At 34.9% G+C, this 72,089-nt stretch overlaps 7 protein-coding genes across 7 annotated transcripts; 3 read left to right on the forward strand and 4 right to left on the reverse strand.

Moving 5' to 3' along the window:
* Positions 1–2,775: 2,775 nt before the first annotated feature.
* LOC128234513 (uncharacterized) lies at positions 2,776–5,815 on the reverse strand. The gene is made up of 6 exons (XM_052948769.1): positions 5,580–5,815; positions 5,162–5,464; positions 4,395–4,676; positions 3,979–4,113; positions 3,487–3,593; positions 2,776–2,952 (listed from the first exon to the last, which is right to left on the reverse strand). Exons 1-6 carry the CDS (start codon positions 5,671–5,673, stop codon positions 2,776–2,778), a joined length of 1,098 nt encoding a protein of 365 aa, XP_052804729.1. The 5' UTR covers positions 5,674–5,815.
* Positions 5,816–26,850: 21,035 nt separating this feature from the next.
* Positions 26,851–30,858, reverse strand: LOC128233546 (uncharacterized). Its single transcript, XM_052947266.1, has 7 exons — positions 30,742–30,858; positions 30,212–30,526; positions 29,453–29,572; positions 28,522–28,573; positions 28,377–28,393; positions 28,037–28,134; positions 26,851–27,690 (listed from the first exon to the last, which is right to left on the reverse strand). The coding sequence occupies exons 1-7, from the start codon at positions 30,815–30,817 to the stop codon at positions 27,646–27,648; spliced, it is 723 nt and encodes a 240-aa protein (XP_052803226.1). The 5' UTR covers positions 30,818–30,858; the 3' UTR covers positions 26,851–27,645.
* A 276-nt stretch (positions 30,859–31,134) lies between these two features.
* On the reverse strand, positions 31,135–33,863 carry LOC128234514 (uncharacterized). Its single transcript, XM_052948770.1, has 4 exons — positions 33,739–33,863; positions 32,199–32,516; positions 31,667–31,960; positions 31,135–31,463 (listed from the first exon to the last, which is right to left on the reverse strand). The coding sequence occupies exons 1-4, from the start codon at positions 33,788–33,790 to the stop codon at positions 31,135–31,137; spliced, it is 993 nt and encodes a 330-aa protein (XP_052804730.1). The 5' UTR covers positions 33,791–33,863.
* Positions 33,864–36,840: 2,977 nt separating this feature from the next.
* On the reverse strand, positions 36,841–44,651 carry LOC128234515 (uncharacterized). Its single transcript, XM_052948772.1, has 11 exons — positions 44,470–44,651; positions 43,901–44,197; positions 43,436–43,741; positions 42,107–42,409; positions 41,342–41,659; positions 39,575–39,856; positions 38,462–38,743; positions 38,068–38,118; positions 37,701–37,835; positions 36,882–36,924; positions 36,841–36,850 (listed from the first exon to the last, which is right to left on the reverse strand). Exons 1-11 carry the CDS (start codon positions 44,645–44,647, stop codon positions 36,841–36,843), a joined length of 2,205 nt encoding a protein of 734 aa, XP_052804732.1. The 5' UTR covers positions 44,648–44,651.
* A 5,333-nt stretch (positions 44,652–49,984) lies between these two features.
* On the forward strand, positions 49,985–56,056 carry LOC128234516 (uncharacterized). Its single transcript, XM_052948773.1, has 7 exons — positions 49,985–50,091; positions 50,189–50,264; positions 52,301–52,451; positions 53,249–53,417; positions 53,679–53,887; positions 54,271–54,434; positions 55,810–56,056. The coding sequence occupies exons 1-7, from the start codon at positions 50,043–50,045 to the stop codon at positions 55,952–55,954; spliced, it is 963 nt and encodes a 320-aa protein (XP_052804733.1). The 5' UTR covers positions 49,985–50,042; the 3' UTR covers positions 55,955–56,056.
* A 6,688-nt stretch (positions 56,057–62,744) lies between these two features.
* LOC128236100 (uncharacterized) lies at positions 62,745–64,658 on the forward strand. Its single transcript, XM_052950953.1, has 3 exons — positions 62,745–62,899; positions 63,168–63,328; positions 64,406–64,658. Exons 1-3 carry the CDS (start codon positions 62,888–62,890, stop codon positions 64,548–64,550), a joined length of 318 nt encoding a protein of 105 aa, XP_052806913.1. The 5' UTR covers positions 62,745–62,887; the 3' UTR covers positions 64,551–64,658.
* A 5,162-nt stretch (positions 64,659–69,820) lies between these two features.
* On the forward strand, positions 69,821–71,941 carry LOC128234517 (uncharacterized). The gene is made up of 4 exons (XM_052948775.1): positions 69,821–69,860; positions 70,392–70,552; positions 71,039–71,137; positions 71,564–71,941. Exons 1-4 carry the CDS (start codon positions 69,821–69,823, stop codon positions 71,939–71,941), a joined length of 678 nt encoding a protein of 225 aa, XP_052804735.1.
* The last annotated feature ends 148 nt before the right edge of the window (positions 71,942–72,089 follow it).

Consider the following 72,089-nt stretch of genomic DNA (forward strand, 5'->3'; position numbering starts at 1 on the left):
AATGTAAGTAAAATAGCCATATATTGTTGTATGTCAAAACAGTTTTTAAGACTTATTCGCAAACATGTGAACGACATATTGATTTACTAAAGCTTATTATTGTCGCCGTCCGTCGTGTGGACTTAGCCATGCAGAGATACTGTTGTCATTGCCACAAAAAGGGGAAAAAGTAAAAATCTTCTTGTCTTAAATTGCATGAAATCGACCTATTGCAATCAGAGGTAAATAAAAGTCCCAACCATTGGCTTACTTGTGACATTATGCCAACGACAATATCGTAGTTGTTCGGTAAAAGGTACTGCACCCACAACACAAGTTATTGAAACTCTGTACCAGCGTTCCGCGAGTGAGCATCATTTCAATAATATTTGTAATGGGAGAGGTAACTGATTTGCTCAACTTTTAAATGCTAGCTTGCGTTATGAATGAACAGTGCTGTAAATTATCAATACGCTAGTTATTAACAATTAAGCTCCGCATACAAAAAAGAAGTTGGTATGGCGGTTTTCATTGTTCTCCCCATTTCGGCTCAAATCATTCTCTAACATGGCACTATATTATCCTGTCCATGTTTAATTTGCTGTATATGTATTATTAAATATATGATGCTCAACCGTGATTTTTGTTTTTACGTGCATTGTATTCCGAAGCTTTTTTAACATCGCTGGTCATTGTTAAATACATCCAGCGACAAAATGATTTCAGGTGTCATTATATTGTGTGGTAACACATACCATTGTCGATACTTTGAAACAATGGCGACCCTCGGACTATTATTTTTAATGAAACAGTGGGGACACAAAGCCTCATATTAAAGAACAAGTAGTAGTTTATAATGAGCTGTATACGTCTCTCTTGTGTCTATGTTAGCTTGAAGTGATGGTTCGATCGCCCCCCCCCCCCCGATGTTCCTTAACGTGGACATGACTTCGACCGATAAAATGTTTATTACTTTGCAGAATAAAACAATCTCATTAATAATTCATTTTCTGGTAAAGGTGAAAGATCTTGGCAATGGCAGCCTTCACGAACCTAAGCCAATGTCAAACGTATTGGAATTGCTTCCGGTTTATCATTTTGTCGTTAAACGGTATGTGACACTTTCAGAAACTAATGAAGACTTTCAAAAATCAGTGCCATTGATGTAAAAAGTATTTTAAATGGCCCGGTTCAAATTCAAAACGTTTAGTACGTTCTAAGATACTTTCGGGAGGACTCGCAAACATTTAGAAACTGGTGCAAATGGGCTTAGAGACGTTCCATTTAAAATTATGTAATTAAATTCGGAGGATGGACATTGAAAAAGTGATTCCCTAAATAGACAATATAAGAACGTAAATACTACGAAATACACGAAATGATTATAATATATATTATTTACATAATTGTTGACGAAAATGGTTTGAGTATTTTCAAAAAAATGTTACGGCAAAGCCAGTGGACGTGTTATTGAACTCAGCTATATGCTTTAATGGAACTTGGTTTAAGACCTAGCAGATTTCGTTCAAATGTAGGCTAGACGATGTTCTCATTTTGTTTCCTTCGGCTCGCTTTGGCAACCATATCGCTCCATAACCAACGACGAATACCACACGCTTCTATGATTTTATTTCGTGCACATGTGTGCTAATATGATTAATCATGTATTACTTTTTTATATTTATGCCTTTTGAGGAAGAATAACAAACAGCAACATAAACAGTGTTATTCATACACACAAAAATAACAAACATTTATTACTATATTGTTATTTCATTTGTTTAGTATTATATAAAAATCAAAGAAACAAACACTCATAGCACGTTTTTTATTCATTCATTTGTTTTTTTATAAAAAAAAAAAGAATTGAAAAAAGCACTCATAACATGTGTGTTATTATATTTATAGTGGTCATTTTGCTACACGTTGTTAGTTGTGATTCCAGATATAGTAATTGTGTAAATCATTCCAATCATGATAATACAAAACTTGAACTACATCGACTAGCACAACTGCCAAACATTTATGTACTGTTATATGGTTTAAGGTAAACAAACCACAGTCCTTTAAAACAATCATACATATGTACAAAATACAACAAGGAATATATCTAAGTTCCAATGCATAATCAATTCCAATTTATAGTTGATTGATATTTGTTCAGCCAACAACAGAATTTCGTTTGGAATAGAGGTTACCCGGTTTACAATACCTCAACATCAAACATTGTCCAAACATTGCACAATTTAACCTATAGGCCTATTTAAAAAACAACAAAAAACATTGCAATTATGACAAACTATTAGTTCTCAACGACCAGATACAAACAATTGCATTAAATGAATATGTATACAGACAGTGGTTACTGCTCAAAGGTACGATTCAACCAGAATAGACACTAATGCCTTCTAAAGCATTGAGGAATTTTGCCCAAATTTAAGTGCCTGGAGTAGAAAGCTAAAATGCGTTTTCGGTAAACACTATATACAACATTGACGGATTAACGTAACATATAATTGGGTTGATAAATAAAGAATTATTAATACGCAGCGATTTGGAAAAAGTGAATAATTTACAAATGATTTCAACGCACCTCATAATTGTTATCTAATATTTAATAGGTCAATATATTACAGGGAAGCAGTACGTATTAAAAACACACTTAAGAACAATACCAATACATTTTCTAATAATATTCAGTCAAGTTACTGCATTGAATCAGTTGTTACAGTTGTAATGATTATTGGAATTCCAAACGACAAAAATCTACATAGTAAATATTTTGATCAATACTGGTTATACAGCATGTATATAATTTGCATCTGGTGCGTTTGTCCGACGATCACTTTGGGCGGATGAGGTATCCACATAGTCGTAGTGGCTGATATTTTCGTTTGAACGAACTTCGTGTCCTTCCATATCCAATAGTGGTGGGGCGTCTTTTTTCCCGATTGCACTTGCAGAGACTCCTCCCTTAAAATGTGAATAAAGCTTAATATAGTATTCATAAAACCGAACAAACACTACTCTGTAATTTTGTAATTTAAGATATTAGATTATCAAGTATTTCGTTAATGTACTAATATCAAACATAAACTACTTATAAATTTTTCACATATATATATAACAGTTCGCTGATTGTAGTTGAGTGCACAATCACATACTTCCCTCAGATGTTTCTTACAACACGATAGCAAAAGTGTTGTATGAAACCGCCTTGATCTCGAGTGGTATGAAGCCACTGAAGGTTTCATCTACAAACAGAGTATATAGTGTACCACAACGCGCTACACCTATCGGAAAACGTCGTAAGTATCCCAATACGTGTATTAAACAAGAATCAATTTCAATTTAAAGCATTAAAACGTTGTGTTTAAAAAAAACAAAAACAAAAAAACAAAAAACATAATCTTATACGGCCAGCAACAGTGAAATAAAATTGAGGTGAAACAATATATGGTTGTTTAGTATAAAATACTATAATTTTGGTTATAATAGAAATCTAACCAGATTGTGAAGCGCAGTAACCTCAATATTAGACTGAACATCATCGTAGACATGTGTACTTCGCTCTCTTACTGTAGGTCTCATTCGGCGTATAAGCGTTTCATAAACTGTGTCAAATATATAAATATTGTCTTAATTATGATGTTACAGTTTTCGTTGGATTAAAAATGTGTGTGTGTGTGTGTGTGTGTGTGTGTGTGTGCGTGTTCGTGTGCGTGTGTGTGTGTGTGTGTGTGTTTGTGTGTGTGTGTGTGTGTGCGTGTGCGTGTGCGTGTGTGTGTGTGTGTGTTTGTGCGTGTGCGTGTGCGTGTGTGCGTGTGTGTGTGTGTGTTTGTGCGTGTGCGTGTGTATGTGTGCAGTGATATTAATATTTCGATTCTTCTGCAAAGATTACGGTGTATTTCTTGGGTGTTGAACATGTTTTTGTACCTTCCATTGTATTATTGATTAAATGACTTTTTAATTTTCTCTTTAAATTATTTGCTCAATTACCATGAGGGTTGCATCGCCTACATAGAAGCACGGTAAACGTTGTTACAAGCACAGCTATAACTGTTCCCGATACGGCGTAAAGGACCGACATATGCCATTTTGGGGTAACAACTAGTGCAGGGTTGGTGGTTGCCTCTGCAATTAGATAACATTTGCTGTTAATGTACTCCAATTAGGCAAGTACGGTTCTGTCTCTATTCTAGTTTGTTGATTTGTTTTGTATAAATTGCAATTTCTTATTTTTATATAATGCCAACTACCGTACCTTTAAAAGATAAAAAATGATAAACAACGAATTAATAAAACATAAGGGATGAAATAAACAATTAAGCTGTTCAGTTTCCATTGGTGACTGAGTTATAAATGCCTGGTTTTGGTGTCATTAAAAATGTTAATTTGAAACGTTATGTACCAACCCTCTTGGATTGTGTCTAAAACTGTCAATAATTTTCTCAGAAACTCCTCTGAATTCCATGCCCTGCAAACGTATGTCTTCTCGCCATACCCAGTATAATTCAGTGTTAATAGGCATTCCTCTGTTTGTTTACAAGTCTTTATTGCAGTGTTATTTTTTCCTTCCCATCGAAACGTCCATTTCCCTATAGTATTGCAGTCGTCAACAAAACATTTGATGATCACTGTAATATTCGGATATAAATCAACAGGTGATGTCGTGTTTAAATTCAGTGTCGGATCACCTGAAATGTAGTATAGACATTGCCAAGAAAGTAACAACGTTTTGTAGAAACTATGTAATATTTCTTTGAACTTCTTTGCATTGTATAGATATGTTTCAAAAATAATACTATCAGGTTTCTGGAACTAAGGCTATATTCTATGTTTAAACGACTATTATTGGCAAAAGTGTGCGGTAAAATAGTTGTTCGAATGTACGATCTAACGTTAAACAATAATCTTTGTGAAATAGATTTCTTTATAAAACAACCGGATCTAAGAAAACAAAACACGACACACACTTATATTACTGATTCTGTTTACAATTCAGAAACACTAAGAAAAAAGCAAATTATACAACATGTAGCTTCTCAAGCTACAAACATTTACCACGAGAAGGAAATATATATCAAGTGTGTAAGACCTTACCTGAATCTCGTCTTTTTAACGTCCTCAAGTACAATATATAATACATATCTTATACAATAAATACGCAAGTTAAACTTACAATTGATAGTGATGTTTTTGCATATGGAATGATCTGCTATTCCAAAGTCGTGATAACTTTTCCTGGTGCAACACATTTCTTTTCCATTCCACAGTTTGTTAGTCTTTGTCACCTTAGCTGTGCTTGTAAAAGTATGAGAAGATCTATTAAACAAATCAGTTTGTTGAATATCAGAAAGCAAAGCATTGCCGACATGTATGTCTATTGCCGGGGCTGGGATAGCATTGCGCACTTCACAGATTGACGTAGAACTTTCTCCATTAAGGTGTTCAGGAACTGTTAGAATGGGCGAGCTACCTTTCTCTGGAATTAAAGCACAAAGATTAAACAAGATTAAATATTAAAGAAGATTAAAAAAACCTAACATACACAATTAAACAAATTAAAGTTGTTCACTATATATCACTTTCTTGCTTACCTACGCTGCATAAAATACCGTGTACTTCGAATGGTTTTTCAATGGCTGCATTTGAAACCTGACATGTCACATTCCGTCTCGACAGTCCAGCCATTTGTTGATGAACGTTTCTGAATAGGTAAAACCCATTGTTCTGTTCGCTTTCAGCAAGAGCAAATGAATCCTGTCCCAGTAAAAGTGCCACTTGTACAGGTTCTGTTCCTTTTTCGGTATGGCAATATATGTCGGAATCTCGATACACATAAATACATTCTGTTGCATTAAAGTCAGAGGACTTTGGACCGAGGATTGGGTAACTCGGTGGCTCTGAAAAACAACTCAAATAATTTAAATATCGTATAACCTTTCAAAATGCACATGAAAACTCATTGTTTCCCATAAATTTATTATCTGTAAACATAAGTTATCCTCTTTATACTAATATGAAGAAGAAGACTTTATTATGCAAACAAATCTGACAAGATCCATACCATAGCAAAATTAACAACAAAGTATAATATTAATATACTGGTACAGCAAGATGTCATCTGGCATAGTAAGTTTACATAATATATTCAAAATAGTATATATATGAAACTTATATACTTGAAGGAAAAAATTTCATGTCGGGAGAGACAACATGTGTTCAATTCAATTTGTATTAGGTAAAAGCACGTCGTCAGTGATATACTAAATAGCGTCTTAATTCAAAAGCCTTAAAAGTAAATGTGGCAAGATTTTTTAATTTGACTGAACTTTCACTATTTATCAATTGCATGAACTTGAAGAAACTTGGATTACGCCAAAAGTAGTTGTTTATATATTTTTTTCTGATATCTTTATAACTATCGCATTGCAGAACAAATTTAAATTCATCTTCCAATATCCCGCATTTCATACATTTTCGTTCGTGATATGGTAAACTTTCTGGTCTACGCCACCTTCCAGTTTCCACAGCTAACCTGTGTGACGACAAGCGTAATCTAGATAGAGCTTTTCTGTATTTTGGTATGTTTACTAGGTTGAGGTACTCGCTAAACTTAAAACTGAAAATGGTTCTGTAAAACATTGACCTAGATGATTCATGTATAGTTGCATTTAGATTTTGGACGAAATTGTCTTGCAATCTTTGTTTAACTAGCAGTAAAAACAATTTAGTACTCCCTACTCCTTTATTTAACCAAGCTTCGTAAAACCCTAACTGGGAAAGTAATACTTGCACTTTCGAAGCCCAATTTATTTTGTTAGGATTTACATCAAGTGATTTTTTTAACATATTATACGCGTATTTAATGTATTTGTTATCTCCGCACATACACGGTTTTAACCAATACTGAATAATAGTATAATATCTTCCATTTATTAGATTTAATCTTCCTGTTTCACCATAAATAAAGTCATTTTGCGTTGATATTTTAACGCCAAGCAACCTTTTGCAAAATGCTAAATGAGTGCGCTCAACCTGAGATCCAGTATTGAATCCCCATACTTCACCTGAATAGTTGAGAATTGGATTTATAAGTTTATCAAAAAGATCAAGAATGTGTTTTGGTGAAATATCGGTGAACTTATATAGTAAGTACTTATTCATTTTAAAAATGGCCTTTAGTGCTTGGCCTCCTAGCATTTTGTCAGTTTCATTGAATGAACCTCCTGTGGTGAATAAAATCCCAAGGTATTTGAATTTACTTACAGTTTCTATTTCGTCATTCTTATATTTGAAAGACAAATTTTGTGGTAGTCTACCGCCTTCTATCACAATAATCAGCTAAAACTACTAATCTGACCCCCCCCCCCTTCAAGAAGATGACGTATCAAAAACAAAACTAACAATCAAAAGTAAAACCTGAAATATGAATGTACACATAATCCGTGTTGTCACTTGAATTGCACCTTTAAATGCATATTCCTTAGTTTACTTCAAAAATCAATATATTCAGTATATACATATATTCAGACATTATTCCTCTGTGTATGAAACTTCCCGTAGCTCCATATCATGAATGTTTTTATTTCTTGTTCGTCTAGTTTTATGACGCTGTATGGGAACGTCAGACGAGAAATATCCAAATTTGACTTCCGCGCGGCGAACAACCGGGCTTAGAGTCACGAGTGATTCTCATGCTCCAACGATACCTGCAAATTATAACGTAAATGAACGTAATTTTAGAGCAGAACCAACGTTTACCTATCATATGTAGAGATGTTATGCCTGTTTGAACAGTTTGGTTTGTTACACATCTAGCGTAGAAGTAAGCCCTGTTGTATTCAATTGAGGCGTTCCATTTAAAAAAGATTGACCCATCCTCGGCATATCGTGTTGTATTTGCCACATTCATTGTTTTAAATTGTGTAGGTATCGCCATTCTACATCGCATCCCCAATGGTAGAACGGTGTCGCTTTCAGTATAACCTTCCTGTTCATAATCGCTGGTCCTACCACTGATATCGTTCCATACTGGTTCCTGGCTGCAAAGATGTACCCAAACAGAGCTGAAATAGTTGTAAAAACGAAGCAAAAGTGTAAACATATCAATCCATACAGTAGTATTTGATTTGGAAAACTGAAATCAAGCACTCTCATGGACAGATACAAAGATCATTCAGTTTGCTACTGAAGCAAAAGGTTTTACCAAAAGAAAACTGTACATTCTGATTTAGCTACATTCAGTTGCATTGTAGAAGATAATATGGCATTGCATTGTATTATATGACATACATTTATATACTCTTCGGGTAGGAAGGCTACAACACCTATAATTAGTACTTAAAAACGAATTAATTGTGTCATTGGTTTGATTTTTACGTTAAGAGCCAGTCCTTCTTTGCCATTAAGATTGTTCACAAGATGTTCTTGCTGACTTAGATTGCACTGTTTTTTTCTGCAAGCAGGAAACCAAATAAAGTTGTCATATCTGTTTAGTGGTAAACTGCAAGTTTAAGCGTTTAAGCGTCGAACTTATCGGATATTTCTTCTCTTGAAATGAGTGAAATAATCTAATCGGTAGGATACGTTATGGTTTACCGTCTTAATAATACTTTAATCATCAAACCGTCTGTAGTGTATTCTATATTTTGACCTTAATTTATCATAACATATGTCTATAAATTAATATACTTTGTGTTAGGTAAATAAAACATATCTGCCTTATATAAGCGGATTGGCGTTACCTACGAGCTGCTTGGTTTAAAACACTGTTGACATTCAATCCTACGAATCAAAAGGTTTTTTTCAAAGTCTAAAAAAGTGTTTATGTTTTCACAAGCACCCCTAACGAAATAGTTTAGGAGATCGTGACAAGCCATACTTGCTGGCCGTAGATCATATCATACATTTCAAATATTCTTTACCTGTCTATATTTGATGTCTTTTTAAACTATTCAGGTAAAATCCGTATGTGAGTGACACTTTACACAGCGAAAGGATAGCAGTGTCATTTTGATTGATACAAAGGGAATGAAACAAACAACGTCAACGTACTAAAATGTTGAAAATGGTGTGCTGATCTTATGGAATATAAATCTTTTTTGTAAGAAAATAAATAATAATAAAAAAATCACAAAACGTTTCCTGGACCCTGAAGATACAAATGTAAGCTAATATATAGTAACAGTGCGTTTTAATAATATTAATATTATAATAGCATTGGTTTTGGTGGTTTTGGTGGTTTTTGTGGTTGATTTGTTTGCGTTAAAAAGGCTTTTATAAATATGAAAATGCGAAAATACCATAAGAAACCGAACGGCCAAGTAAGATGCAAAACTTGACGTCGTGATGTCGGCAAATACACAAAATAACCAAAATAAATAGTAATGCGGCGGCTTTTCGACCAAGAGTTGGAGCTTTTTTCGCCAATTCGTGTTTTTTACATTTTGTAGTAGAAGTGATAGTAGTATTAGTAGTAGTAGTAGCAGTAGTAGTAGCACTATTAGCAGCACCAGCACCATAAACAGCAGTAAAAATGTTTGTTATAGTTATTGTTGGAGAAGAAGCAGCAGTAATATTAGTAGTAAAAGCAGCAGCAGTAGCAGCAGCATTCAAAGTATCAGTAGAAAAAGAACTAGAAATTGAAGATACTGTTGTAGCAGTAACAGTTATAATAATATTAGCATATGTAGAAGCAGCAGTGTAAGTATTATTAGTACTTGTACCAACAGCACAAACAACAGTAACAGAAGTTCCAATAGTTATTGTTGGAATAGAAGCAGCAGATATATAAGCAGTTGTAGAAGCAGCAGTGGTAGTATTATCAGCATTTGCACCAGCAGCACAATTAGCCACATAATTAGAAGTGGTAGTAGTAGAAAATGATACCTGAAGTTTAATATTTTAAACAATAAAGCACAATTAACAAGTAGCCTACGTACCAGTAACGAGCACGACAAATTGAACACCCTTTATTATCCATTGTGGTAACATTGCTAGCGCAACAAATATAATTTATATTGATGAATATTACTGCTGTAAGTTGGTTGTGTTTATTGAACATTTTTTTACAACGGATAATCATTATTTCAGAAAATATATCTCTTATTTCTTTATCTTATGTGGGAAGATTACTATTGTTCGCGCTTTCGGTCCACAATTGCCATACTGAAGTACCGGAAACACTGCGATTTGTTGTTTTGATAAAACAATGGATTGAGCCGTACTTTTATATTTATGAAATTATGAAACAAGTTTTCAACCACAGACAGATTGCGAAAATAGTTTATTCTTAAAATAAGCTTAAATCAGAAACGATAGGGACACATTAATTATTTCTTGCTTTTGGTTTTGTTTAATAACAATATAATTTTTCAAATTCTTAATCATGCAGTATTAAAAAATCAATTTAAGACTAACAAGGTAATGAATATCCGCACATAGCTTAAGTTATGAGAGTGGAAGATGGGCGAAGCCCAATCCTATTCCCACTGATGAGAGGAAATATAACACATGTCAAGTCTTATAAGACGAATATCACATTGTTCTGGATTGTTGCCTATACTCTGATATAAGACGTAAACCATTATGTTATAGAAGCAGACCAAACATGCAAATTATGTATGATATAATTTTAAGAAGAATTACTGTTACATAAGTGAGCATTAAGCTTTATGTATTCAGAAAAACTAATTTGAATAATAACGTCTCATTTATAGTGTTTGTATATACTTCTGGTTTAGTAACTCTTACCTGAATCAAACATAAAAAATAATATGAACACAAACGTTTCATGTATAATGATTCGCTGTAATATGTTACCTTTACAGTTTTAAACTAATCTAATCTGATTCAGGTAAGACTTTTACAAAAGTACATTTTTTTAAATGAATAACCTTTGGCTCCTGATTGTTTCGTCTTGTTTGTCCGATATAGGGAGTTACATATATGTGCTAGTATAACTATCATCACAAAACAACATATACAAGTATGTGTATAGTTTTATCGTCAGTGATTTAACATTTAAAGTTATAAATTATTGAGATGTTCAATTTAAAAAAAAATAGATTGCGTCATGAAATATTTTAATTTATAAAACTTTTGAAGCTGATGAATTTGCTTATACGATAATTATTTATATTTTTGTTCTTTAGTTTTGTAATATATATGCTTTTGAATCACAAAAAACGCTATATTGTATATTTATTTGTCCATTTGGGCCATGGCTTTCTGGGTAATCTCCAAATAAATATTGAATCTTGTTAAACTGATTTAAACCATGTTCGCAAGCCAAGTGTTTACAAAGAAACGCTAAATGTATTGCCAAAACGTCGTAATTGTAGTTATTAAGGACTATGAACTAAGTTCACAACAAAAGTTATTTGAAACTAAATACGAGAGATTCGCACAACTTCAATCACCTGCATAATGTATGCGGTATTTAATTTGCACCATGCTGTCAAATACAACTTTCAAGAACTCGCTTAGGTTATAGGTGACTGCCTTGTAATATATGCGCACACAAATTATTTCACAGTTCGGCTCCGCCTACTTAAAACCGCTCCGGTATGGAAGTAAATGAATAGACGAAAACAATGGAAATACTTTCTAATATGATTCAAGTTGTTGGTCTAGCGGTATTGATTGATTCCCCCTAGTTTGTCCGAATCATTTCGTACAACGCAATAGATTGCCATGCCCATGGTTAGTTTGCTTTATATAAACATAAATTTACATAATCAGTAGGTCGAGGGTGAAGATTGTTGTCTATTAAATATTTACTGTATAATAAGTTTTCAAAATTGCATAACAATGGTGTTTTATCGACTAAAATGGTTTAATCATAATCTTTCAATATCATATTTTCGTTTCCATCGGTCGAATAGTATTTGCGAAGACCAAAAGCATGTAGAACGACACATTTTATCTGAGCTATTACTAATTGCTGGGACAATATGGTAACAAAAACACCGTTTCAATATATTGATATTGATAAGGTAATTGTTATAAAACCTTTGTCTGTTTGCCTTGTGGCATTGTTTGTCTTGTTTGATGAGAGTCAGTTTGGCATTTTATCCGAGTGAACTTTAACATAGCTAAATCATGAAAAACAATACAACATTAACTATATGAATGACACCAGGTGTAATCCTGGTGTAATTCATAGTTTATGTTGTATTATTTTCCATGATTTATCAAAAGTTTTATTAATTTTCTCACTTGCATTGTTTTCCGAAGTTTTTCTAAACATTTCTGTCATTATTCGCTGATAATAATAATTCCTCAACCAGCATGTTTCAACTGTCATCGTATTGTGCGGTTACATATACACACGGAGTTACATATACTATTGTAAATACTATGAAACAATGTCGACCTTCGAACCATTATTTTTCTATAAGACAGTGGGGAAACAAATCCTATCTTGTGACACATGCCAATATACCACCATTTGCATTTCTGATGCCTGTTGATGAGTGCATTGCCGTACATAAAAGCGACTTGTAATGGATAGGTGTTGTCGGTATCTTCTGATGTTTGGATTTAGTAGGTTGTTCCGTTCTTTTTCTTTTCTTAATGTAAAAGTAGTTGTGTCGTCTTTTAAATTTTAAACTAGAATTAGGATTTGTGGTAATTTGTGTGTGAAGTGGAACGAATACTAGTAGTTGAAATAAGAAAAGGATGTAGAAAAGTTGGAATTGATAACTTATTTTGAAATCGTGAGTCGTCTTAGTACCTGAATGTTTAATGAAGTCAACAGTCGGACAAGAAGATCAAGATCAATGACGAGTTGAATGACGAACCTGTTCAATCTTTCGAATAAGCATCAATCTGTATACCAACACTACTCAACAGCCCTGCTTTGCCTTGTGGCATAATAATATACCAAAATAAAAGTTGCTGTTTCAATTAATTTTATATAGGGTTGATTTATAGGGTTGATTTTGATTCCTGATGTTTGTTATAATTCCAAACCATCCATTATCGTTGATTTTAATAGCTTAGATTAATATAACACAACGTATATTCACGGACCTCTAAACCACGGATTGGAAACTGCCCAATATCGGTGAAACGATTAGAAATAATAATTAACCCTGAATCCTTAGCGCGCGCTCGGCGAGTGCTGGGAAATTCCGCCAGATCGTCGATCGGCGGTAAACGGTGATCTCCGTTATTTCCGTAACCACTGAAGACCGACAAGTCGCACGTATAATAAGCAATTAATGTGTTTGTAATTATTGTTTGTTATTATGGATCAGTTTAATTTTAGAAAGATATGAATTAATATTTAAGTACGATAATTGATCAATTACCTCCTTTAACCATTGTATAGTGTTGCAATAGTCGGTTTGTCTGCAAAAGGAGATTTCTAAAATCATTACCGCTAAGCTCAATTGAATTGAATACAAACTTTGCATGTTAATCAATTTCCGTTTGATTATTATCGACTCAATGAAATTGTTCTTCTTGGCAACATTGCATTATCAAATTGCGAACCAATATATGTCATTTTCCGTTTTCGTGGAATCTCACCTGAAAAGACAAGGGATAAAAAAGGCTTGGAAAAATGCGGAATTGAAAAAAGCAAGTTATATTTTTGAATGACATGCTTATTGGAGATAAAACCCGTTTTGTGGCAATATGATTTGATATACACAAGCTGTAAGATTTATGGTCTATAAATAAAGAAATTGCAGAACCATTTGTATTTTCGGTATAAAGTAATGCATTCAATAAAAAATATCCGAAAGCTTATATTCGAATATGTATGCAACATACGCAAAGACTTCTAAACCAAATTAACCATCATTTATTTGTATATTTATCAGACATCTAACAACACAAACATAATTTTTTTAAAGGAAATCGAGTAAACGCTGAGTACTAATTGACTTAAACAGATCCGCATTCGGTAGTGGTTTTCTAAAGAAAATAACAACAGTAAAATGTCAAAATTTACCCCTTTTGAAGGACACTCGCACAAACTTTATTAATACCATCAAAGTATCACCGGCATGCAATTTATGTATAATAATAGATAATAGTATAATGTCGGGAACATTAATTACATAACCTTATGCTATCGTTCTTTAAAGCCTCCTAACATACATGAATTTATTTTTTTCTCACTATTTGGTCAGTCCATGCCGATCCAACTGTTTGTTTTCTCCTTAATACATACAAAGAAAAGAACATAATTTTGTTGTGACAATTAAGCTTATTCACCTTATAATTAGATATTATTGGAAGATGTGGAGCTCTCGTGTTTCTAAGCCAGATTGTTCGCGGCGCGGACGTCAAACTTGGATTTTCCGTCTGACTATTCTATACAGAGTCAAACATACACTAGACGAACATGGAAGAATAGCTTCCGGGCCATAAAGCTACGAAAAGGTTCTTACGAAGAGGAAATAGTTTCTGAACTATTGTACATATTGATTATCTTTAACTTTGAAGACAAACATGAAGGAACGTATTTGTTAAGTTGCAATGAAAGTGGCAACACGAATTCTGTGCAGCTTCATATTTCAGGTACCTTTCCTTTACTCCTCCGAGTGTTTTGACTTTAATTAACGGTTTTGTTTTGATATGTTAGCTTGGATTAAACAGGAGTCATATAAGTACAAGAAGGATAATTGATGTTGCCAGGTAATAAATGCACGAGCAACATTCTGATACACATTCACTTTTCCTGATTTTTTTCAGAGCCATCGAATTATTCAGTCATTCGGTCCAAAATCGGCTGACTTTAATACAACAAAAGCATTTACGTTTATCTGGGCTCAGAATTGTATTGCAAAACTGAGAATTTAACAGAACCCTTAAAAAAAGTACTTTTATTTGGCCATGATTCATTTGTCCTTGCTGAAAGTAAATGGAACAAAGGCTTGAAACGTTTTCAAAACGTTCAACATCAAATGGATGGATTGTCAAGACAGAATGTGACATGCCTAGTTTCAAATGCAGCCATTAAAACACCGTACGAAGTGCACGGCATTCTATGTAACGTAGGTAATAATAATAATAAGAAGAAGAAGAAGAAGAAGAAGAAGAAGAAGAAGAAGAAGAAGAAGAGACATTATGTCAAGCTATGATTCTTAACTTTGTGGAGTTAAATATTATTGGATCGTGCATCATTTTCGATGTTGCTAGAATCATTCTACTCATTCCAGAGAAAGGTACCCTGCCGATGCTTACAGTTCCTGAACTCCTTTTTGGGGAAAACTCTACATCAATGTATGATGTGAGCAATGCTGTTCCAGCTCCGAAAATAGAACTACACATTGGCAAGGTCTTGCGAGCAGATGTTCAACAAATCGATTCATTTAATGGATCATCTCATTCGTGTACCAGAACAGTAACGATGACAAATACTAACAAAATATGGAATGGAAATGATATGTGCTGCACCAGGAAAGCGCATACGATTTTGGTATTAAAACTGTGTCAGTATGCAAAATGATTAGCATGGAATGTAAGTAAATTTCATTGATTTCATATTTGAATAAAGTGTTTATTGTCAGAAATTGTTGGCATTCTGTCGCAATTTCTTCTGTTGAAGAGAATCGATGCAACTGAATTATTAATGTGCACCTGCATTCTATTTGGTAATAACTGTGTTATTATGAAATGCTACTACTTTTAAATTGATATACATCGAACTAGCACACAATGCACCTACTTCAAAAATACTAAGTTTAACTCAAGTACAAAACACTATACTTCTATTTAATAACAAAATACTTCCAACGATACCTTTAAGAATCTCGAAGAATCTGTTAAACGAAAGATATTTTCCTTTTAAAAAATAGTGTTTAAGTCAGCTTTCGTATATCAAAGAATTTCACCAAGGGTCGTTTTAAATGACATAAGAAAAGACTTAGGTTTCAGACATCTGAAACTACAAAAATCATAAACTGCATTTTCTCGTTTCCATTTCAGTTCCCCCATCTGACATTTCGATGTGCGTAAACAAAACACATCACTACAACACAAATAGTTCTTCCTGTTTCTTAGACGTATCTTGACAAACAAATGAATCAAATCCACCTTGCACTATTGAATGGTCAAGCGACAATGGTAATTTAAGATATATTAATAACAGCAATTCTACTAACGAAGAACCAGGTAGCTACCGTTGTGTTTCCAACGTGGTTTACAAAGTGACAAAAGACATGACTGGGGGAACTATAACATCTTCAACAAGATGTTCTCTTCTCGCAAAGGGGACCGTCTTCCGTGTTCTACTTATGTATTATCATATGTTTTATTCAAGGTGTTTTACCTTCTCCTAACATAAGTTATAACCAATATATCTTAAAATGTGTGTTAACGATTGTTTTATAAAGTAAGGTAATTACCTTAAATAATCAATGTTTAAAGACACAGCTATCGTACATTCAAAAATCTATTTTACGACTGTATTCTGCAAATTGTCGTTTTTTAAAACATTGGGAATTGATAAAGTGTTCAGATCTAACAGTATTCATATGAAGTATATTGATGAACTGCAAAAGAAGTTGCGACTTAAGGCATGGCGGAGGACTATGCCATGCTAAACCAGATGTGATCATTTCCCATTTTACATAAAGATGATACAATATCGTTTTTCTGATACGTACTCGATCCCACTTAATTGTTAACTGATGCTCACATTATGTCTAAGCATGACTGCTAGGTTCAGGTATTTTCTTCTCTCAAAGGTATAAGTCTTACGGAATGTACTTATATATTGTTTTAACTTACATTGAAGGTGTTGTTCTCACTGGAAATAGGAAAACAATTAAATATATCTTAAAAAGTATTATACTTGTTTTCCTTTAACTGGGTATTCATTTTACTTTGTTACTTTCTCAACAATTTCTACATTACATTTCAGGCGGTCCAACTCATTTGAACTCGACATCACCTGTTTATTTATATTCGAATATAACAGTGATCGTAAAATGCCTGGTTGATGACTACAGTGTTACAGGACAATAAATGCTTCGATGGGAAGATGAAAATAAAACTGAAATAAAGACTTGTAAACAAAAAGAGGAATGCATTTTAACACTGTATTATGCGGGAAATGAAGAAATGACATACATTTGCAGCGCATGGAAATCAAACGAGCTTCTGAGTCATTCATTTACAGTTTTAAACACAATGGCAGCGGGTTTGTATAAAAACCTTTTAAATATACGTTTTATATGATACCAAAACCAGGCGTCGCATGAATATAATGGCAAGATAAATGAAAAGCTTATTTGTGCAATTCATCCCTTAGTTTTCTTTTATTCCTGCTAACTGTTCAATATTTTTTAACATTCAGTTTCATTGAGGGAGACAGTTATTTTATATCAGTGATAAAATCCACACAGTAAAGGTCTGTAGATTTGGTTATTTTGATTTATTATACCCAATTTCGAGAAAATTGACAACGAAATGTCCCTTACGAATGTCAAGTTATGTAAATATTCTTAAGGTACCACTACCTTCCAAAGGCAATATGAAGGTTCATGAAATAAATGACTTATACTTATCACAACTGCAATAAATACAATCACAAATGGGCGCAGCTGTATAGTTTCAAAACCTACTTGCCAAACTTGAGTACAACAAGATGCAAAACTCATGGCAATTGGGTAGATACATTAATTGAATTTGAGACATTGAAAACAATATATTTTATTGATGTATATCTGTTTTTCTCGGTTATTGTTCACAATGATGTATTGAGAAATACCGTCTAATTAAGTTCATTAAAACTCAAGGTAAGCTATTTGTAATCGTCTGTTTGCCGTTGACAATGTTTCACTCAGTAAAGCTAAGGTGGACTCGTGTTCACTTATCTGTGGCAGAAAGGCATGTCAAGTCGGGTCAACTCAAGTGTCGACTTGATAAATAAAAAAAAATAATTATGTAAGTCTATCTAGGGACGTTTACCTATGTTTCGTCAGCTAAAGTCAGCACAACCTATCTCTGCATACGAACAATCATAATTGATGCTTGAGAAAGTACAACCAGTTTGGCATTTTAACTTTAGGTACATCAGCAGGGAACTGGTCGAAGGGAAGAGAATATTGGTTAAAGAACATTGCAAAATCGATTTCACTTAATCGATAATACAAGGGAAGCTAAGGAAACATGTTTAGCACACAATAAATAATATTATGTAATATTTTAATTGCACAAGAATCTTAAGTACAAAAAGTGCACAAAAATACAATACCTGATACATGAATATAACGTTGATGTTTATCAGTGAATCTTGGACCGATCATTAATGTGTTGAGAGGAATGTGCTGAGGTAATTACATATGTTATAAAGTCATAGTTGGTGAATATTGCTAACATCGGCTAATTTCGCTTATCGTGTCCACGGAAAAGGAAATACATGAATTGTTGAAGTTCACGTGAAACAATTGGCATTGCGATGAGTGTAAGATTTTGGTCGAATGTTTCTGAATTTACAAACATTTATTTTGTTTTTAATTCTTTGACACTGTTTATAAAAGGCTTCTACGCCGAAGAAGAACTGCATGTATAGAGCGGAATACACATTAGTACTATGAAATTCAGTCTAATTTAGAGACAACTGCGCTTCACGATCTAGTAAGAGTTCTTTCAATTATAACTATCAAATGTCATGTCTTCTTGACTATGAACAATCTATCGTACTACCTCAGCGTTTCCGACTTATTTTCATATCGATGTTGCTATTCGTGAAATATTATGTTATTAAAAAAGGTTTAACGATAAAACTTGCAATTCATTCTTGTATATCACACGTTTTCGAATACATATACCATTGACCTTAACCTTGTACTTAAATGAACCCATTTGTTTGGAGCGTTTACATGATTAGGGTGAGGTACACGCTATACACTTTTCGTAGCTGAAACTTTCAGTGGCGAGTATTTGTAGCTTTCAATATAAATATTCATACCACTCGCGAGCGAAGCGGTTTCATTCAATACATGAGATACCATTTTGTTAGAAGCCACTGAAGGTTGCATGTGATTGTGCGAGGTACCCTACATCCGCAGCTACCATCAGAGTAATTTTAATTTATATGGCAATTTGCTAAGATAAGTATTTTTTGTTTGTGCCGCGTAATAATAATATAATATTACTCACAATTCGTTCAAACAATATTATCTATATATTTTTTCATTACTGATATAGTCAACCAAAAAATAATTGATAGTCTTTTTGTCGTGTTTGTATCGTTGTCTGTATATTATATTTATCAACTTATGCTTTATTCACATTCGGTGAGAGGAGTGTCTGCAAGTGCAATCGTAAACAAAGACGCACCGTCACTATTGGATTTGGAAGGAAACAAAGTAAGTTCAAACGAAAATGTGAGCCACTGCGACTATGTGGATACCCCACCAACACCAAGAGACCGTCGGAAACGCATCGAATGACAATTATATCCATGGTGTTTAACCGATTTAGTTACTGATCAAAATATTTACTGTATTGACGGATTTTTGTATTTTGGAATTGATATAATCATTATAATTTCGCTAATCGTTTCAAGACCGTAACTTGATAGTTTCTTGTTTATAAATGTATTGATATTGTTTCTACGAGTGTGTTCTGTTATTATAATTCATAAACAGTTGTGAATTTATATGAGATAGCAATTAAAAAGTGCTTTGCAATTACTCTGAAATCTTTCTAAATCGCTGCGTAAATGTATTCTTTATCTACCAACCCAATCGATGTATTTATAGTATAGTATCCTTACACAACTTAGCTTTCAGTCCTTTGATTTTATGAAGATTATGCTAATTCATGTTATCTTTAAAACCTTTTTTGGCTGAAACATTTTTGGCTGACTCGGAGTGTTATGGCATGTGACTTCGTTTTCTTCAAATATTTTACATTTTCAAATCATTTGAAAGGAAATATTAGCTTATGCATGTCGCTTTTATTTTTTAATAATATTTTCTTTATTTGTTCCCAGTTTTTGTAGAGTTAGAATCTTCTAATCAAAGAAGTACTTGGGGTTTACCTATAAGTTTATTATTATTTGTTTTAGTATTAAGTTTTCTCAAGTTAATGCATACTTTGATAAATTGTACCTTTTGCGTTTTAACTTTATTTAGGATTGTTGGGATAAGAGTGAGGTTTGTGCACTTAAATTGGTTTAAACCCCCAGTAAATTTACATTTTGCTGACCGTTCCAAGGCGGTACCTAACAATCCTTGATAAACATACCTAGTTTTATTATATATAGTATGTATGCACTGTGCTGCTTGTAGAGTAGCTGTTCTTCCATGTTTCTTGTTTGTGATTTTATGTAAAATGTATTTGGCGTTTACCCAGTGCCAGTAAACCGGGTTTATGTTTTAACTTTTTGCTAAGTACTGAGCTTGTTTCTGTAGCTTTTTTCAAAAATATAGTTACCAAAACGCATTTAAGCTTTGTTATCATTGAGCTTAAGTTTAGTTCAACTTCCCATTCCGTTAGCTACATGTGTTCTGTAGAGTGCATTGGTGTCGTGTCTGATTGAATCGTAAATCGTAAATAGTCTGTTCGTTGAGTGCTTAACGTTTGTTAATTGTGCAATGTTTGGACAAGTATAATAATCAAATCTTGTAAACCGGATTAACCAAATTCCAAAGGTTACTCAGGTGTTTGCTGTCATTTGCTGAACATTTATTTATGAACGATACATTGGTTTTAATACGTCCCTGGGAACTAAGATATAGTTCCCTGTTTTATTGTTTAATATGACTTTGATTCGTTTATCTTAAACCATATGATTGTACTTAAATGTTTGGCCGCTGTGCTCATCCATGTAGTTCACATTTGTAATATCATGGTGCAAATGATCAGATTGATTTCTTTATTCGATATCACAACTACCAACATGAACCAAAACGACCACTATGAATATAATAACAAACATGGTATGAGTGTTTGTTAGCTTTTTGTAAACATTTGTACAAATGGATGAAATAGCAAACATGCTATGATTGTTTTTCGTTGATGTTCATTTGATAACAAAAATGTAATAACAAACGAGTGTTTGCTGTTTGATACTGTGAAGATAACACTGTTTGCATATTCTTATTCGAAAAGTATGAATTATAAAAAAATGTAAAACATGATTTTATTTCAAACTGGTCATTTTGCACTTCTGTGAGCGAAATAAAATTTTCAAAAGTGTATGTTCTTCGTTATGTAGGGAAACAGCTGCAAACACAATGTAAACATTATCTAGCCTACAACTGCAAGCAATCGAAAGTGAGTTATAAGCTAGGTGTTCAACCGAACTCCATAAAAACATGTAGATGTGTTCAATATCTCGTTCATAAGGTTACCCATAACAGTTTGACTACGATTGTATTAGAAAACAACATACAAACCATTTTCGCCAATTGGCTCTTCATGTTTGTTCATCTTATGTATAAGTGATTTTGTCGAAGTTTAACATAAATAGAGTACCGTTTTTCAACAAAGGCCGATCTTTAAGTACTCCGCTGTTATGCCTTATTTTTGTCAAAGGAAACGTGTAATATAATGTTATTAATTAGGTGATTTCATATTGGCCTAGTTATTTGTCCGAGGTTAGCTGTATCTGCCTGAGCCGGATAGGCTCAGGCAAAAACAGCTGGCCGAGGACAAATAACTGGGCCAATATGAAATCACCTAATTGATAAGTATTTTATTAATTAACTATTACCATTTCAGTTAAAAACATTCTTATAACTTACCTTCAGTTCACATTGAATCCGTATTTATCCCTTATCCACTCATGGTGTCAGTCTGCTTTTCTAGACTTGACTTTGCTGATTTTGACATGCATCCTTAAATTGACATTGAACATACTTGTGAATAAAGCACTGTACATTGTAAGGAAGCATGTCTTTTCGTCTTAATTTCGTAAATCGTTTACTAAAACGTCAAAAGTTTCACCTTCTGCATCCATTTGTCGGTGAACAAAATCATAATAGTCGTAAAATCCACCAACGGGTTAAATACAACTGTAATATCAAACCATACAACGTGGTTCAAGTATTTACTAGGTTCAAGTATTGCACATAGAATTATACGAAGCAAAACATTTTCAAAACAGTCGGAAGACTAAAAACAAAATTGCTACCTTTAAAATAAGTCCAGCATATTTTTCATATTAAGCGAGTTTCGACAGCCAATGAAAATGGCCCATTTCTCAAATCCTATATTAGGCGAGTTTTGTAGCCAATCAAAACGGAGGAAACTCCTATTAGGCGAGTTTTGTTGATATTGGCCGAGTTTGGTCGATATTGAGCTAGTTCTGGCATATATTGTCTTCAATTGTCTGGTATTGGTACAGCAATTGTCTCTGTATCTCGCCAAATACGTAATAGTTGATTAATGATGGCTCCTAACAACTGCTTGATGAGGACAAGTCGAAATATACAATAGATAATACCAGACACATTTGACCAATAAATCAATTTCCGTATTAAATAAATTGACAATCGCAGTTTTTTTTTAATAAACATTCAACAAAGTTCCTGTTTCAACCAATATCAATAGAAAAATCAATATTTAAAGACATCTGACATAATGACAAAAATGTCCTAACAATTGAAATGCAAATGACCACAAAGGGTTATTTACGATAAAAGGATTATTGGCCTACTGTCAAAGGATGATAGCCCTTGAACATCCAGCAATCAATGATTGCTTAATAATTAGAATTTGAGCAGTATTAACATGACATATAATAACCAAAACCAACGCAGTTATCCTTATAGAGGTATATTACCAATGGATAACCTTTGATAAATCATTCTTAATACAAACAGTGTAATCTTATAATAACACATCTCAATAATAACACTATGAAAGATAAAACGATAATAAATTTAAACCTTAGAAATGATTTATTTAAATCAAGAAATTTAACCACCAAAAGATAAACATTAAGAGCATTGACACTAAACAGAAACAAGTAAGTACTTTACATGAGTAGGACTAGTTCACTAGAACAATGGTCACGTTTTTTGTTCGCATTGCAATAGAAATGTCCGATTTAAATACATTTTTTCAGTGACTTTGGTCAATTTGTCAGCAGTATTCAATGAAACAAGAAATGTTGTAATCACCATATCACAGATTCAACATGTTATGAACGTGATACCATGCTTGGAAGTACTTTAGCTATGAAACGAACAAGTCTTTTAAAATGTTAAAGGCATATTATAAACGTTTGCGATTAAAACAGAGGATGAATCATTGTGGCATTTTAAGCGACAGAATAGTGTCCCCAAAATACACCATAAAAGTCTTTAGCATGATCCAGTTTATGTACAAATGGTGTGTTAATCAAACAATACAATTTCGCATGCAACAGAAGGAATTTATAGACCGATATTAAACGCGAAGTAAATGTCATATACCACAACATCCATTCGATGGGAGGGATGTTCGTGTGTTACAACCATAAGAAGGAAATATCAATAAGTTACTAAAGCTGTCATATGAAATAAGGGTTAATATATAAATTTGAAAATGACGGGATAATATACAATGCCTTGTGAATTTAGCTATTCAATTCATTATAGCTCCGGCTATCGTGATTCCAAAGTTTAATATATAATCTCTAAAAAGGGGACAAAAGACACTTAATAATCTGTTAGTTCCTCAGGCGGAACACTAAGAAACTCATCCAATAGTTCTAGCCTTTATACAGTCAAGTCACTACTGTAACATATGAATTCATTTATTCCTCATACACTCTTTGCATTGAAATGTCTCCCAGTTGAAGCAAAACTCATTGATATTGTTTCTCGTTTTGAACCTTGCTTAAAGTTCGATAATCCCAAACCAAAAATTAAGCTATTTTATTATTGAAAACGTCCATTAAAGGTCATTCACACTCGCTTTTCCAATGAAGCATCAACTATTTGTTAAAATATTAATCCCTTATTCCTCTGTTCGTGATAAGTCAGGATCCAGCCAATCATTAACTGCCCTCCTTTTACTGTTCAAAGGCGACTTATTTGCAACTCTTAGGGGAAGCATCGACTGTCATATTTTTGCCCGCTATTTCATATATGGCGATACTACCCCCACAGACGTGCAAATAAAGACTGCTCAGTACAGTTCACCTGTTAATTTAAATGTCGAAAAAAATTGATAGACAGTAATAAGCCACATCCAACTACTTATAATTATTTCTCCAAGCCCTTAATTGTTATCTTTTTTCTAAACAATGACCATAACTAATTGAGGTCAATTTTTGAAAGTACATGTATCTGCACTCCGAAACATACATGCGTAAGCAATCGAACACGACTTACATTTGTGGGAGCAATATGTAGACTTTTGAACATTAGGGTCCATTGGGGTACCTGAAATACGGGTGTAATATTTATCAAATCACGTGAGTATTAAAGTCTCCTTGTCGTCGTCGTCATCTGCGTCGTCGATGAAGTCGTATACCTGATATTTGAACATTGGAATTCAATCAAAACCGTTTAAGATATTCAACTCAAACTTAGAGGCTTATATTACCAAGACAAATATGATCAAGTTTAGCATAGCATATAAATCCGACCGCTAGTATTGAGATACAAGCCTTTTTCATATAAAACGAAATAACAGATGACTGTTGACGTTGTTTTACTTGTGTTTAAATGACATATGTTTCGTACATTTCACAAACAGTGTTTTAATCATCATTATTATATGGTGGATGCATTTCGTTAATTTACCAGTATATTTTTAGATAGTGTCCATTAACTGCATCGCTGTTTAAAATTAATGGCTATGCTACCGCTGCAACTCAATACAACGAAATAAATTTGAGCAAGGCATCTAACCTTTGCTTTTAAAGTAGTCTTCACCAGATTGCATGTCGCTCGAGCTCAGAAACTCACAGAAACGGGGGTGGGGTGAGTATTTAATGGCCTCAAAAGCCAGGCGGCTATATATGAAATAACCTATAACTCACCATGACTATGCTATAAAACATTTATAAATTAGTATTAGCACGGTATGTTTTAGAGATATTAACTGACATAAATACTTAAACTCCTCTGCGTTACATTGCGTTTAAACAAGAACTGGATTATGAACAGAGCAATTTTATAACAATTTAACATTGACTTTTACCCTCGAAAGAATATGTATGGTAAAGAGCGTTGCGTAACCAACAGATCTGTAAGTCATCGACCAAAAGTTTAGTTTCACTGTTAATAAGGCAATGGATATAACCAGGACAATCATAGTATACTTAAAGTAACTCATATCCTGTTCAAGGTAAACCGAACCTCAGCCGTTGTAATAATCGCCAAAATCAAAGTCAATCATAAGATGATTGCTCTAATGAGGTTTATCTTTTTAATTTTGTGATTGGGACAAGTGTGAAGTTATTCCCATACAAGTTGTAGACCCCAGTAGACTCGTGTTCCAGTGAAATCGTGTTTTCAAACGCGTTAATTCCATCATTTGGTCAACTTATTTGATGAGTTTGTTGTCTGTCTGTGGTGTTTGTGTTTGTGCATGTGGTGTTTATACGTTTGGGTCTTAAGAAAATTGTCATGTGGACCCTTGCCTTGTGCCTTTAAAAGTGTTTATTTTTATTGTTCGACTACTGGGCTTGTCCCTGTAATTATCATTGAAGTATTGGTCCTTTAACCGAATAAATTATTTGCGAATGTGTATCTTAAGTTAAGGACAGTAGTATTATAGTGCTTATAATTATAATGAATACGATGCATTCGTTTAAAAACATCCTTTACGTTTTTCTGTGGATATCACCTCATAACGCGATCATCTTAAAAAAAAACAAGCGATATTCTTAATGATTCTACCCCTTCATCAACAAAATCTTTGAGGCTTAATTACATAAAGATGTTGTCAAATAGTCACCAAACAAGAGACAAAACGATTCAAGGCAACGGACATTAAACACACATAAAACACACGTTGGATGTGTTAAACTAAAGCAAATTCAATAATCTTATTTTAACAAATAAGAACTTCTCTTGTCACACTATTTTACGGTGTTGAAACTTGTGATCACATTTGAGATTGATCTTGGCAGAAATAAACAGAAGAGAACAGAACATTTATTCAGATACAAGCATATACAGCATATTATCTTCAAAACAAACATCGCAGCATGCACATACGCACAGGCAAATTAATATGATTACAAACGGATTATAACAAAAGAGCAATATCATCCAATTTATGTTAGACACTAATGCTCACTATATAGACACCTGATTTGCCTTTATAATATAAGACACGATCATTAAATAAATAATAACTTAAACGCTAAGTACTTCAGTAAGATATGTCAACTAGGATCTTCGCCTAGGAATGCTTTCGTGCATCGTGAGAGAGTAGCGTGTTTTGATAGAGTGGATTTCTTTAACGTTTGTATACTATACGTGTATGTGCGTACACTACCAATTAGTACTTTACATATTTCAATAGAAACGTTCATATTTTAATTTTATACAAATATACGAAAGTTATATACAATAATGTAATGTGTTCAACGTTTCTGCTTCTCAGACTTGCAAATTTTCTAGAGGTATCAAATAAACATTGCTGCTTGAAATCTATGTAATGATCAAACATGTGCCTTATACAAAGCAAATATATACAATGCTTAATAAAAAGTGCAATGTATGCCATTTGTTTTCCAATTAACGTCAAAGGTAAAAATAAAATGATCAACATTTCTTACTATTATGACTATTTAGTTCAAACACGTTATATATATGCAAAACGCTAAAAAGGGCAAAATATGATCGCTGGTGGAAAAGGCGGCTATCGAAAAACAAGTAATAAAACGTTTTTCTAAACACAATATCTGTTTTAGTATTTTCGAGGCCAAAAGAGAACCTTCTTGAATCTTTCCCGTCATAAACATGATATCATGCGTGTATATGTGCTTTGAGAATATCGCACTCAAAATGCATGTTTCTGAATGCCTGTTAAAACCATTTACACGTCTATTAGATCATTACATTTCTTCATGTATGGCGTTCAGTTTGGCCTATCGAACTACCTGTTTATCCAGATAAATATGTTAAAATCTCCTTAATAAATAAGACAAATGCTACTGCTGTAGTACTTCAAAATTTTATTCCGCAAGGCCTGCCGCTTACTTCACGTACATAGTTTACATTTATAGAGACAAACCGGGAAACTGAAGCACACTGTGTTTAGTAAAAAAAATAAAAACAAACAAACAACAAGTACAGCAAAAGCGTCTAAGGTGTAGACAATTGAAATGACTTAATACTACAAATATATGAGAAAGTAAAAGCATTTCATCAGTCAATAATAACATTCAGGAAATAATACATTTATAAATTCCTATTAGTGGTTTTGATTTTATTGTGATGGGTTTAAAACTATAAACCCTATTTATTTCAATATAGAATACAAAAGAAAACGTTCACATATCAAACACAGTCATGGGGAATACGGTAAAGAAACAATACAATGGGGCAGTTTGCTTGTTTTTTGTTTTATTTCTGGTCTTTGATCTAGCTCAACGATGATGCATTGTGGGACACATGATCTTCTAAAGCAGGTTCCTGTGTGGAGTAGAACTCAATTTCAGCATACTCCGTCGGCGTATTTGTTCTCCTTGCCGGGCGTTAGCTTCCTGTAGGAACGTGATGTCCACCTCGGCGTACGCTAGGCCGTTGTCATCACGTGGTTGTTGGAATATATAGCATTGACCTACGTTACCAAATGACATAATCAGTAAGTATAAATATTACCAAGAACCGATGACATTGGAAAAGGAAGGTTATATTTTTAAACTTGAATGGCATCATATTTGGTTAAGTATCATGTGTAGTGGTTATCTTTGAATGCAAGCAAGTTCATTTAATTATGAAAGATTGCATATCCGCCTCACTGTTTTCAATTAAGGTGTTCTCCATACACTGACATTGAAACTAAATGTAGTTGGCTAACCTGCACGTCTTACTTGTTCTGGTTAGGCTACTTTGTACTTTAAGAATGATATTTGTATCACATGAATTATCTCGAAGAATACCTCGCAAGTTGAAGGGTGGCTCACCTGCGTTTCAATCCTTTGTGTAGACGCCTGCCTCGGCACGACTGCGTATTGGACTCCTTCCGTTTCTATGTGAAGCACGCCATTGTCCGACGCCGTGTCTGTTATTTTCAGATATCATTAATTCCATTTATTTATAAAAGTTATTTGGAGGGAAATAGTTACTTATGTATTCGTGAAAAGAAACCACGATCGCTTCGCTGCGTGCCGCTCCCATAGGTTAATTTTTAAGAAGTAATTACGTAATAAACTCTAACCTTTACTTGGTACATGATAGGAATTTCAAGGGAATGACAAGGATTTACACATGCACGTATAGTTAACCTAAAATATAGAAACTTACCGCTGTGATGTTCAACACTGAAATAGAACGAAACACGTTTGTCATTACTGTTATGATTTGTTAAGCTCTTACTTTGCAACTTTTAACAAATATGTCAAATTATCATATTTTAAATCACTAATTTGAATTTACAATTAATACATACATTTCTATTGTGTTGACGGCGTTGTCCTTTCGTCCTTTAAGAATTATAAATCCTATAAAAGATATATGTTTATATTAAACATAGAACCAAATTAAGTTAAGTACGGTACATAACATAAAATTTAACATCAAAGAAAGTAGAACGATTAAAACAGATATCAAATTTGTAAACTCATACGAAAATAAATCACTCAAAATGTAAATTTCCTATTCTATCCATTCTCGTAATTGTAATTCAGTCGTCCTAAATATACCTTAATGTATTGAAATGTCAAACTTAAACGAAACAGAAAACTGGAAGAATGTCGCTCTAACGACCATTAGTCAATGCAGTAGTGTTATCGAAAGAGGTCGTTCTCTATTGTGGCCCCTTTCACAACTGAACGTTTATCGTGTTGTGCAGAAAAGTGCGTTATACTAGCTTTAGTATCTAAATCACTTTGATCATAACACAACTTGCAATATCAAACATCAAATGGTGAAATATGTGCATTTTACATTTATTGTTTAAGATTAATATTATGTTTCCTAAGCTTATTTCTATATTTGAATATTGGCTTGTTCGCATTTTAAGTATTGTTTCATTTATCATTGTCCATAATGTACTCTAGTATCTGAATGCTTTGTGTGTTAACGGTAAATTGCTGAATAATTATATTTGCTTAAAAACGCATATTCGTGTCAAACTAGGTCCGTGACAAAATAAATGATAAAAATGTGGCAAAACAGCGTATCGATGGTCAGTGCTGAATAGTTTTATATGCTTAATGTAACAAGCGTTCATATAAGTCGACGGTGATATCAATAAAATGATATATAAATAGTCTTGCTCTCGATCTTACAGCCGTTTTATTTATCATTACACAAACTTTAATGGATGAGTATGTAGTTTACTTGATGAGAGTATTACGATAATGATACACAATCCTTACTTCCGATTGCAAACAAGATGCAGAGTCCACAGAAAACGGCTGCCCCAATAAGTACATTGTTGACTGGGAATCGAAATGTTGAAAACGATGTCTGAATGTCCTTTTCATTGGATTGACTACCTGCAATTTTTGTTTCAAATGAGATTGAAATATCTTTAAAAGAGCTAATTAAAGACATTTCATGTCTTATAAGCTCAATAAATATCTGAATAGTTGATTACAAACCCTTTGTCAATGAGCTTAACACTTTTATTGACTTGTTCTCTGAGTTTATTTTTTTGCAAAAAAATATCAGTTCATCGTCGCCGCTATAATTGAATGTTAACAGGCATTCGTCTGTATTGTTACAAGTCTTTATAACAGTGCTATTTTCATCTTCCCACTAAAACGTATAATGCCCGATAACATTGCAATCATCCAACACAGTACATTTTACGACCACTGTTGTATTTGGAGGTAAATCAACAGGTGATGTCGTGTTTAAATACAGAGTCGTATCACCTAAAATGTAGTGTAGGCGTTTTTGAGATTAAAAAAATAAAACTGATCAATGAGTAAGAGTAAATAACAGTTAGCATTCGTTTTGTGATATCTGTAACTTCCTGTTGGGTAAATGGGTAAAACACTCTGTTAAGTACTTCGAATAATATATAAATACATTTCGGCAAAACAAATGCTTCATTAGAATGGATATAGCAGTCTTGGTTTGATAGATAATGAGGCCGAAAGTCGACAACATAAATAAGATCGAGTACGTACCCGAAAAGAATACAGTATAGTTTTTAGTTAATTCGGATGAGAAATGATCGCATCTTGTGGAACATGTAATGGTTCCCCCAGCCATGCCGTGAGTCACTATGTAAATCGCATTGGAAACAAAACTGTGACCCCCATGTTTACCATAAGTCCTATTGTTAATACCAATATGTCTTAAATCATCAATGTTGCTTGACCATTCAATGACGCAAGGTGGATTTGATTCATTCGTTTCACAAGAAATGTTGATGTAACAGATGCTTTCGTTGTATTTTTGTTGTATAGTTTTGACGACCATTGAAATATTCGACGGCGGATCTGAAAACATAACACGACAAACTCTTATATTACTGTTATAGTTTACAAGTAAAACACTTAAAAAAAACAAATAATAAATTATGTATCCTTCTATGCTACAAACATTTACTACGAGAATAATAGGTAAATTATGTATGCTAGGCCTTATCGCAATCTCCATTGTTAACGTGATCGAGCACGCATATTTTAAACAAGTACTACGCTTGTTAACTTACATTTGACACTGATGCTTTTGCATACGGAATGATCTGCTATTCCAAAGTCGTCAATATTTTTCCTAGTGCAACACATTTCTTTTCCATTCCACCGTTTGTGAGTCGATGTCACCTTAGCTTTGCTTGTAAAAGTATGAGAAGATCCATTAAACAAATCAGTTTGTTGAACACTAGATAGCAAAACATTGCTGATATGTATATCTATTACCGGAGCTGGGAAAACACTCCGTACTTCACAGATTGTTGTCGAGCTTTCACCATCAAGATATTCAGGAACTGTTAGAACGGGTGGGCTACCTTTCTCTGGAATAATAACAATGATTTAACAACATCCCATGTTATATACGATACAACAATATTAATCTTCACAAAATAACGAATAATACCTTTACATTATGTATTATGTACTTTCTTACCTACGCTACAAAGAATGCCGTGCACTTCGTAAGGTGTTTCAAGGGCTGCATTTGAAACCTGACATGTCACATTCCGTCTCGACAGTCCTGCCATGTGTTGATGAACGTTACTGAATAGGTAAAACCCTTTGTTCTGTTCGCTTTCAGCAAGAGCAAATGAATCCTGTCCCAGTAAAAGTGCCACCTGTACAGGTTCTGTTCCATTTTCAGTCTGACAATATATGTCGGAATCTTCATAAACATAAATGCATTCTGTTGTATTAAATTCAGCGATTTTTGGACCGAGGATTGGGTAACTCGGTGGCTCTGAAACAAATCATTTAAATAACTTGGAATAACAATTAACCATGAAAACTGAAGGTTAATCACATTGCTGCTCATGTATTTGTTATCTGGAGACATCATTATCCTTTTTGTACTTATACGATTCCTTTCTATTCCGAGCTAACATATCAAAACAAAACCAATATTTAAACGTCAGAATGCTCGGTGAATTAAAAGCAAGGTACCTGGAATATGAAGCTGCACAGAATCCGTGTGGCCACCTGAATTACAATATAAAGTATACGTTCCTTCATCTCTGTCTTCAAAGTTAAATATAGTCAATATGTACAAATATTGAGAAACAATTTCCTCATCGTGAGAACCTTCTCGTAGCTCTATGTTCTGCATATTTGTCTTCCATGTTCGTGTAGTGTTTGTTTGCTGTATAGAATAGTTAGACGGAAAATATCCTAGTTTAACGTCCTCGCCGCGAACAACCGGGCTTAGAATCACGAGGGCTCCACACTGTCCAACAATTTCTGTAAATAAGCGGGATTATCACATTAAAACCATGTTTTAGCTTTGTAGTCATTAAAACAACATGGACAAGCCTTATAGTAAATTGAAAAAAACACACGCTCATTTATGTTAGGAGGCTTTAAAGAATAAAATCCAAATACCAAACAGAGAAGACCAATCACATTCTTTATACCCATATCAGTTAGAGTGTATCAATACATATTTGGTTAACATGTTTGAGTGGACGCCGATATTAACCTTTCACATTTAAAGATATTAAGCGTGATGCTATTGATGTGTTTGTTGAACATCCGGCGTAAAAGTCAGATCTGTTGTATTCAATTGAAGCTTTCCATTTCAAAAAGAAGGACCCATCCTCCAAATATCTTTCAACGTTTGTCCCATTCATTGTTTGAAAATATGTGCTGCCTTCCATTAAGTAATTCCATTCAACCTCGCATCCCCATTGGTAGAAGGGTGTTGCTTTCAGAGTAACCTCCCTGTTCAAAAACGCTGGCCCTACCACTGATATGGTTCCGTAGTGGCTCCTGGCTACACAAATCAGCCCGAACAAAGCTGAAAAAAATGTAGCAAATGAAAAAAGTGCAAAAAGATTGCGAGTACACATATCTTTCTTGATAATAGTATCTGTTTCGTAAAACTGAAATCAAGTATTCTTATGGATCAATTTGAGTAGCGATCAGTTTTAGCTGCAACTTAATCCATAAGAGCTTTGCCGAAAAACTCTAAGATAAATGTCATTCGTTCTGATGTTGCTGCATTTAGAATCTAGAAGACGATATGGATACAAATTATGAATTACATTTAACAACCTTTAATATTGGACGCCGATAGGCTATTCAACTTCTTGCCATGAGTGTTATAATCTAATAGGTATAACACGTTGTCATTGTCTATATTATTTAAACGTTTACTCCTTAAACCGTCCGTAGTGTAAAGAATATTTTGATTCATATTTAGAATAAAATATCACGATGCTACTTTGTTAACGCTTGCTAACGTCGATGACTAAAATATTGTGTTCAATAGTTGAAAAATGTCTGCCTTATTTTGTAGCACACTTGGTTTAGAACATTGACAGGTTCGCATCATCTTCAAAGGTGGTTAGAATTTCACTAATATTCAATAACTATTGTACAAACAGCATATTATGCATGTCAAAGATTCGTTACCGGACTATATTTGATTGTTTTCAGCTATTAAAAGGAAATCTTTAGGAACAAGCTAAAATACAATGGTCAAATAAGAGAGCTGGACTGTTATTATAATTACTAAATATGAAAGATATTGTGTATCAATGAATAGCAGAGTGATCAAGATTAATATCTTATATATATTGATCAAATAGAAAGTGATATGATAATTTATGGAAATAATGTAAATCATCTTTTTAAGTCATGAAACACAAAGGATGATCTCAGTATTATCAATTAACGCCAGATATGTTGTTTTGGTACAGCTATTGAAAAGATAATGTAAAAAACAATACTGATGGTATTTAGCAGGAAATTGGTCAATGGTGAATGTGATATAAAAAGTCTGCTCAAGCATACAATGTGAACAATAAAAATTTTGCACTTTCGTGTTTCGGCATTTTGTTTGTAGTAGTAGCAGATATTGTTGTAGAAGTAGCAGTAGTAGCAATAGTAGTAGCAGCACCTGCTTCAGCAGAACAGACCTCAGAAGCAGAAGAAGTAGCAGTAAAACAAATTGTTGTAGTAATAACACTAACTGAAGTTTAAAACAAAAACGAACAATTGTCATGTAACTTACGTACCAGTTAATCGCACGGCAAATCGAACACCCTTTATTATCCATGGTGGTAGCATTGCTCGAGCATCAAATATTATTTATCCTGATGAATATGACTGCTGTAGTTTGTTTGAACATGTTTAACATTTCTTTACAACGGATAATTAGCATTACAGAAAAAAGAGACCGACAGTCCCTCATTTCTTCATGGAGGAAGATAAGTATTGTTTCTCCTTTCGATTCACAATTGTTTCGCTGAAGCGCTGGACTCTCTGTCTATTCATATTTTCTGTTCAACAATACGTTTCACGTTACTTTCATATTAATAATACAAGTCCCCATTGACAGACATCCGATACGAATATGTTTTGCAACAGGAAAAAACAAACAAAAACCACTAAAACCAGACCCTCTGACAATGAACTTAAAAGTAAAAAAGTGCTTGGATATATAAGGCATGCCACATTACCTTAGTTAGTTTAGTTTAACCATATATATATATAACTAAGCTATGTATTATTTGATCACATTGTTCTGATCCACCTGACCTCTTTTAGCATATTGTCACAGTTGTGTGTTTAGCTGAATGCATTTTCAGACCATTTCGTACCGGTCATTACGATTAAACACGTGCTAAAAACAAAAACAAAAACAGCTAATTGCATTTGGTAGCAAGCTAAGTATTTATTGTATTGACCTACTTCTAATACACGTTTATCATGTTTTCTTACGAGTAATTTTATCATAGTCAACTAAATTGTATAAAGGTGTTCTTATTATTAATGATATGGCTGACATGTAAATGTACTTCCAAACCAACATAACATGTCCAGTTAATTGTGAACATACTTAGTTCGTTGCTGCGTTTGTATGTGCGTGCGTGTGTTTGTTCGTGTGTGCGTGCGTGTGTATGCTTAGTATACCGGCAATCGAACGAATTCGTTTAGCCACATGTAATCATACAATAATGATTGCATTTAAAAACGCATTGATTGGATTGACTCAACCATCGCCAAATGAAAGTGACAGAATCCACGACTCGCTCCGGAAACTGATATGCGCGCCGTAATCAGCGTTTATATATTCATGCATAAAGCATAATGATCAAGTTGAGTCAATAATGTCGGACAATAAATATGTTTGAATGTTTTTAATTGCATTACTAACAGTAAAGAACTCAATAAAATGTACCCACAACATATGACCTTCCTTCGATTTTCAGAAAATAGTTATGCTATAATGATCAGTTTGACAAAAAATCATGTATTTTTTTTTATAACTCATACTTTTCGTAAGATAATTGCAAACACCAACAAAAACAGTGTTATTTTATACACAATAAAACAACGAATAGTCTTAACACGATATTATATTACATTTGGTTCTTATTTAATGAACATCAAAGAAACAAACACTCAAAACATGTATTTATTTCATAATCTTGTTAATAGTTATACAAAAAAGAAACAAACACTCATAACATGTTTGTTATAATATTCATAGTGGTCAATTTGCTTCAGGTCGGTAGTTGCGATATCGAATCTAGTAATCAAGCTAATCATTTACACCATTTGAATACAAACGTGAACAACATGGACAAAAGCAGTCAAAGGTAAAAGGATCAACGTCTGACGAAATAATCAACAATGTGCACAACTTGCATAAACACATATTTCATAGTTACAGGGATTTACAACTACCCATCTTTGTTATAAAAAAATTTCAATGAATAGCAGATGAGTAATTTTTGGAATGGGGATAAACCGGTTTACAAGATTTTAACATTAAACTTGTCAAAACATTTCACCCTTAACCGTCATGCCGTTAAAGCTTACACCAACTTCAAAACAATAAAGCAATTAAACAAAATATAAACTTAAAGCAAACTTTAAGCTCTCAACGACAAGATACAAACAATCTCATTGAATGAATACAGACGGAGTAACAGTTGTTACTCCTCCAAGTTACGATTCAATCATACTAGACACTAATCCACTCTATGGAACACAAGTTATCAAAATGACTGGGGAAATTTGCTCAAATTTGAGCGCCTGGAGTAAAAAGCTAAAACGCGATTCGGTAAATACTATAAATACACTTGACGTTAACATATGATTGGGATGATAGATAAAGGAGATAGTTTGAATAATACGCAGCAAATCAGAAATTGAGAATGATTTACAAATAATTTGCACCTTTTATTGCTATCTAAAAATAAATGCACACGTGTTAAATGTATAACAGGCAAAAAGTGCATAACAGAATACCAACGTAAAAAAATATCAACATTTACTAACAATAAATTATCAAATTACGGCTTTGAAACGATCAGCGAAATTATAAAGGTTATATTATTTTCAAATGACACAAATCCGTATCCATAAATATTATTTTGATAAGTTGCTTAATCGGTTATATAGCATGGATATAATTTTCATTTGGTGCGTCTGTTCGACGGTCTCTGTCAGCGGATGGGGTATCCACATAGTCGTAGTGACTGACAGTCTCGTTTGAACGGGCTTGGTCACCTTCCATATCCAATTGTGGTGGTGCGTCTTTGTTCTCGATGGCTCGTGCAGACACTCCTCTCTTTAAATATAAATAAGGCTGTTTTTAATAAATAAAAATCATTACATGGCACAATCGTCTTATCTTAGAAAATTGCCATATATAGAATAGTTACGCTGATGGTTACTGAGGATGTACAATACCTCTCACAATCGCATGCATGCTTCAGTGGCTTCTAACCACACGATATCATGATATAAGTGTTGTATGTAACGGCTTTGATCTCGAGTGGTATGAAGCCAGTAAAGGTTTCACCTAAGAAAAGTGTATAGAGTGTACCTCACCCTGATCATGTGAACGCTCCACACCAATGGTAAAACGTCATTCATGGTCAAGGTCAAATTGATTTCAATACATGTTATATACAAGAATCAATTGCAAGTTCAATCATTTAAGCGTTTTTAATAACGTAATATTACACGAATAGCAACATCGATATGAAATTGAATCGAAAACCCTGAGGTAGAACGATATACGTAGTGTTCTTAGTCAAGAAGACAGACTGTTCTGATGGTTATACTTTACAGAACTCTTACTAGATTGTGAAGCGCAGTTGTCTCTAAATTAGACTGAAAATCATCGTAAACAGGTGTCCTTCGCTCTCGTCCTGCAGTTCTTCTTCGACGTAGAAGCGTTTCATAAACTGTGTCAAAGAATTGAAAAGAAAAAAAAGTTTGTAAACTCCGAGAGACTTGACGTCATTTTGTCACTCATCATAATGTTAATTCAATTTTGGTGAACGTCAATAATTCATGCATTTCCTTTTTAGTGGACACGATAAGCTTAATTAAGCGATGTTACCATTTTTTACCAAATATGTGGAGCTCATTTTTTCTAAATGCATTAATGATCGGTCCAAGTATCACTGAACAACATCAACGTTATATTCATGTTAGGTGTGTGTACGTTTGTGCATTTTTGTACCTCGATCCTAATGCCATTAAGAGATTACAGAAAAAGTATTGCGTGCTGAACAAGTTTCCGTAGCTTTGTATTATCAATAAAGTGAAAATCTATTTTGCAATATCGTTTAAACAGTTTTTTCTTCCCTTCATTTAAGGTTGTTCGAATGCAGAGACAAGTTGTGCTCATTTCAGCAGTGAGGTGGTATACATATATGTCCCTAGATAGACTTATATAATCAAATTATATATAAATTTGTAAGAGGACACTTGAGGTGACTTGAATTGGCATGCCTATCTGTCACAGATAAGTGAAAACGAGTTCACTTAAGATTTACTGAGTGAAACATTGTCATCGGGAAACAGACGATCACAAACACCTTACCTTTAGTTTTGATGAATTAATTAGATGGTATTTCTTAATAAATTATTGTGACAAATGACCGAGGAAAAAATATGCATCGATTTAATATTGTTTTCAAAGTCTAATGTTCAATTAAAGAACCTGCACAATTACCATGATGTTTGCATCGCCAACATAGAAGTCCGGTAAGCGTTGCTAGTGTTAAACCTACAATTGTTCCCGACACGGCGTAAATGACCGGCGTATACCACTGTTGGGTAACATCTTGTGCAGGGTTGGTTGTTACATCTGCAATTAGACAAGTACTCCATCTTGGCAAGAACGATTTTGTATTTATATTGTTTTGTTCATGAATAATTATTGCAATTTCATGGATTAAAAGTAATACCAACTACCATACCTTGAAAAAGTACAATACATTGTGTATGTTTATAATACACCATCAAGAAAATATCAACGCTCAAATTAGGTAAACTTCATTCAAATTTGCATATGCAGTGTTTACTAAAGACAATCTTACTTAACACAGTTATTGCAGTTGTCATATTTATTTCTTGGACCTTGATGTTATCTGCGGAGGGAAGAAGACTGTAAAACATCTCACTGTCTTGGCATTCGATACATAAAAGATACATTTAGTTTCTAACTGTCTCGTATTTGGATATCAACAATTACAATAACCGATGTTTCAGTAGTCTACTGTGTAGATTTTACCACTAATATCAAAGAATTGTCTTTCTCTAACAATCAGAAAGAATGTTAAAATTTAATAAAAAATAGAAAAAGTAACAGAAAGTAAAGGATAAATTGTACAGCTCAGATTTTAATTGAAGTGCCATTAGCTATAGAACTATTGATGCGATACTTTGGTGTGGTGCCATTTAAAATGTATATATGAATAATTATATACGAACCTTCTGTTATTGTGTTTAAAACTGTCAATGAAAGGCTCAGAAGCTCGTCTGATTTCCATGCGATACAAATGTATATCATCTCTTCATCTCCCGTATAATTCAGTGTAAACAGGCATTCCTTTGTTTGTTTACAAGACGTTATTTCAGTCTTATTTTCATCTTCCCATCGAAACGTCCATTGCCCTGTTACATGGCAGTCATCAACAAAACATTTGACGATCAACTTCATTTTTGGATGTAAATCAACAGGTGATGTCGCGTTCAAATACAGAGTCGGACAACCTGAAATGTAGTGTAGAAATTGTTAGAAAGTAACAAAGAAGAATAAATACCGAGTTTGGAGAAAACAAATCTTAACATTCTATAAAGACGAACAGAAAATTATATTAGTCATTAAACTACAATTGTTTCCGATACTGGGTATAGGACCGGCGTATACCACTCTAGGATTATAACTAGTGCTTCTGCAGAAATATAACATTTGCTGTGCAAGTACTCCAGTTTGGAAAGTTTGGTTCTGTAACTATTCTGTTTGGTCAATTTATTATTGTTTTTATTGCATTATATTTCTTATATTCAAAATAATACCAACTAACGTACCTTGTTAAGGTTGAAAATAAATTGTGTAAGCTTCATGAACACAATTAAAAAATACCAACAATCAGATTAGGATAAATTACATTCAGATTAGCATATGCAGTGACGTATTTTTCTTAAGGTAACCTTATTAAACACAGTGAATAAAAGTGATTTCAATTATTTCATGAACCTTCATGTTATCTGCGGAATGTGGTGGCACCTTAAAACCTCACAATATATTGCATTTCGTTGTCAGTTGTCTTCAATTTGGATATATAATAAATCACAATAACTGAAGCTACAGAACTTTACCATGTGGATTTTAACATTGCTATCAAAAAAACTGTCTCTATCAATTAAAATAAATGTTAAAAGATAATGAACAGTAACAAATTATTGAACTGGAACAAAAATAATAATAATAAATAAGGCGCAAATAAGGCACAAAAAATCCTTTCAGTTACATTGGGGCAAAATGATTGACACCTGGTTTTGGTATCTCGCAAAATGTATATTTGAACGTTAAATACAAACCTTCTGTCAAAGAGTTTAAAACTGTCAAGGAGTTTCTCAGAAGCTCTTCTAATTTCCATGCGCTGCAAATGTATGTCATCACTTCATCTCCCGTATAATTCAGTGTCAAAAGGCATTCCTCTGTTTTTTTACAAGTCTTTATTTCAGTCTTATTTTCAGTTTCCCATCGAAACGTCCATTGCCCTTTTACATTGCAATCATCAACAAAACATTTGACTGTCACTGTAGTATTCGGATATAAGTTAATAGGTGATTTCGTGTTCAAATGCAATGTCGGGTCACCTGAAATGCAGTATTATATTCTGGTTAAACCCAGTAATAAGAAAACAGTAAATATCACATGTGTAAAGATAAATTGTATTGTATTCCTGTTCCTGTTTTACATTTTTTAAAGAAAAAACATTATCATTTTTATTTATTGTATTCTGATTGGCTATTGGCATAAAGACATGAGAAAATCTTTTGCAGTTTATCAATATATTATATAGGAATGCGATCAGGACAGAATACAAAATCGATTCCCAATGTTATTTAAAACCACAATTGGCATAATTGTGTTTTAATATAGATTTTTGAATGTACGATAGCTTTCTTAAAATATTGAATATTAAATATATGATATATATTGATGGTTTCAGTGTCACATCGTATTCTATTCCACAAGTGGCATAAAAGTGACATATTGTCACGAGTGGTGAAGCCACCTGTAAACATATAGCTTTTGATATGATCACGAGTCAAATGAAATACAATCTTACGCTGAAGTCGTCAAGAAATGGTGTTTCTCTTATGCTAATTTTGTGAGATTTATTAGTGTTTTTTTTGTTTGAAAGGAGTGCTGCTTTCTACGCCGCTTACCGTGGGACGCCCTTCACGTAAAATTAAAGCTGATGACGTAGCTGTCCATTTTCTATTTCCTAATCGTTAAGAAAAGTTCATCGACAATTTTAACAAAACAATTGCAGATAATCATTGGGTAAAACACTTTCAGTTTTATAGTTTGTTTTATGATACCTAGGTATTCAATCACCCCTCACTGTCAAAGACCAGTCTGATTCGCTTGAAGACAGGTAGTTTCCCAGGTAAAGAGTGAAGACAATGCTGCTAAGTTGTTAAACTTTGAGGCTTGTGGGGGGGGTAAAAAATTCATCAGTTAACCTTTTAATTGTTGTGTTAATTTCGGGAAGTTCGTTTTACGTATTGCAACGACAAACAGGTCAAAAATATATTTGAACGATGTTGTTTTCGTCTTTGATTTATTTTGTATGAACGCAAATGTTCGAACATTAGGCTTCAAAGTTCAAGAAAACGTTTGAAAAAAAACAACATTTTTTAATAAACGGTAAGCTGTGTTTATTCCCAAATATTTCTTTAGTTAAACTAATGCAACGTTCTTAAATTTCAAATTATTTTGGGCAAAATTTTCTATTTCAAAAGTAACGTGTTTAGTTTTGATCAAGGGGAAACTACTACAATGGATTTTAAAAGAAGTTATTAAATTCTCAAAGTTGATCCTTTCACTGTTGTTACTGTATTTCACTGATTAAACTCCATATTTAAACAAAAAGCATGAAAAAGGGAATTATCGCGTTGAAAGATAGATTGGGTATTACTAATGTTAGGAGTGGGAAAATACTTTGAATAAAACAAATATGATAATACATAAGCACGATGCGGAAGACGGACCCCTTTAGGAGATGAATGTACATGAGAAATACGTCACGATTGGTGGTGTAAGTCATTAAATAAGTGAAATTGAGTACGTACCTTTAAAAGACAATGATTCATTTATATTGAAATGAGATGAGAAATGATCGCATCTTGTTGAACATGTTATTGTTCCCCCAGCCATGTTTTTTGTCATTTTGTAAAGTACGTTGGAAAATGAACGGTAACCCTCACTGTCACCATTCGACCAGTTGTTTCTCTGAATGTATCTCAAATTATTGTTGTCGCTTGACCATTCAATCGTGCAAGGTGGATTTGATTCATTTGTTTGACAAGACACATGTAGGAAACATGCAGAAATATTGTTGTTGTAGTCATGTGTTTTGTTTACGGACATCGAAATGCCAGTAGGGGGAACTGAAATGGAAAAAGAGAAAATGCATTTCATAAATGTTTTGTAATATCAGATGTCTGAAACCTTAGTGCATTTCTAATGTCATTTAAAACGACCGTTGGCAGATACATGTACTAAAACTCATTTGATATACGAAAGCTTACTTTTAAAAGGGGAATTCTCTTACTTCATACTGATTGGTAGTAATAAGGATTCGACATTATAGACTAAATAGTGTGCATTGATATCGTCATCTGCTAAGCATGCAATTAATAGTAACACACTGATAACCAATTCGAATGTAGGTGCATTTTACCGATTGACCGTCTTGGTGTATTTGATTATTGAGTATCACATATTATTCAGTTGCATCGAATGCATGTTTAACAAAAGTAATAGATACGGAATGCCAACAACTTCTAACAATTAAACACTGTATTCAAACTCGAAATCAATCCTAGTAGACTTACATTTCATATTAATCGTTTTGCATACTGCAACATTTTTAATACCAAAATCGTATTTGCTTTTCCTGGTGCAGCACATATCTTTTCCATTCCACAATTTGTTAGTCTTTGTCGTCGTTGCTGTGCTAGTAAACGTATGAGAAGATCCATTAAATATATCGATTTGTTGAACATTTGCTAGCAAAATTTCGCCAATGCGTAGTTCTATTGCCGGAGCAGGGACAGCATTGCGCACTTCACATATTGGTGAAGAGCTTTCTCCAAAAAGAAATTCAGGAACAGTAAGTATGGGCTGGCTTCCATTCTCTGCAATTAAATAAATGCTGATAACAACATCGAAAATTATGTTCGATTCAATAATAAGAAAACCCATAAAAAACGTATCATAGCTTGACACTAAGTCGCTTCTTTTATCCTGTCACTTGCATACAAATCGGTCCAATAACAAGGTGCTGTGTAAATTTTAGTTATTAGGATAGTAGATCGCTTGTTTTTTATCTACAGTCAGTTGGTCATGTGACCACGGAAACGGACTTTTTTATGAAAAGTCAGAGGAAAAGCACAAATAATGTTTCAGTATCTTATCGACAGTCCGCTAACAACCGACTTCAAATATCATTCGCCCATAAAGTCCCATCTCTCTGCATACTAAGGATACTGGCAAAACAATCGACCAGAAAATCTATATGTGATGTGAAAGTCTTACCACACCCGCAAATACTTGAAACAGTGCAGCATTCAACGATAGTTAATTCCATTTATGTGGTGAATGACAAATTCTCACTTAAAACATAAATGAGTTATCTCTTTGTCGGTGCAATTCTGAACATTCAACACTATCAACATTATTAAAATCCATTTCACATGTGGCGATTGTTTGTAAACACTCGTGATCTTGAACCATGGCATGTGTACTGTACTGTACTCTGTGACTTGCGAAATAATTGTTACATCATCAGATAATGTTTTGTAACTGGTCCATGTCTATGCACTTTTAAAAGCTTTTGAACTGATATAGACGTATTAAAATGCAATTACTTTGACTATAAGCATATTGAAAAAGTATAACAGTTTTGAGAACTATTGTGTGGGCACTTGACCGAGTGTGCTGACGTCAACAGGGGAGAAAGTTGTCCCCCTTATTTTTAAAAAGCTAAATATTTTTAAGATTAAATATAGTGTTTAAATACAAAAAATAACATGATAAATAGAATAGTAGATCTGGGCCGTGGATGAAGAAAGTTTATCTGGCTCGGCTGCGGAATTCCTCCGCCTTGTCAGATAAACTTCCTCCATCCACAGCACTAACCTAGTATTTTCTACTTAGCTTACCTACGTTACATAGAATGCCGTGTACTTCGTATGGCGTTACAGTGGCTGCATTTGAAACTAGGCATGTCACATTCCGTCTCGACAGTCCATCCATTTGTTGAGAAATGTTTTGGAAACGGTACACTCCTTTGTTCCATTTGCTTTCAGCAAAAATAAATAAATCATGGCCAAATAAAAGTTCTACTTGTACAGGTTCTGTTCCATTTTCAGTTTTGCAATACAAGTCGGAGCCCTGATCAACATATATGCATCCTGTTGTATTAAAGTCAGCCGATTTTGGACCAATAACTGGATAACTTGGTGGCTCTGAAATAAATATTGAAATGACTTGCTGCTCATGCGATTATTACCTGGCAACATTAATAATCCTTCTTGTACTTATATGACTCCTTTTTATTCCAAGCTCTTCCAAAACAAAACCATTTATTAAAAGTCAGAATACTCGCAGGGGTAAAAGCAATGTACCTTGAATATGAAGCTGCATAGATTCCGTGTTGCCACCTTGACTGCAACTTAAAGTATATGTTCCTTCATCTCTTTCTTCGAAGTTAAATAATGTCAATATGTACAAATATTCAGAAACCATTTCCTCTTCGCAAGAACCTTCTTGTAGCTGTATGTCATGGATGTTTTTCTTCCATGTTCGTCTGGTTTTTGTTTGAAGCCGTATAAAATAGTCAGACGGAAAATATCCAAGTTTGACGTCCGTGCCGCGAACAACCGGGCTTAGTAAGAAAAGAGCTCCACAATTTCCAACAATATCTAAATAAATTATAACACAAATAAGCTTAATTATCACAACTAAACCATTTTTGCTTTGTATTTATGAAGATGAAAACAAACAGTAGGAACCACATGGACAGGCCAAATAGTAAAATAAAAACACATTCATTTATGTAAGAAGGCTCTAAATATTAAATCCAAATAACAAACGAAGAAGAAACAAAGATCAACTCACACACTTTATATTAATATAGATTGGTGTGTATAATTACAAGATTGGTTTTCACCTTGGAATGGACTTTAATATTTACCTTTCAGATTTAAAGATATTAAGGGTGTTCTTATCGTTGTGTTTGTTGAACATCCGGCGTAGAAGTCGGATCTGTTGTATTCAATTGAAGCCCACCATTTCAGAAAGAATGACCCATCCTCCGAATATGTTATAACATTTGACCCATTTATTGTTTGTAATAGTGTGCCATTTTCCATTAAGTATCTCCATACTACGTCACACCCCCAAGGACTGAACGGTGTTGCTTTCAGTGTTACTTCCCTGTTCACAAACGCAGGCCCTACCACTGATATTGTTCCATACTGCTCTCTGGCAGAACATATGTAACTTAAAAGAGCTGAAATAGTGTTTGTGAACCACAATGTACCAACGCAGATTAATATAATATACGTATTTTATATTAAGCAATTACACTCTACGAGTAGGGAGGGTTTGGAATTTGAACAAAGCTCAGTACTGGAAATCCAACGTTATATTAAAATAATTGAAACGGGAACTATTATTTTTACATAATATTATGTCACAAGGCCAAAGCCGGGCTTGTTGAGTATTGTTTCTATACAGATTGATGCTTAAGGGTAATATTGAACTAGCTCATCATTCAGCTCGTCCTTACTTTTGACCTTCATGTCCGACTGTTGTTTTAGTTAGTCATTCAGGTTCTAAGATGACTTCTAAAAATAAGTTATCAAGTCCAACTTCTACCTCTTATTACAATAAAGTTCTAGTATTTGTACACCTTACACAAATATTACCAAATATCCTAATCCTAGTTCTGAAACACGCGTCGACTTTAAAATTGACACAACTACTCTTACATCAGCTGTAAGAAAAAAAAGAACGGAACAACTTACCAAATCCAGACATCAAAATATACCGACAACACTTATCCATTACACCTGCGCGTTAATGTACGTCAATGCAATGATCAACGGGCATCAGAAATAAGAATGGTGGTAGCCTGGCAAGAGTCACGAGCTAGTTGTATCAATGGAGGATTTGTTTCCACTCTGTCTCATTGAAATATAATGCTCTGAAGGTCGACATTGTTTCAAAGTGTTTACAATAGTTTATGTAACCACACAATAAGATGACATTTGAAACATGTTTGTCGCTGTTTTTATAATAAGCGGTTAATGAACGGAAATGTAAAGAAAAACTTCGGAAAACAATGCATGTAAGAAATAAAACATTTGATTAATCACGGAAACTAATGCAACATGAACTTCATGAGTGACACCAGGATTAAACAGCATCTATATTAATATTCACACCGATAAAAGACAAAACTGGCACTCATCGAACGAGACAAACAACTCCACAGGGCAATAGACAAAGGTTCCATAATCATTAAAAGACATGATAAAAATATTGAAACGGTTTTTATGTAACCGTCTTGGATGTTCAGTTAGTAACACTATTGACTATGGATGCAGTTAAACCGGTTAACATGATCATAACTCAATACATTTCGCCCATACACTTACTTCTATATCGGCCCGGTTAAAAATAGGCGGGACTGAACTGTTGAATATTTATGCCTGCGGATCAATTACAGCGCTATTCAGCTATAACCCAAGCTAGCTTTTGAAAGTTGTACTTGACACCATGGTTCGAATCAGTTACCTCACCCATTACGCACTTAATTAAAATAATGCTCTCTCGCGAAACGCTCGTATTTAGTTTCAATAACTTGTTTCTTGGTCCTTCGGTGTCCGGATCTGGTAATCTGACTCTTTGCATCAATGTAATACCATGGAGTGTACCTCGGAAGTTGGGTGTTTAGATCTACTAATCTGGGTATTTGCAGCGTGATAATATAATGGACTACCTTGGTACTTGAATGGCCGGGTCTGGTAATATGACCGTTTGCATCAATGTAATGCCATGGACTGTACTTTGGGACTTGGGTCCTTGGATTAGGTAATCAGGTTATATGCAGCGCGATAATATAGTGGACTATACCTTGGTACTTGGAGGCCAGTACTGGTAATTTGACTGTTTGCATCAAGGTAATACAATGGTCTGTACCTTGATACTTTGATCAGGTAATCTGGCCGTTTGCATCATAATTTTACCATGGACTGTACCTTGGTTTTTGGTGTCCGGATCTGGTAATCTGGCAGATTGTATCATGGTTATACAAATGGTAACTACAAGGACAAGCCCAAAGACAAATATTTGAGAGAATAGGTAGATTTCATAATGTAAACATATAGAGTATATATATATATATATATATATATATATATATATATATATATATATATATATATATATATATATATATATATATATATATATATATAGTTTTTTTATCAATAATGCACCAGTCATTTGTAACCACGGCCTCCCATGTCTGGGGGTATACCGGTAATACCGGTAATAGCTGTGATAATGGGACGTGTTTTTACCTTTCAGGTGGCTCCGCAGTGCTAGGTAAATGCGTCGGTTTTGTCTTCGCGCCACATAAAACGGGGAATTGGCCTTACCTAGGGTCCCTGTGGTGCGGGGAAATTTGGCGGTGATTTTACCAGCAGTTCATCCCCGCAGGGCGGGGATTTTACATGGGGCTTGGCTGGACCGAAAGACAAAGTCCCCGCTATCCCCCGGACCTGGGCATGTTTTAAAACCAGAATAATGATTCGAATGTTTACTGGCATACATTAAAATTCAGTGGTTTTCTGAATCCAACATACATATTAAACTACAATTCATAATAATTGGTTTGAACAACTTAAAGGATGTCGTCTTTAATTGGTATCGTTTCTAACAGAAACTTCTTTTAAAAATAAACTAGTAAAGTGGCTGTGGATCTTTTATCATAAATATGAAAGTACTGTTCAATGCATTGTTTTTTTAAACAATAAACGGCAGTGTTTCCGTTACTTCAGTAAAGCAATTGTGAACCGAAATGGCGGCCAATAGTTATCTTCCCCAATGGAGAAATGAGTGACTGTTTGTGCCTATTTTCTGAAATGATAGTTATCCATTGTAAAGAAATGTTCAATAAGCTTAACCAAACTACAGCAGTAATATTTATCAATATAAACACATTTTTTGTTGCGCTATTAATGCTACCACAATGGATAATAAAATATGTTTAATTCGCCGTTCACTTTATGTAGGATACATGTTAATTGTTCTCTATTGTTTAAAATATTGATCTACAGGTAACGCTATAACAATTTCTTCTACTACTACTTTTACTTCTACTGCTAATTGTGCTCTGGTGCAAGTGCTGCTACTACTACTACTACTACTGCTGCTGCTAATAGTGCTATTATTGCTGCAGCTACTACTCCAACAATAACTAACTGCTGTTACTGTCTTTTTTGTGCTGCTGATATAACTAATTCAACTACTGCCGTTTATGATGCTGATGTATGTGCTGGTGTTTCTACTACCGTTGCTGCTGCTTCTACTATTACTGCAACAACAACAACAAAAACTTCTACTACTACTACTTATATCTGCCGACATCTCGCCATCAGGTGTTGCATAAAGCTGGGCCGTTCGGGTGGTTTTTGCATAAAGAAATCAACCACCAAAGATAATGATATTATAATACTGATATTATAAAAACTTATTAAAAAGGCATTGTTGCGTTTATGCTAGATTACATTTGTATCTTCAGATATTCAAAGTCTGGCTTTAATTGCAATTTTTGTGAAGAAACTGTTTGTGAACTTTTTTATTATTTATTTCATTACTTAAAAAGATTATTTACATTCCATAGGTTTGCAAAACATTTGAATTATTAAAAGCATTAATAATGTAGTAAACAATAACGTGTTATATCGACTTGATTGTAACCACCATTAAAGAGAACGAAATAATATATCAGGTTCCACTTTTAAATATTTGTTTTGTTTTGATACGTCAGATTGACGAAAACAAGTCATGTAAGTACAAAGTGAGATATTTATCTTGTGTTAAGCATTTTGAAAGGTCCTATGGTTAAATGATTTGTGTTGATTCCAGAGCGACCGAGTAACCCAATCCTCGGTCCAACGTCAGCTGACTTTAATACAACATAAAGTATTTATGTTTATGGAGATTCTGACATATATTGTCAGACTGAAAATGGAACAGACCCTGTTCTGATATTTTACTGGACAGGATTCATTTCTTCATCCTAAATGGAACAAAAGGATGTACCTTTTTACAAACGTAATATGAACAAATGAATGGAGTGGCAAGACGGAATGTGACATGTCAGGTTTCTTATGCAGCCCTTTTAAAACCTTACGAAGTGCACGGTATTCTATGTAGCATAGGAAGGCAAATAGGAGACACATAGTGACAAGCCAAAAAATATTGATTGGTTCGTGTTTAATATTGAATGGTGTTTAATCGTTGTGCTTCAATTCCAGAGGAAGATAGCCCACCCTTGCAAACAGTTCTGTAAAAAAAACATTTTATAAGAATAGTAAGGTATTTGATTTTGGTCGGGTGCGAACCCATGGTGGTAAAGTCAAGGGAAAAAAGAAAAGAAAACGACGCTTAAACCACAAAGCTACCGAGACAACCAGTCACGAAACAACAAAGCTTGACCTAAGTGTTCTAAGCGTTGTTAACGCTAATGAAAATTGTGGTCTTCAAAGGCGATATTTGAGTAAATATTAACATTTGACGAATGGTTCCAGCTTTTGGTATCTTAGATTTAACACTCCTAATGATTTGGCACATTTTATTTTGTCATACAAAACAGTGCATTTCCAAAAATATGAGCGAGTTTATTTAACGTTTAAGTTATTTTCTTCACATTATTTTTAAACATAAAGCGTTCGAATGTAAAAGAAATCTATATACAGACACACTCAGGGAAGCCAATACTGATTTTTTGTAAAATAAACTTTACAATTCAAGTTGTTGCCTTTACTCTGTACCATACAAAATACTTGTTGTATGTAATGCGATAGGGATTCTCCTGGTTTCCTCTTTTATACAATTTTCGTTTGAATCACTAATTCTAATTGGCTTAATTTAAATATAATAAAACGTCCAACAATCATGTGGTTATAGATAATTTGATTGATTGATTGATTGATCGATCGATTGTTTGATTGATTGGAGGTGCTACTGTAGCCCCTGGGTCGTTATAGACAATATTTTAACTTAAGGTAACGTGTAGTTGCTGAAAGATGGGGGGTAATTGCCGGGTTTCAAATTCCTAACTCATGTTTAGATGCCTTCGACCAGCATGATTTTGACAAACCTGCATGAAAATAAATTAAACTTGCTTAAATCCTTTCCCAGGAGTTTTCCCATTCCCCGACCGCCTTCTGGTGGAGTTCAATGGTAAACTGATATATTTTTATATGTCTTGCGTTGCTGAAAATGCAATTTGTAATACTTCAGTTTCGTTATATATTACATATTATCGGTTTATAGGTCCGTGATATTATGCTGTATTGGCAATTTTTGAATAACACTCCATGACACACAAAGTGCATAAAGGTCACGTTCAAAGATTATGTCACTATCTTTAGGATCAAATAGTAGCACAAGATCAAATGTACACAGTGACCGAAATGAGAATAATTACAGATTGAGACTTCTGTGTTTAAATGAGTCGCGACCGCCAAGATGGCAACAATACGTTTCGGTCTCATTCTCGTTGCTGTTATTTTCAGTGGTGAGTTGAAACTTTTTTACTGAACTTATCTTTAATGTGTCTGTTACACACAAAAATACATGATGACCATTGCTGTTGTTGTTACTGTTTTGGGCAGATGTTGGATGTATTCCGCCGCCGGTGCCAGAAGGCTTGGAGTGGGACCCCGTCAGCGTTGTGATTCCACTCAATTCGTAAGCACCTCTTCGTAAACATACCTATTAAGCTGTTACGTTTACTGGTAATGGACACCTTTTCGCCCCGGAAATTGAGGTTCTTCTTTGAAAACTTGAGAGATACGAAATATTTTGAATGTAAAAATTATTCAGGATAAAGTAAGACCACTGATCTAAAAATTATAATGACAAAAATTACAATATAGGCTTACTTTAAGAAGAAACTCACGTGACAAACCTACTTAGTAAATTCTACTGAAACGGCAGTGTACTGTACTAAAAGACATCCCACTTAAGAAAATTAAAATTAATTATAAAAAAAATGATTTGAAACAAATGAGAAAATATATACCTACTAATTAATAATTGAAATATATTAAAGACCGCGATAAAATTATGTTTCTTTAACTTCCTTTTTAAAGACTCCATGTCGGACATAACTACATGTATATTGTTGTCAAACGATATTTTAGTGGGCTTGATGTATCTATTTTCTGACATTAACAGAATTCTTTTTTTCTTTCTTTAAAATGATATATAAAAAGGCGATAGTTTGATTATAAATGTTGGTCAGTGTAAAAGATCAGTGAAAGCAAAGATCAATAGCTTATTGATTGTGTTTATGATGCTAGAGTTATAATTATTGTAGGTCCACATTAGGTCACACCGCAGTTTATCAGTATTCATAGTGAAAATGATGGTTTTAAACTTAATAGGCATACATGGGGCCTTCTTATCATCGTACTTATCGTAAGGTCACTTTTCAATTATGCAAAATCTGTTTCAAAACTTGGTCAGTTAGGCAATTTCATTTGATTTCAATTCATTTTGTGACACTCATTTTATGAGCTTACAATTTTGTCGTACACTCGTTGATAAGATGATATTAGGGAAACTAGGGAAACTTTGAGTTGTATACCACATTCTGGCGACGATTATTAATGGGCCCACAGTCAGTGGCGTAGCTACATATAGGCGTTGTAGCCTTGGGCCTACAACTTTTATGAAAAATGATAAAATTTAAATAACCCAAGTATGCATTTAAAAATAATAGCTACTCAAACAGTTTGAACATATTTTTTAACCCTGGCAAGTTTGGTGTTTAATCAAACTACATGTACGTGCAGGGTGTATTGCTTGTTTTTATTGTAAGCATTACAATTACTAATGAGTGTGTATAATGTGCATATAAAAGTCCCAAAAGTCACATAGAATAATCGGGCCTTCAAGTGTTTTAGGCCCTAGCTACGCCCCTGACAGTCACTAACGTTTTGAGTGTGAGACTCCGACTAAAAATGGCGAATTGTGGAGTACGCCACTCGTATAATATAGCTCTTGGTGCTCACTCGGTGAAAATATTAAGGATAATTGTTTTTCAGTGTAATGTCGTTATTTATCATGTCACTTGCTTACAAATCGATGCAATAACAAGATGTCGTGTAAATTTTAGTTTATTAGGATAGTAGACCACGTAATCTTCAATCAGTTGGTCATGGAACCGCTAAAACTAACTTCTTTTCTATTCTGCGATGTCAGTGGAAAAGCACAAATAATGTTTCAGTATCTTATCAATAGTTCGCCAAAAACCGACCTCAATAATCACTCGCCGCTAAAGCCCCATCACTCTGCATAATTATGACACTGGCAAAAAAATGGCCAGAAAATCAACATGCAATGTGAAAATCTTACCCCACCCGTAAATGCTGAAAACTGTGCACCATTCAACGATAGTTTATTCAATTTCTGTGGTGAAAGACAAACTCTACAACTACCTTACTCGAAAACAAAAAATTATCCTCTATATAGTATCCTTTTAAGTAAGAGTAATTTGTGGCTATGAAAATAAGACAGAGCATCAGTTGAACTGGAAATGAGCAAAACATACGAATATACTTACACGAGGACTTCTTAGTAATGTATAATTTATACAAAGTTCGTTGAAATATGAATTTGCTGGCATTAACGTTCAGTAACGTATGCATTATCTTGCACCCAAAAGTAAACGTGTGTGTACTGTAATACTTTTAAGCTTTTGTTTGGTGTCTCCAATTAAGGACAGACAATTATTCCTCCCTACAACGGCTGTTGCGTGCCTCTTACAAGACCCGGTACGTGAGCAAGAATGCCATTAACCATAACGACCCTGGGGGCTACAGGATCAGGGTGGACGCCACAACCTATGTCAGCGACCATGCCTTAGATACAGTATGACTGAAGTAAAGTGTTTATGTCCAATATTATGTGAAGAAATAATTCGATTATTCATATATCAATCAATCAAGTAACCAATCAACCAAGCAATCTGTCAATCAGTCATACATTACTCATTCGAACAATCATTCACTCCCTCATTTTACAAACCAACATATCATGACCAAAGTAAGTGATCATACAATTACCTCCCTTGTTGAAGACCGTCGTCGGTAGCATCAAGGAAACTTTGCCTTGTGGCAATACTTAAAATCAAAATTAATTATTTCTCGCTTCAAATGGCACCAAAAATGTTTTCACGCCGCATTCAATAAATAATGCTGCACTCTCTTCAGAACTATTTAAAGAAAGATCTGACTATTTACATAATCCGAATCACTGCGCGCATGTCCATGACAAGCTTGAAATGTCACATATTTATACGCAAATTATTTTAGTACGCACAAAATTGTTCCAGCAAAAAAATACATTTTAACTTTATTTTGTTTTTTTAACCGCGTTTCCGCAAAACACCCTACGCTCGGGTTGGGGTAAAGCTATCTTACGCTCTCGACCATGGAAGCTACTTATAGTCTCCAATATCCTGCAAAATTATGGATAGTGCAATCAACAAATCAATTTATTGATCAATCAACTATTCAATTATTTTTTTTATCAATCATTCTTACATCCATTTATTAAATCAAGAATGCATTCATCCTGCCGACACATAAGCCAACATATAACAATAAACAAACACATCAATAAATAGACAATATTCATTAACCAACCAACTAATCCTTCTTCTCCAGGGGGCTGAAATAATCCACCGTATGACGAGTCACATGTCGAGTACCACATTCAACCGCCTTGCCTCCCATGCTACTGTCGGTATTTTCACATCCTGGGAGCATATAACTATCTTCCCCGAGTATTACAGCGTTGCCAACCCGGCCGGATGCTGTGAACAAGACCATACGTGTATGTCCTTTATATTGTTTTTAGATATGACCAAGAATGTCTATTAATACTCCTTACTAAATGTGATTTTGTGTGAGAGTATGCAATCCCTCTGCCCACTTTTTGAAGGTGGTTCATCGCTAAAAATCACGAGTCTAATTTACATATACTTGTTTCCACAATACTGTACTCGATTTCTACTGGTTGTAAACACGTTGTATTTCACATTGTTACTCACGTAATTTTAATCTGTCAGGAATTGCATGTCTGAAACACGTGCAGGTTGTGCCGGGCAGTGTAGGACGTCCTGTACGTTTGACGGCCGGAAGTACTTCAAACTGGCGGGAGCCGGCGGCCAGCGGACCGGGATCCTTGATGACAACATTTTGTGTAACAGCGCGGACCCTTACCACGGCAAAGCCAATATTCTCGTCCACGAGTTTGCTCACACGGTTAAACTCCACGGACTGGATGGATGGATGCACACAAGAGTAAATATGGTCCCTTGATAAATTTAGGTCAGAGAAACTATTTTTTTTTTCAATTATCCTCCTGTTTGTGGGGGAAAATTTAGTTTAGCATTCGGTTCAGTACTACTATTTCTGAGTTTTCGCCATTTCTCACCGTCGTCAAACTCAAATAAAATGCAGTTTGGGCAGGACGTTTTATATAGGAACTTGTGCGTGAAAACTAGCTCGATTATGAAGTCTGATATAAATCTCGCTCTTGTTGGATTATTGCTTGGGGACAATACGGGTGTCCTTTTAGAGCCGAGTTGGGACTCGATCTTATGGCTTCATGAATAGAGGGCGTTTACCTATACCACTAGATCATTCTGGCCCATGTTGCCAACGGGTTATCTCCCTTCTTTCAGATAACAATTGCGTTTAACGCCGCTAAGGGAAACCACGCCTGGGCTCCAGGACAATACGCCATGCAGACGGAAGAGGAGTACTTCGCCGTCGGAAGCAGCGTCTTCATGAACGCTGATCGCCTCGGGCCCGACACTAATGTGCACGGGGGATTGCAGATAAACACGTGCGTGCATGCTCTTACCGTTACAATTCTACTAATTCATGCCTGCTATACAAATTATGATATTTCATACATGCTGGATGTATACATTTGGCAGCACTGTCGGTGCTTTGATTCGTACTAGACATCAGGCCCTATCAATCAGGCATGAATAATTAATATAATTGCGATGTTATACCGAAACAAACATTTTTTTCCTTCTAATATATGCTTAAAAGTGACACAAAATGAAAGTAAATGATAGTTTGTGCAGAAAAGACCCCTATTTTGTATGCGAACGTCGTTTCGAAAATGACATTTTTGAAATTGTGACCAAGCCCTGTGAGACGTTTGATTTTGAAGTGATAGCGGGTTTAAATTTCTTAACAGTAAAAATACATATAATATTATCCCTCGCTCTACCGAATCGAAAAATTCGGTCTGGGGTTGTATTCACTATCGGCCTTAATTGAATCTAAGAACGATGTAGCTAATCGGATTGCTCTATATAAATAACGGTCCCATACAGTGAATAGTGTCAATGATGTGTGACCATAAGATTTACTTAAGTTGTATATTGAATACGACCTAGGACCCAAAATACTGCATTGTTCTATGCGAGATGATATTTCGTTTAATTTTGTACATTCAATCGTTCGGCTAAATGTTAGCCGTTTATTTTTCACGCTTCGCTCGCTGTACAGCCATATAATTATGAGAAAGAACAATGTAAAAAAATGCTAATTCAAGGTACATCTCAGACTAATATTTTTAACGAGCTGCAGTTTAACCCAATAGTTAAGAGTTATAGCCACGTGCATCACGAAGTATGCCGGAAAGATGACCGCGACATCACGCTGTATTCTGTATTATATTCAGGTGCGAATCTACGGCGTGAAGCACGAAGTTCGCCAGTAAGACCAACATCTTTAACCACGACATCACTATGTTCTATATTACATGCAGATGCGGTTCTTCGGCGTGCAGCACTGAGTACACCAGCAAGACCAACATCTTTAACCAGGACATCACTATGTTCTATATTACACGCAGATGCGGTTCTTCGGCGTGCAGCACTGAGTACGCCAGCAAGACCAACGTCTTTAACCACGACATCACTATATTCTATATTACACGCAGATGCGGTTCTTCGGCGTGCAGCACTGAGTACGCAGTAAGACCAACATCTTTAACCACGACATCACTATATTCTATATTACACGCAGATGCGGTTCTTCGGCGTGCAGCACTGAGTACGCAGTAAAACCAACATCTTTAACCACGACATCGTTATATTCTGTATGATATTCAGGTGCGGTTCAACGGCGTGCAGCACGGAGTACGCCGGTAAGACTAACATCTATAACCACGACATTATTATATTCTGTATTATATTCAGGTGCGGTTCCACGGCGTGCAGCACGGAGTACGCCGGTAAGACGAACATCTATAACCACGACATCACGCTCTATTCTATATTGATAGAGGTCTATGGAAACAACCAAGACATAACCTACAACCTATCACCGTGCGTCCGGATTTAACCCTTTTACTAAGCACACTTATGAATTTGTTTGGAATTTAACAATGTGTTGTATTACAGTCATATGGTTCATTTTGTTTATGAACCCGTCAATTAAATTTAAATTTCGACTGATTAAGCGTTTTTGTTATTGCTGTTGCTCTTCGTGGTACATATGTTGCTGTTGTTGTTATTGCTGTTGCTCTTCGTGGTACATATGTTGCTGTTGTTGTTATTGTCTTCTTAGAATTGACTTGTGATAGCTGATTGCGTTTGGTTATGTGAAATATAGTAAAATTGAAATAAACAGATTTGAGAGGAAGACTTCTGCTTTAACACCGAATCATATCAAGTTCAATGAAGGCCATATATGTATGAATAACGAATTCAATCAAACGTGTATTTCACTTGTGTACCATTGTTAGGTGAAAAACAAGACTTATCTCTGACAGTGAATGTGTTTAACGTCCATGTATTATAAAACAAACTTTAAAACTTGAAAAATTATTTTAGATGTAGATTTAGTAGATGGCGACAAGTGTTATTTGGTCAATGCATTCAGTAGATGGCGACAAGTGTTATTTGGTCAATGCATTCAGTAGATGGCGACAAGTGTTCTTTGGTCAATGCATTCAGTAGATGGCGACAAGTGTTCTTTGGTCAATGCATTCAGTAGATGGTGGCAAGTGTTATTTGGTCAATGCATATTTGGTCAATGCATTCAGTAGATGGCGACAAGTGTTATTTGGTCAATGCATTCAGTAAATGGCGACACGTGTTATTTGGTCAATGCATTCAGTAAATGGCGACAAGTGTTCTTTGGTCAGTGCATTCAGTAAATGGCGACAAGTGTTCTTTGGTCAATGCATTCAGTAAATGGCGACAAGTGTTATTGGGTCAATGCATTCAGTAGATGGCGACAAGTGATATTTGGTCAATGCATTCAGTAGATGGCGACAAGTGTTATTTGGTCAATGCATTCAGTAGATGGCGACAAGTGTTATTTGGTCAATGCATTCAGTAGATGGCGACAAGTGTTATTTGGTCAATGCATTCAGTAGATGGCGACAAGTGTTCTTTGGTCAATGCATTCAGTAGATGGCGACAAGTGTACTTTGGTCAATGCATTCAGTAGATGGTGACAAGTGTAATTTGGTCAATGCATATTTGGTCAATGCATTCAGTAGATGGCGACAAGTGTTATTTGGTCAATGCATTCAGTAAATGGCGACACGTGTTATTTGGTCAATGCATTCAGTAAATGGCGACAAGTGTTCTTTAGTCAATGCATTCAGTAAATGGCGACAAGTGTTCTTTGGTCAATGCATTCAGTAAATGGCGAAAAGTGTTATTTGGTCAATGCATTCAGTAAATGGCGACAAGTGTTATTTGGTCAATGCATTCAGTAGATGGCGACAAGTGATATTTGGTCAATGCATTCAGTAGATGGCGACAAGTGTTATTTGGTCAATGCATTCAGTAGATGGCGACAAGTGTTATTTGGTCAATGCATTCAGTAAATGGCGACAAGTGTTATTTGGTAAATGCATTCAGTAAATGGCGACAAGTGTTATTTGGTCAATGCATTCAGTAAATGGCGACAAGTGTTATTTGGTCATTGCATTCAATAAATAGCGACAAGTGTAATTTCAGATCGTAATTTATTTCACATGTGGCGAAATTTCACATGTGGCGAATCTGAAATCAACAAATATGATCTTTTTCTGTAATACTTGTCGGTGAAATATCATTTATTTTCACTGCTGTTGTTTTGCTCTTATATAATTTGGTCTCCGTATTGCTGAACAGAAGTAATGTAGCGTTCAATGTTCCAAGCTGACATTTTTTTTAAATTATCATTATCACGATATTTACCACTCGTTTTTCCAATTAACGACAAAAACAGTGACATATCTCTTATGTTGCAGTATAAAGAAAAAGACAAAGTTTTAAATTTTCGGTGTAAGATCAAAATCAATTCACTCGTAATCCAAAAATATATTGTTTTTGTAATCACTCAGTGAAATGAATTTCGATCCTACACCGAAATGTAACAAATATGCTCTATTTATCATATGCTTTCCAGTGGTTTATAGACTGAGATTTATCAGTGAAATAGAAATGGCATTTCGCTGATATTTGTCACCGTTATGAAATTTAAGCCGTTGTGCTATCCAATCCAAACATCAACGCGCACACATTCTCATTCATCAGAGATTTGATAATGATAAATCTTTGGTAAGCATAGCATCATCACTCTGGTAAACGAGAATGCGCGCACAGGGCTAGGACATAATACCTGACGTCATTTCCAAAAGATTTTTCTAGTAATTACTGTTTGGTGCGTTTTTCTAATAAAATGCAGTTGAATTTCTTTTAATACCACGTTTAGGCATATGATAAAAAGGAAAATTGTTTGTTACTCGTGAACGCCAAACGCGAACAATAATCTTCCCTAAATATATAAATCCAAAAATGAACGCACTTGCTATTATATTAGTCCATGCTGATACCTGTTTTGATGCCTTCTACCTCAGAATTTTGACAAAGCTCCATGAAAATAAATACGGTTTGCCTAGATTCACTGAGTATGCCCAACCTCCACCCCGCCTTCTGGTGGAGTTCCATTGTAAACCGATATTTTTCACATGACTTGTGTTACGGAAAATGACATTTACAATACAGTAAAACTGCGGTCGAACGAACAGGCGGTCGTTCGAGAACCGCCGTCCCTCGAGGTCGGAGCTTGGTTCCGAACATTTTTCCTTCTATTTTCATATAAAATATACAGACACTGCATCGAAACCGAAATAAGTCGAGGAGTCGAGCACAATATCCAGTCCCAAATACACAAATCATGCACAAAATCTTATGGCTCCCTTACTTATTTAAATTATGACTTTAAACAGTTTCACGAGACAGACAAGATGCGCCAATCATCAATCCTTGATTTTGCGAAACTTAATTCTGAAAAATGCCGTAATATGTACTGTCATATTTAAATGTTGCTTGTTTAGATAATGTGCTTTTTGTAAAAATAAACTATTTATTCCTTTATAACTTTTTTTTCTTTTACATTTATTATACGACAGCCTCTAAACATATCAGCGATTTCCACAACGCAAACACATAATTGGTATCGTAGTAAACATTCGGTTTGACGACTTCAAACTAAGAATACACTAGTTCATAACAGACTGGAAAATTGAAACTCGGGTCGTTCGAAACATCGGTTCCCTCGAAGTTTCAGCTCGGACCCCGGCGTCCTCGAGCGATCGCAGTTTTACTGTGTTTCAGTTTTGTTACATACATATATCGCAACATCGTCGGATACCCCCGATACACACTACGCTATGCTTCGGCTTGGAAAATCTTGTAATCATGAATAATTAATAAGGCAGTTTCATTGGTACCAGATGATTTACGGTTGAAAATAGTATGTCGATTGCCGATGTTGAACCGGGTCCGCCTTCTCAGTACAATAATATTTGACAGTAGTCAAGACCACATGGTCATGGATGCTACTGACAATATAAAGTTATTGAACAATATTTAAGTGTAACATGCAAATTCATTGGAAAAAAGACTTGTCTAACCTGCCTAATGCATATTCATTTAAACGAGATTCTGTCGGTCAATTGTCCCACGGTATGTATGGAGTGTAATGCACCAGTCAATTGTAACCACGCCCCCCCCCCCAGGTCCGGAAAATGGCGGGGACTTTGACTTTCGGTCCAGCCAACCCCGGGTAAAATCTCCGCCCTGCAGGGAAGGGAGTCCTAGGTAAGGCAAATTCCCCGCTATATTTTGCGCGAAGACAAAACCACCGCATTCACCCGGCACTGCGGGGCGATATGAAAGGTCAAAACACGACCCATTTCCCCGGCTATCCCCGGTATTCCCCGGACCTGGGGGCGTGGTTACAATTGACTGGTGCATAACAGAAGGAAGTACCGACGATGATATCTCAGTTGCAATTTAGAATAACACTCCTTGACAAACAAGGGGCAGACAGTGCACGTTCAAAATGTATGACAATGTGTGAAGGAGCATATAGCAGCACAAGATAAAATGAAGTACACAGTGACCGAAATGAGATTTATTATTCAAATTCATACTTCAATCTTACATTAGAGTTGCGACCGCCAAGATGGCAACAACACTTTTCGGTATAATTCTCGTTGCTGTTATTTTCAGTGGTGAGTTGAAACTATTTTACTAACTTATCTTTAATATGTCTCTTACACACAAAAATACATGAATACCATTGCTGTTATTGACATTTTTTGGCAGATGTTGGATGTATTCCACCGCCGGTGCCAGAAGGCTTGGAGTGGGACCCCGTCGGCGTTGTGATTCCAGTTAATTCGTAAGCAACTGTTCTTAAATACCTATAGCCATTGTATCCGTATTTACTTAAAGATGCACTCTTACTCCCAAATAAGATTTACCACAATTAATACAATTGTTTTAATATACAAAAAACGATGAATAAAGGTCAAAGAGAATGGTCCTTGTGAAAGATACCGAGTTTATTTGATTCATAATATCTGAAATATTACATTTATTCACAAAAGATGTTTGTTTGATTGAAACACAGATCATTTGTAATATGTACAACATCATCTTTAATTCTATGAAAGCATTTTTACAACAAGATGAAGGTTTTGCTTTTCTGAGAATAAATCTCTTAATTCAGACTCAAGGTGCTAGTGAATACGCCCCACGTTATGGACTCCTTTTCGCCCGGAAATGGAGGTTTTCTTGAATAACTTGAGAAAAAATAAATATGAGTTAAGTGGAATTTATTCTAGAGAAAGTCAGGCCACAGATCTTCATAAAAGTGTGATAAGATTTATAGTATAATGCTTACTTTAAGAACGTGCCAAACTTACGGGGTAAAATCCACTGAAAATACAATGAACTGCACCAATAATTCGCCCACATTAGAAAGTTGTACTTACTTAAAATGATCTCAAGAGATTGTTTATAGTCGACACGGAAATGTTATTCCTTGCTATTTTCTAAAAACAAAATATTGTTCTCTTTTTGAATGAGTATTTTGAGGTGAACTACACAGTTTGTTAAGTGGTAAATTCGTTAATCAACCGCTGTAAGAAATATGTCACCACCATGTGCAGGTCTGTCGAAAAGAGTACTGAAACAAAATTCCAACAGCTTATTCATTGCATTTATGATGCTAGAGTTATGATTATTGTAGGTTTTAAATTAAATCCAGACTTAGACAAACTTGACGTTTATCAAGACAATGTTGGACTAGGGAAGTCTTTAATAGTACACAGTATTCTGACGACGAGTTTATGAACCAAATTTCACTAACGTCTCGAATCTGAGTATGTGTATTGTAATACTTTTAACCTTTTGTTTGGTTTGTCCAATCCAGGACTGACCAACATCCCTCCCTACAACGGCTATTGCGTGCCTCCTACAAGACACGATATGTGAGCAAGAATGCCGTCAACCATAACGACCCTGGGGGCTACAGGATCAGGGTTGACGCCACAACCCATGTCAGCGACCATGCCCTAGATACGGTATGACTTAAGTTATATAGGTGTTTATGTCAAATATCGTGCGAAATAAAGAATCGATCATCAATATAGCAATCAATCAAGTAATCAATCAACCAAGCAATTTGTCATACGTTTTTCATTCAAACAATCATTCACTCCCTCTTTTTACCAACTAACAAATAATGACTAAAGTAAAGTAAGTGTTTGTTTCAAATACATGGCAAAATAATGAACAGTTCAATCAACAAATTAATTTATCAATCAATCATTCATTTTTCATTCAATCAATCATTCACTCACTTATTGAACCAACCAATTAATCAAGAAATAAATCAACTAATTAATTATTTTTTATCAATCAATCATTTATCCATAATGATTTATTATATCAAGAATTCACTCATTATGCCGACACATAAGCCAAAAAATATCAATTAACCAACACATCAATTAATTGACCACATTCATTAATCAACTAATCAATCACTCTACTCCAGGGAGCTGAAATAATCCATCGTATGACGAGTCACATGTCGAGCGCCACATTCCACCGCCTTGCCTCCCATGCTACTGTTGGTATTTTCACATCCTGGGAGCATATAACTATCTTCCCCGAGTATTACAGCGTCGCCAACCCGGCCGGATGCTGTGAACAAGACCATACGTGTATGTCCTTTACATTGTTTTAAGATATCAAGAGTTTGCAATCCGTCTTTTTACTTTTTGAAAGTTGTTCATCGCTGAGAAACATGAGTCATATTCACATTTACATTGTACTTGTTTTCAAAATAATGTAATCGATTTCCACAGTTGGTAACACGTATTACACATTACTAACGTTATTTTAAACTATCAGGAATTACATGTCTGAAAAGGCCGCTGTTGTAAGTATCTCTCCTTAAAATACAACCTACATTTTTAGCCAATAAAATTGCAGATAGGCAATAATTAAGTACTAGACTTTAAGAGTTTCCACTTTTGCGGGTGTTTAAAGGTCCGCCTACTGCCACTCATCCGATACACATTCCCTGCGTCAGAATTTGCGTCGACAATGTATTAGCCAATGAGGTTGGGTTCTAAGTCAGTTAGATGACTAGAGGTTATTTCAGAATGAGTTAGAGTGGCTCCGTTCGCTAAGCTCACTCCGCCTACTCTTAATCATTAAGAAATTACTTCATGTCATCTAACTATTAATAAGTGTTTCTCCCGCCCCGTCAGGTTGTGCCGGCCAGTGCAGTGCCTCGTGTACAGCCGTTGACGGCCGGAAGTATTTCAAACTGGCGGGAGCAGGGGGCCAGCGGACCGGAATCCTAGACGACAACATCCTGTGTAACGACAATGACCCATACCGTTACGGCAGATCCAACATTCTCGTCCACGAGTTTGCTCACACGGTTAAACTCTACGGACTGGATGGATGGATGCTCACTAGAGTAAACTATTGTGTCTTGTAAAATTCAGAGAACACATTTAGGTATAATTCTCGTCCAGTGTGTTGAAGAGGTTTTATGTTTAAATTTGTCGAATACAATAAAGGCAGGACTCTGTAAGATAGTTGGATTCTTGCGTAAACGCATTACTTATGTCCTTTTTGAGCCATGGTGAGACTCAATCCCAAGGTTTTGCGGATAAAGGGTGAATATCTTTACGACTAGATCACACTGTCCTATGTTTCCAACGAGTAGCCTCCCTTTATTTCAGATAACAAACGCATTTAAAGCTGCTCAGGGGAATAACGCCTGGGCGCCAGGACAGTACGCCATGCAGACGGAAGAGGAGTACTTTGCCGTCGGGAGCAGCGTCTTCATGAACGCCGATCGACGCGGGCCAAACGCCAATGTGAATGGAATTCAGATGAACGTGTACGTACAAGTATTTCCATGGCAATTCCGCTTATTCACGCATGCTTGACGCACACCTTTGGCAGCTCCATTGATGCTCGATTCGATACCAACATCTATAAGCACGACATCACGCAGTGTTCTATAAATCATGTTCGTGTGGTTCTACGGCGTGTAGCGCGGAGTATTCCGGGAATACCAACATCTATAAGCACGATATCACGCAATGTTCTATAAATCATGTTAGTGCGTTTTCACGGCGTGCAGCGCGGAATACTCTGCAAATACCAACATTTATAAGCATGACATCGTGTTGTGCTCTATAATTCGCGCTGGTGCGATTCCACCGGAATACCAACATCTATAAGCATGATTTCGTGTTGTGTTCTATATTTCGCGCTGGTGCGATTCCACCGGAAATACCAACGTCTATAAGCATGACATCGTGTTGTGTTCTATATTTCGCGCTGGTGCGATTCCACTGGAAATACCAGCATCTATAAGCATGGCATCGTGCTGTGTTCTATATTTCATGCAGGTGCGGTTGAACTTGTTGCGGCACGGAGTAACCCGGGATTACCATTATATACAATCACAACATCGTGTTGTGTTCTATATGACGCACAGGTGTGGTTCCGCGACGTGCATCACGGAGTACGCCTGGAAGACCAACATCATTAGTCACGACATTTCACAATTACATGCACTTAACTGCATGCGGGTGCGGTTCCACGGCGTGTATCATGGCGAGCGCCGAGAGGATGAGCGTCTTTAACCACGACATCCCACTATATTCTGTATTATATGCAGGTTCGGTTCCACGGCGTGCAGCACATAGTACGCATGGAGAATGGATGTCTATAAACACGGCATCACTATATATTCTATATAACACGCAGGCAAATATTTTATAATTTATGCAGATGTGGTTCCACAGCGACAGCACTGAGTACACCGGTATGACCAACATTTATAACCACGACATCCCAGTATATTCAATATTACATGCATATGTGGTTCCACGGCGTGCAGCACGTAGTACGCCGGTAAGACCAACATCTATAAACACGACATTAATATATTATATATTACATGCAGATGTGGTTCCACGGCGTGCAGTACTGAGTACGCCGGTAAGACCAACATCTATAACCACGACATTACGCTCTATTCTATACTGAGGGAAGTGTATGGAAACAACCAAGACGTGAACTTCAACCTTTCACCGTGTGTCCACATATAATCCAATCACTAAGCACTTGTGGTTAAACACCTATTTACAATGGATCACTTTGATTGATTTATTTTGTTTATGATCACGTTAATTAAATATCGGTTTCCTCTGATTAAATGTTGTTGTTGTTGTTGTTAATGTTGTTGTTGTTGTTGTTGTTGTTGTTGTTGTTGTTATTGTTGTTGCTACTGTTGTTGTTGCTATTGCTGCTCTTGTTGTTATTATCGTTGTTATCGTTGTTGTTATTGTTGTTGTTGTTGCTGTTGTTGCTGTTGTTGCTGCTACTTGTGTTGCTCATGATATATCTGTGTTTGGTTTAGTGAGGAAGAGTAACATAAGGTAAAAACATTCGAGAGGACGACTTTAGCATCAGCATCAAAACGAATTATGTTCAATGAACATATTTCACCTGTTTTCCATGGTAAGAGAACGCAGTATCAGAACAAATTGTTCTTGTCTTTTGATAGCGGTATAAACTGAAGGTCTGGTAATCGTACAAAAATGCCCACGGGTGTTAGTATTTATATAGCGATTGTTAATATTTCATAATTGAAATGAGACATCTGTTCTCCCAAATTTTCAATTGCGTTCAAATAACATCTTACAGTCTAAGTTCATCACAAAAGAAATCGTCCGATCGTGTTATTTTTTAAAATTGATTGTCACTGAAGTATTCTATGATCATTACATAGCAGAGGAGATATTATTTTAAAAAAAAAAACATGAGTGAAGGTATGTTGTATTGTTGTTATTATTATTAGGATTACGTAAAGATATTATATAATTGATCTAAAAATATGACATTTAATGCTTTCAGTGAAATATCATGTAGTATTATATGCTTTTCGGCGATTTATTTATCAGCCAAATAAATAGAGGATATTTGTTTATTTCAGTGTAAGATCGTATTTTATTTCACGAGTGTCATAAAAAAAACATATTTTCACGAGTGGCGAAGCCACGAGTGAAAATGTAGTTTTTTTTATGATCACGAGTGAAATTAAATACGATCTTACACTGAAATAAACAAATTTTCTGTTTCTTTTATGCTTATTTTCGGAGTTTTATTTGTTTTTTATTTATTTCTGAATTACCCCCTTTTTTGAAAAGGGTGGGCTTTACTCCGCTACCCGTGGGGCGCCCCTCATGCATAATTATAGCTGTCAACTTTTCTACTTTCGGTTTGCTGAGAAATAGATCTCTGCTATTCATTCTTATAGCTTAATATTCGCTCGTTTTTTATTGCAAAACTTTATGAACAGTAAACAATGACGTTTTATTAGTGCACATATGTTCCAAAAATAATGAAAACACTTTTTATTTTAAGATGGACATGAAATCATAACCAAATTACTACGCCGCTATTTAAAGAATGAAAATTTGGAAGGTCAAATGTGTTAGCAAAACAAATGTGGATACTCATTGGATTTTAACCATTTTTCTGAGTTTAAGACTGCATGTACGTGTGTTTTTATAGTAAGTTAATATTTAGTCATCTTACTGTCAGAGACCAGTCTGTTTCGCTTTAAAATGTTTGTTTTCCAGATAAAGAGTAAATGCCACGCTAGTTTGTTGACACATTTTGAGGTGTGGGTGGGGTAAAAAATATCGGATCTATCTGTAAATTGTTGTGTGAATTCTCCAGGAAGCTCAATTTACGTACTCCAATGGTTAACAGTTCAAAATACATTTGAACGATGATATAAAATTTTATTTATGTTCGAACAGTTGTTTTTGTCTGTAATTTGTTTGGTATGAAAGCAAATGTTCGAACATTCAGCTTCAAAGATCAGGAAAATGTTTGATAAACGAGATAACCGGTAATAAACGGTAAGTTGTTTATTTCCAATTATATATTTATCTAAATTTATAAAACATTTCTTTTATATTTTTAACATTTTTTTTACATAATTTATTGAAGTCTAGTAGGCAAGTACATGTAACAAAGGAATTTAAAGTAGTTCTGAAAGTTGATATTTTCACTCCTTATTTTGCAGTGAAAATATCAAATTGATATTTTCACTGTTGTAATTTCACTGGTTAAACCCCATATTTCATCGAAAGGCATGAAAGAAAAATGAATATTAGGAATTGAGCCCGCTCTCCGGTCCATATCAAACGTCAGCACGCAATTTAAACGACGTCATTTCCGAAATGACGCAACATTCGCATACAATGTGGCGCGTTTTTTCCTAAAATCCTCAATTTAATGTCATTTTATATCTTTTGAGACAAATAATAAAAGAAAACTTCCTGGTTTCAGTGTAAGATCGTAACTTATTTCACATCGTGAGCAGCAAAAGTAAATATTTCACTCGTGGCTACGCTTCTCTTGAAATACATATTTTGGTGCTCACTCGGTGAAATAAATAACGATACTACACTAAACAAACAAATGTGCTCTATATTTACACAAACATTTTCTTGATCTTGAAGCTGAATGTTCGAACATTTGCTTTCACACCAAACTAATAACAGACGAAAACAGCTGTTCGAACATAAATAGAATGTTATATCATCGTTCAAATGTATTTTGAACTGCTTGTCGTTGTAATACGTAACGCGAACTTCCCGGAATTTCATACAACAATTTAACTGTATTTCTTTTACCCAACACACGCCTCAAAACTGTCAACAAACTAGAGTGGCACTCATCATTACCTTAAAATCAACCTGTCTTCAAGCAAAACAGATTGGTCTATGACAGTAAGATGACTTAATATCCATGTATCATGAAACACACTCTAAAGCTAAGGAAAATATTTAACATCCAATGATTTTCCAGAATTGTTTTGCTAACACATTCGACCTTTCAAATTTTCATTTAATAAATGGTGGCGTAGTAATTTGGTTATGTATTCATGTCCCGCTTAAAATAAAACTGTTTACGTTATTTTTGCACTAATAAAACTTCATTGATTACTGTTCATAAAATCTTTGCACTAAAAAAGGAGCAAATAATTAACTTTAAAAAGAATTTCAGAGAACTTTTTCTCAACAAACCGGAAATAGAAAAATGACAGCTACGTCATCAGCTATATATATAATTCACGTGAGGGGCGTCCCACGGATAGTGGCGTAATAAACAACCTTTTCAAAAAGGGGATAATTAAGAAAATAAATTGAAATACCAATGAAACTCCAAAAATAAGCATAAAAGAAACAGTAATATCCTTTATTTATTTGCAAAAATATATTTATTTACACATAACAACATATGCAAGCGTTTTTTTATCAAATCATTATTTTGGGCAACATTTACTGGTTCAAAAGTGCTGTGTTTGGCTTTAATCAAAGGGAAGTAATTGCACTTGATTTAAAAAGTAGTTCTTAAAGTTGATATTATCAATCCTTAGTTTGCAGTGAAAATATCAAATTGATGTTCTCACTGTTGTTATTTCCCTTTTAAAACTCCATATTTCGTCGAAAAGCATGAAAGATATGGACACATCTTTTATCTTCAGTATTATAAAAGAAACAGAAAATGGAGTGATCATTGTGGTCTATAGAAATTCCTCAGTGAAATAAAATGATATTTCACTGTTTCATTTGCTATGTTTCACTGTTTTAAAGTTTAGCTCGTACTGCCATCCAAATGAAACATCAGCACGCCATCAAGAGGGGCTAGCCGAGTGAAATAAAAAATCCATGAACGCCAAATGTGAACGCCAAAAGAATTATCTTTTCTCTTTATATAAGGCCACAACAAATTTATCATTTGTTAAACGGATTTTGCCAAAAAAGTAGGAGCGAAAGAACGAAAAAAACAAATAAAAATACTTTTTTAAAATTTTTAAGGCAAATGAGAGGCGAGCGCAAAGCGGAAAATTAAAAAAAAATAACAAAAAAAAATTGTTTATTTCTTACCAAATTTATCATACAATTATGTCAAGAAATGCTTTTTAATTGCAAACAAAGGTTCTAAGTTATAAATGAAATTAAAGGTTTTGATTGTATGGCATGAACATATATCTCCATATTTAACACATGGCAATAAGATCCAGCGCTTTACTATTAACTTTCATTTCATCAGCAATTTAAACGTGGATATATTGTAAAGACAACATTCCTCACAGTAACGTGCAATCATTCGAAGACCAAAAGAAATCTATCGATTCATTCCGTAATAATCTAACTTACTATTACAAAAAAAAACATTTTAGACTAGTAAAAGTAATTCATCATTTGAGCATTTCTAAATATTGGGGCAGGTCTAAATGGTCTTAACCTCTTGAAGCACATATAAAATTGTAGTGACTTTGACATGGCAGAAGATTGTAGTGACTTTGACATGGCAGAAGATCGAAAATGTAAATAACACAGAGAACATTTCTAAAAAAAGACGCTGTGGATTAAATTGCGGGACAACATACTTGAAGCAATATCAAACAAATCTGCAAATGTGGCATCGGTCATTATATTAGAGCAGGTGGTGGAATAAAGATGTTTCCCTTTCAAGACAACGCCATGACCACGAACCTATGGTTTATAGGTCCGTGCCTTGAAAAAAAATAACATGAAGGCCTCCATAGCTCCAATGCCCGTAAGAAACAGGCCACTTTAATAACAGGCCACTTTCTACAAATCGATCAAAGAAAACAACAACCCCCCCCCCCCCCCTCCAGGGGGGAATAGCGGGGACTTTGACTTTCGGTCCAGCCAACCCCGGGTAAATCCACCGCATTTACCCGGCACTGCGGGGCCACCTGGAAGGAAAAAACACGGCCCATTTCCCCGGCTATCCCCGGTATACCCCCGGACATGGGGGGGGGCGTGGTTACATTTGACTGGTGCATAAATACAGACTGTTTCTTAATCATTTACAAGTCGTACTATTTTTATCTGTTTATAACAATTATGAGTATATGAAAACTGAGAATTTAAAACATTACTCACGAAAACATGTTAAATGGTTGTAAGTCGTATGTCCGTGTATTTTAATATTAGTCTTGCACTCAAAATGCGATTTATTTATTATCTAGCACTAAATTTTAAGTACAAGACAATGAATTACTTAAAACACACATAAATAATTATTGCCTTCGACGCTGTGAAACTGTTGTTGTTTACTGAAGACTATAATCCATTGACTATGACACTGACGTGTATTTTACATTACGAAAACTGAAAGTAACATGAAAAATAATACCGGTGAATACCGGAAATACTGCAAAATGTTCCCGACAAAAAAGACTGTCAACAAATATCGGCTGTTTACGGTTACCCGGACCTGATTTTGTTCTGAGACGAGGAAAGTTTGCTAGGGAAGAATTTAAAACATGGAAATACTTTCAAAAAACGGCGAAGTCGACGTTGCAGGTTTAAATTCTAAGTAAAAGAAATTCGGAAAATAGAGGAAATTCAGAAGTAGAAAATAGATAATATGCGCGGCCAAAAAGTTTTTTGTTTTTTTTTTCCGTTTTTCGAATTTTAGGTGCGGCAAATCCGACGAACAAATAATCAATTTGTTGTGGCCTAAATGCAAAAACGGAAAAGGAAGTTGATAGGCGTAAAGTGAAACATGTTAAGATATAAGTACTACATTTTGATCCGGTAGGTTGTATTTGACGCGAGTGGATTATTTCAGATTCGGATTTCACGAGGTGCTAGAGTCTTCTTGATCAGTACTTGCTCGCAACGAATTGCCGAAATCAAAATTAAAAAAATCTACTCGAGTCGAATACAATCATTTAACAAAACGTCTCTCAATTTTTAGCCGATAAATGTGTTATAAATATCAAATCTAAATAAAATAAAATGCATTAATCTAAATGAAAATATTTACACAAAAAAAAACGTAACTGTTGACCAGCTCATGTAAATAAATAACAATTCATATATCACACCTAGGAGAGAGAGCGCGGATTCTGCTGGTGTTACGGCGCCTCATGGTGGCCATTGTTGCAGTGTCTGTCTGTCTGCTCATGTTCGGGCTATCGGCGGTGCTCGCAACTGCGCCATATTATGAGTATCCCGCTAGTGTTGGAGGAGGTTGCTTCTTTGGAATAACGGTGCGTTTAATTTGTGTTCTATATGCATTTTATATTCACTTACTAAAATGTATGTGTCCCATTGAATACTGTAATTCAATTAGAATCATTACCCTGTAGTCGCAGAAACATTGATCGTTACTCCAATATCAACATGTCTCTGTTCTTCGCATGTGAGTTTGGTGTGCGGTAACCAAGCAGGACAAGTGGGTTTCCTTCGTGTGGTCCAACCAAGATCACGGTCTCGTGTAAAGTCTTGCCAACGGAAGTGATTTATATAAGGTTGTGATCACTTGTGTCACAATCATAGAATAAAGAATAAGTTTAACTTATTTGTTCTTCAATCCTATTTTTGCAGAAACCATTTCATAACGTTTTTATTTGTACATTATGGTTATTTGATATATTCATGTAGATTGTTCGTAAATTTTAAATAGTTTTGGCACAAGCCGAGTTTTTTTCAATAACTCAAGGTAGATGCAGTAACAGTTACATGTGTTTTTCCAGGGCCTGGTCTACTCTGTGGTTGCTGTCATATTCATACGCGAGGCCAGCAAACCCCTTGAGAACGGGAGGGAATCTGTTTGCTTCCGGCGCATTACTTGGGTAGGTCGCTATAAAGAGTATTGCAGAAAAACTCTCATAAAATTCCGACGATTTCAATTTGTTAGAAAGTGCTTTGTGTGCATGCGATACATGTGACATAACTGGTAAGTTTGGTAAGTTTGGTGATGTAAATGTCACTAGTCAAATACGTACACGTCAGAATTTAATAAAATATTCAATTTATTACCTTTAGTAAAGAACAAGAAAACGATTCGGTAAAAATGCACTAGCTGTTTTATATTCACGAAATCAAAGTACCGTATGTTTGGCTTTTCGAGCAAGCCAATAATTTTCCACAGAAAACTAAGATCAGTTTTCTCCATCTTTCTTCGCTCGTCCAACTTTGGCTTAAATTATTATTAGCATACTGTGCATTATATTGAGAACACCTAATTTTCTATGACTTCAGATGATTTTAAATTTAAGGCTGGCACACAATGGATGCTCTTCTGGATAAACGTCATCGGATTCCTTCTCTCGTTGGTGTTTTCTAGAGTCTTCCCGATCAGCACTTGTTTGCAACAGATTGCCGACATGAATCAAACCCCTCTGACCGCATGCCGACCGAATCCGACAGCGAATCTTATTATCGCATTGATTGTGCTTCTCCTCTCTGTTGCTCTGATTGTTCTACAAGTCGTATTCTCCGTGAAAAGGGGGTCAAAAGTAGTACGCCGTGTGCGGAAGAATACCTCTGACGAAGAAAATGGTGGCAACGGAGCGTTGAACAGGGCAATCCAGACAAAAAATCTGGTCATGAAGTACATTCAGACACCGGCTTCCAGGACAAGAAGATACCCATAAAAGAGAATGTTTCTTTACATTGAAAACAACATGTGGATACTTTAGCTTTTTGGTGAGCTATTATGATTGGTCATTGCCTGTGGTCAACCTGCATTTTTTAAACTATATAATACGTTGTCCAGCCATTTTTTTAGTAACTTGGCCGAAA

This window comes from Mya arenaria, chromosome 5 (genome assembly GCF_026914265.1).
Source record: "Mya arenaria isolate MELC-2E11 chromosome 5, ASM2691426v1".
Taxonomy (NCBI): domain Eukaryota; kingdom Metazoa; phylum Mollusca; class Bivalvia; order Myida; family Myidae; genus Mya; species Mya arenaria.

Excerpts from the sequence above, each read along its gene's own strand:
- LOC128234515 (XM_052948772.1), bottom strand. The coding sequence starts at position 44,647 with ATGGAAAATGGCACACTATTACAAACAATAAATGGGTCAAATGTTATA. Across the intron at positions 43,742-43,900 it reads TATGCAGCTTCATATTCAAG|AGCCACCAAGTTATCCAGTT; the intron begins GTACATTGCTTT and ends TATTTATTTCAG. Across the intron at positions 42,410-43,435 it reads CGGCATTCTATGTAACGTAG|AGAATGGAAGCCAGCCCATA; the intron begins GTAAGCTAAGTA and ends ATTTAATTGCAG.
- LOC128236100 (XM_052950953.1), top strand. Across the intron at positions 63,329-64,405 it reads AATGGAATTCAGATGAACGT|ATGTGGTTCCACGGCGTGCA; the intron begins GTACGTACAAGT and ends TATTACATGCAG.
- LOC128234517 (XM_052948775.1), top strand. The coding sequence starts at position 69,821 with ATGGAAATACTTTCAAAAAACGGCGAAGTCGACGTTGCAG. Across the intron at positions 70,553-71,038 it reads GTTGCTTCTTTGGAATAACG|GGCCTGGTCTACTCTGTGGT; the intron begins GTGCGTTTAATT and ends GTGTTTTTCCAG. Across the intron at positions 71,138-71,563 it reads GCTTCCGGCGCATTACTTGG|GCTGGCACACAATGGATGCT; the intron begins GTAGGTCGCTAT and ends TTTAAATTTAAG.
- LOC128234514 (XM_052948770.1), bottom strand. The coding sequence starts at position 33,790 with ATGCTACCACCATGGATAATAAAGGGTGTTCGATTTGCCGTGCGATTA. Across the intron at positions 32,517-33,738 it reads ATTTGCCGTGCGATTAACTG|CTTTGTTCGGGCTGATTTGT; the intron begins GTACGTAAGTTA and ends CATTTTTTTCAG. Across the intron at positions 31,464-31,666 it reads TGTGCAGCTTCATATTCCAG|AGCCACCGAGTTACCCAATC; the intron begins GTACCTTGCTTT and ends GATTTGTTTCAG.
- LOC128234513 (XM_052948769.1), bottom strand. The coding sequence starts at position 5,673 with ATGGCTGGACTGTCGAGACGGAATGTGACATGTCAGGTTTCAAATGCA. Across the intron at positions 4,677-5,161 it reads CAAAAACATCACTATCAATT|GTGATCCGACACTGAATTTA; the intron begins GTAAGTTTAACT and ends ACTACATTTCAG. Across the intron at positions 3,594-3,978 it reads TAGGCGATGCAACCCTCATG|TTTATGAAACGCTTATACGC; the intron begins GTAATTGAGCAA and ends TATTTGACACAG.
- LOC128234516 (XM_052948773.1), top strand. The coding sequence starts at position 50,043 with ATGGCAACAATACGTTTCGGTCTCATTCTCGTTGCTGTTATTTTCAGT. Across the intron at positions 50,092-50,188 it reads CGTTGCTGTTATTTTCAGTG|ATGTTGGATGTATTCCGCCG; the intron begins GTGAGTTGAAAC and ends TGTTTTGGGCAG. Across the intron at positions 53,418-53,678 it reads CTGTGAACAAGACCATACGT|GTTGTGCCGGGCAGTGTAGG; the intron begins GTATGTCCTTTA and ends AAACACGTGCAG.
- LOC128233546 (XM_052947266.1), bottom strand. The coding sequence starts at position 30,817 with ATGTGTTGCACTAGGAAAAATATTGACGACTTTGGAATAGCAGATCAT. Across the intron at positions 30,527-30,741 it reads CAAAAGCATCAGTGTCAAAT|ATCCGCCGTCGAATATTTCA; the intron begins GTAAGTTAACAA and ends TTATGTTTTCAG. Across the intron at positions 28,574-29,452 it reads CATCTTGTTTGCAATCGGAA|GATTTATAATTCTTAAAGGA; the intron begins GTAAGGATTGTG and ends TATCTTTTATAG.